Consider the following 72,089-nt stretch of genomic DNA (forward strand, 5'->3'; position numbering starts at 1 on the left):
CACTCAAGCCCTATTGGCAAGGCAAGGTCTAGGTGTGATCACATCTTGGAGATGTAGTCACATATTGACAAGCCGGGAGAGTTGGGTGTCAAAGTCTTGAGAAAGTTGGTGGCTCAACTACTTTCTAAGTCACATAGTGAGTTCTTTTGTGAATCCTATGAAACAGACTAAGACAAGACCCTTAATGATCTTATCTATTTGCTAAGATCAACTTCCTAAAATGATATGGACATTGACAATGATGACATTGGATATCCAGTAAAGCTCTCTCTTCCCAATGGAAAGGGATCGGCCATAGTCAACTCGGTTGACCCAATGGTAAAGAGAGAGGCGAAGTCTGAGATAGTCCCATTATCAAGGGTCCATAGGTAACTATTTCCAAAGGAAGGGGCATTGGTTACGAAGCTGCCAAATTTACCTAAGGATGTTAAAGTCAATAAGTTTGGCTCTACTTCAGGTAAAGTCCATTGTCTAACTCTATTAAGTACATGCTGATTCTGATCGCGAAGATGGATTTCAATCGCATGGTTCGGTGATCAGAATTTTGGGCTATTACTTAAGAGTTATGATATTTATATTGCTTAGGAATAGATAACAACAAGGTTTTCATATGGATTGTAAGGATAAGTTTTTCCGCAAAGTTTTAAAATAAAAGAAAAAGGTTTTGATTTTATTTATTTTAAGTATCCTTACAATGGCATTTGTGAAAAGTTGTTGCTTATAAGATTCCATTGATAGCAATATTGGAAAAATGGATTTGATTCTTTCGGTTGTGGTAGTGTCTAATATTACCAAATAAGGGAAGATTCTCATCACCCAAGGTTCAATAGGACCGAAACTTGGAATCATGCAAGTTGTACAGTATGATGAATAAGAACTTTCAGCTTGGAAAATTAAGACTAATTCCTTATGTGAATAAGGAAAGGACTAAGGGATCGAGTACACATTCTTGTGCACTGGTCAAGTCCACCACAAAAAATCAAGAAGACTATTCGTCATGATTTACTTAAGTTCAGTAAATATGGTTATACTTATAAGTTTAAGTATAAGTCTGTAGCATTGGAGAAGTTTCAATGTGAGACAGAACGAATAAGAAGAATCAAAGTATGGCAGAAAGATAAAAGTTTCTCAAATCTGAAAAGATGGGAGAGTACTTTAGTATCATGTTTATGATCATCTTAATGATTAAGATACCATATCACAACTGGTCCTCTAAAGTCATCTTAGTGCATTCTTATGACTAAGAAGAGGAGTCATGAATTGTTGAAATGGTTAAATCAAAAAGATGAGTCATACTTCGTTCCAAAACAATTCTTAGAGTCATACTCCAAGATTGTAACTTGAGTGACATATCTTAAAGAGGGTTTGTTAACACTAGTCAAATGTAAGAGTAAAAGGTTATCTACTCTTGTACATTTGAAATTGGTAAGTTGTGATGTTTTGGATAAAACAGAGACCAACTTAGGCCAATTGTGTAAAGTGTTAGTCTTGATAAAGAATCCGCACTATCTCTTGAATATTTGACAAGGGAGTCTTATATGTCAAGAGGACAGTGGGAGTCTTAAAGCTCTTGAAAGTTTCAAGACTTAATCAAGAATAAAACCTAAAGTCCTTCACTAGCACACGACTTGAGGTTTATAACCTATCGTGTTGAAATTTTTGTGCCTATTCAAGTTTGCTTTGCATAGGAGTTCTGAGAGTTCTCAATTGGTTGCACAACTACTTGGAAGCAATGGCAGGCACCTGAGCTGCCAAATGGCAAGAATTTAAGATTGCACAAGTTTAATCAATATGAGTTTGGATTTGTCACTAACCTTGTCTTGTGATTATGGTTTTGACAAAATCACATGGATAAGAACACATACACTATTAAATCTAAGTGTCATAAGGTTTCTCTCCGATTCATGAAAATGATGGTGAGGAAACACTTTCACTAAGTAGATTTTAGCTAGATAGCAATTGTGATATTTGCATTCTCAAAGTCGTTAGTGGAGCGTGTGTGGTTTATCGGCACACTAACATGGACTTGTGAGAAGTGGCAAAGGTCTAAACAATTGAGACTATGATTACGGCATCCCTTTTCATAGTTCTAAAATTGTTTAGACACACATGTGAGCTATCTAAGAGAGGTGTATGATTTTGATAAAGTTTTATCAAAACAATCTAGTATCAGAAATCTGAACTTTGGAAAGAAAGTCAGCTGATTTCTGAGTACATGTCAAAGCTAGTGGGAGCATAAGTGTTATGCTAATAATCATCATGTTAGTGGGAGCATGATAATTATGACAAAGGTTGCAAGTTAGCAATGTTAATTATAGAAAACAAAAGTTTCAATTCGTGAGGTTGCAGGGGTTGAAAAAGTTGTTTTGCTATAATTAAGGAAAAGGAAATTATACTTCATTTCAATTCTAAAAGCTTAGATTGAGATTTTAATCGTATTTAATCAAGGATATATATATGAATTTCATGTTGGAATGGCTCAACATAAGGAAATTCTATGTATGGGTCCATTATTTGCGTTCTAAAATTCGATTATGATTACGGCATCCCTTTTCATAATCTGAATTTTGAGAACTTGGCAAATTGAAATGGAAATATTATAGCAAAAGACTGGTTTAGTCTTTATGTGAGACATCATGAATCGTGTCCCATATGCTTCGGATATAGGATCGATTACATGTACTATATTCATCCTTTCTAAAATTTTCCAAATGCCTGGGGCATTATGAAGGGAAAAGGTCTAGAATTGGATATGACTAAAATGATTAAGCAATTGTCGAGGACAATCTAAGGTTTACCAAATATTGGTTGCTCAAGGACAGTTGGAAGTATAATGTTAATTCTGGAAGGACCATATTGACATAATCTGTAAGGAGGCAACTTTTGTTCAGAAGTGATAGTCAAAATGGAATATGGAAATGTTTCAAAGTTAGAAATTATTCAATCTGTGTAAGATTAGGAAACTTAATGAAAGAAGGATGTTTCCAAGGAGATGATCTCCTTTGGAATGCTCTGTAATGATTGTTGTCAAGTCTTTCTGACTTCGTGCATAATCATTAAGAGGATCAATGCATATAAGTTTAGAATCTAACAGATTTCAGTAAATGGCATGAATTTGGAATTCTTGCATTTGCAGTAAGGATTTGGGACTGTGAAAAGAGGATCATTGGAGTGATGTTCAATTGATCTATTTTACAAAGTAAATATCATAGACAAACATAGTATGCATACTTGGTGTATGGCATGACTAGTGTTTAGAAAACATAGTGTACATGCTTGGAGCATGGGACAACTATTGTTTTAAATTCAAGTATAAAGTTGATAAAACCGAAACAATGAATAATGAGTAATCAGTATGGTGATAAATAAAAGTGTTTATTTATATTCATAGGGTTTGATACCATATTTGATTCATTTATTCTTGTGTTTCACTTTGCATGTTTTGACTTCTAGAATAACTAAGTCGCTCTTCCTGAATGATTAAGTTATTCAAACCATCCACAGTCGGTCATATGTTGGAAGTAGATATGAATCAAGACTGTCATGGGTTGGTTTGTAGAGGTCCAAGTTGGTGGACAAAGTGGTGCTACAACACTCATGAGTGCTCATAAGTTCTGAGTATTGGATTCAACCCGCGCTCATTTGAATCGCTTCATGGATTTTATCACGAGTGATCATGAGACGATAATATCTTATATTCTTCAAACCTAGAGATATGAGTTGTTACTATGAGTTGGTTATACATTGATTGCACGAAAACGCATTGGTAACTCGATGTTATAAAACGTGCCTTTGTGTATGATTCAACAAGTAGTAGAACAAGCCATATGAGTCGAAGTTTATCCATTCCTTTTACCTTCGGGATAAAAGCGATATCTGTGGGCCCCTCGATGATTTAAAGATGATACATGTGAGTGCTTGGCCAAGCCAGGACTGATTTGATTTGTTCAATCAGTCAGTCATCATGAATCGGAAATCGGGAAACAACAAATGGACAGAGAGAATGATTGATAATCCATGTCTCAGTCCATATGATATCTAGAATGGATGAATATATGATCCCTTATCTAATGGACAAGTCATTGACAAAGGTCAGAGTTCATCGACAAGGTCAGAGTTCGACAGAAGCTTTTGAGAGCTACGATTGCTGATCGGTTCCTGAAGTCATACGCAATAATAGTTTTAGACTTATCTAAGTGGGAGACTGTTGGATTAATGTCTAAGTCCATAACTATAATTGGTAAGACTTGACCCGACCCGACATGGTCCATTTGGGTTGCATGACATCATGCATTTGGATAGACTATAATGAGAGAAATAACACTTAAGGTTGGTTAATATATTATAAGTTCTAATATATTAATAAGGTTATTTAATTAGTATTGATCAAGAATTAATTTGGAATTAATTAAGTGATCAAAAGGAGACTAATTAAATATATGGGTTGATTGTGTAAATCATTCATTCTTATATATGTGGGCTTGTGATCCAAGATTCCTTATGTTGGACTAAGTCCATGGGGTGACCCATGGATACTCCATGGAGGTTAAAATCCATGGAGCATAAGGAATGGGTAAAGTTATGAGTTACATGGTGTAACCCTAATAGCCACCATATAAAAGAATCCCATGGCTCAAGAAATCGTGCACTAATGTGTGAGTGTGAGGGCTAGACGATTTCAAGGAGTGTTCAAGTTTCTCTCAAGTTATTCCAAGTGTATTTGGTGTTGTGTGAACCATTTGAGGTGTCACACTTGGGGCACTAGGCACTCAAGCTTCATGAAGACATTCTACATCAAAGAGGTATGTATTCTATCTTGTTATATTTATTATTTTGTATGCTAGATTAGGATAATACCTTGGATGTTCATAATTGTATGTATAATAGAGAAAACATAGATCCAAGGTATTTAGGGTTGCATGTACACTTAGGAGTGTTAGAATGCTCATAACCCAACATATTCATGTGTTCTAATTTTCCAAATGCCTAGGGCATTAAGAGGGAAAAGGACTAGAACCGGATATGACTAAAGTGGTTAAACATTTATCAAGGACAATCTAAGGTTCGCTAAGGATTGGGCGCTTGTGGGCAGTTGGAAGTATAGTAATAAATAGACCATGTTGACATGATTCTGAATAGATAGGATTTTGTTAAGAATAAATTATCATATGGAAAATATGGAAATGTTTCCATATTGGGAGTTGGATATTGAGAATCTATGTGTAGGTTAGAAACTGTAATGCAAGAAGGATGTTCAAAGGAATGTACTTTGAATGTGAGACTTCAATTCCGGGGAATTGTCTTGTAACAATCTCCAATGGAATAATTTGTAATATCATTGGCAAAGTCTCTGTGACTTTGGTACCATGACATTACAAAATGAATCATTGCATGATAGTTTAGAATCTTACACTTATGATAAAGATTTAGAATTGTGAAATGAGTTTGTGTATATTTCACAAAGAAAGGACCATAGGCAAACATAGTTTGCATGCTTGGAGCATGGGATAACTATTGTTTTAATTCAAGTATTAAGTTGATAAATCGAAGCATTATACAATGAATAATGTGTAATCAATATGGTGATTAAATAAAAGGTGTTTTATTTATATTCAAAAGTTTTAGGACCATATTGGATTCGGTTATTCTTGTGTTTCACTTTGCATGTTTTGACTTCCCGAATAACTATGTTATTCAAACTATCCACAGCCGATCATACTTTGGAAGTAGGTAATGAGGAAAGACTGTCATGAATCTGACTGTAGTCTGTCTAGGTGTTTTAGACATAGCACAAGTTTGATGCAGTGTTCATGAGTACTCCTGTAATAAGATTTGAGTATTGGAGTAAACCCACGCTCATCTGAATCACTTCATGGGTTTTATCACAAGTGATTTGTGAGACGATAATATCATATATTCTTAAAACAGAGACGTGTGAGTTGTAGCTTACAAATCGGTTGCACATTGATGATGCGTAAACGCACCAGTAACTTGGTGTTACAAAACACATTGTTGTGTGTGATTTGATGAGTAAATATATCAAGCATATGAGTCGAATTTTATCCATTCCTTTTACCCTTAGAGGGATAAAAGCGATATTAGTGGGCCCCTCGATGATTTAGTGATGACACCCTAAGCGCTTGGCCAAGTCTGGACTGATTTGATTTTTTCAATTAGTCAGTTGTCATAAATCGGAAATCAGGAAACAACAGATGGACAAAGAGAATGATTATAATCCATGTCTCATTCCATATGATATCTTATAGGATGGAGGAATATATCATCCCTTTTCTAATGGACGCGTCATTGATTTGTTCAGAGTTCGACAACGGCTTTTTGAGAGCTACGATTGCTGGTCGGTTTTTAAGTCGTACTTTCAGTTATAGTTATTAGACTTATTCAAGTGGGAGACTGTTGGGTTAGGTGTCTAAGCCCATAACTATAATTGGTATGTACTTGACCCGAGAGCAGCATGGTTCATTTCGGGTTGCCTTCACCAGGACAATTTGACAGGATGGATATTTGAGATAGAGGTTATTTGTGATTTATTAATATATTATAAATATAATATATTAATTGTGAAATCATATTAGTTAATTAGTATTGGTAAAGAATTAATTTAGTGATCAAAAGAGACTAATTAAATATGCAGGGACTGATTATGTAAATCAGTGATATTTATAGTGTGGGCTAATGATCCATGTTAATTAGAAATAGACTAAACTTTTGTGAGAGTCCATGAAGAGTTAGTCCATAAGGCTAATGAGTTAATGGATTAAAAGCCCAAGCGAATTAATGTTTACAAGTTTAAACCCTAAAGATTCCAAACTATAAATAAGGTCCATAAGCTTGCAAAATCGGCCACTAGTACTCCAAGGTGAAAACCTAGCTGTTTTTTATGCTCCCAACCTCTCTCTCATTATCCTCCACTTGTTCATGGTGTTTATGACTTGTTTGAGGCATCACACTTGGGGTGCTAAGCTCTTAAAGGCCACGTTCTACAAGCTACAACAAAGAGGTAATCTTCCAACTAGTTTTTATGTTGTATATCTTCATTTGTATGCTAGTTATAGGTTTCATGCTTTGGATGATTTTGTTGCATGTATAACTAGAGAAAACTTAGATCCAAGACATTAGGGTTGTATATGCACCATAGGATGTTAGAGTACATAAAGCCCAACAGTAGAAATAAAGGAATAAGTGGTCACTTATCTAAAAGTCTTATACTTGATTAGATTAGAGTTCGGCAGTTGTTGTGGAAGGCACTCTTTGTTGGTTATTCGAAGATTATTTAACCAATAGTAGTTGATGACTTGTCCAAGTGGGATACTGTTGGAAATGGGTGTCCAATGTCATAACTAATTGGTATAACTTTAGGAATAATAACAAAGTCTTTTTAGGGTTGCCCTCAAGAGCTAAAAGAGCAACTAGAATATTCTGGAACCTCTTATGGGGTGGACAGTTTTGAGAAGACATATAGACCTTCTAGAACTCATCTATAGTTGATGATAAGGCATGAATTTGAGTTAGGATTGAATTTGATTATTTAATTAATTCAAATATGCTTTCTCTGCAAATTTGCTCAGTTATAACTGAACCCTTTGAGCCTTCATAATTTTCATTCCTTTTCTCCTAGCATCCTTAGAATTCGAGTTTTTATATCTCTTCTCACATCCCTCCTTGTTTTGTAGTGTTTAGATGTTTGGGTGTGATTCTTTAGAGGCACTATACTTTGAGTGCTAGATCTTCCAAAGAGCATGAATGAATTGAAGATCTACAAGTTTTCTAGAAGCAAATCCATTTTTGCTTTAAGGTTAACAATTTTATCCATCTTTGTAACATTAATCTTGTAGATTTAAAAATAGGTTGTTATAATTGTAAAACCAAGATCCTAGGGTGCATGTACACTTAAGGTTATTTTAATCGCTTTTGTTGCCTATTTTTAATGTATAGATGCAAAAAAAAAACATGTAATAGATTTGTATATTTCTCTCCTTTTTGGTATCATGCATGGGGTTTTGACCTCATTTTCTTCATTTTGACCTAGATTTGTGAGATACATGCATTGGACATGCATGTGCATAAAGTTATGATTTTTATGAACATTAAAGAAGTGTTAAAAACCTCCAAGAAAGTATGAGACTTGGACTTAACAAATTAAGATCTTAATGAAGAAGTTATTCTGCAAACGAACCGTGACACGGTCATCAGTTGAATACGACGCGGTGGTTGTGAGTGTCGCGTCTGTTTTTTCGGATTGGACCACGACGCAGTACAAGGTTCACCATGGTGCAGTGAGTCGTTGACCGTTGACTTTTTGACAGATTTGACTTTTAGATAAATATTAGTGAGATTATATTTCAGGCCATTGATTAAGGGCAAAATGGTTTTTTTCTCTAAGACAAGGATTAGAAAGAGAAGGACTTGTTTATTGAGAGGAAAATTAAGTAATATACCTTATTTCTAAATTAGGGTTAAATCTTATGCAGTAGTTCGAGTCAATACCAATTCCACTTAGCTCTATGTGTGGATTAGCTTAACAATCATTTTAGGTGGGTTCTCATGAACTTATTTATTATATGGACTATGTGTTATTTGTCTTTTGACTACAGGAGAACCCCTCGGGGAGCCTAGTTGAGTTCAGGACCAAGTCAACTTTTCGGGGAAGTGGTCCAAGTTTGGATGATCATGATAGCCCTTTAGGGAAGTGATCAGTCCCAGTTGGCAGTGTTTGATACTGTCCTTCGGGAATCACCATGCATGATACCAAAAAGGAGATAAAATTCCAAATCTATTACATATAATACTATTGGGACCTCACTGAGCAATAAAGTTGCAAACTATATTCCCATATCTCACTCAAAACTCACAAAATGGGCCAAACTTTCTTAAAACTCAAGATCTAACAGAAATGAACCATAAAGATCTAGCTTGAAGACTTACAAGAGTCCAGAAGATGCTTAAGGGGTTGCTTGTGCTTGTTTGATGGCTCCTTGCACCACAAATACGCTCCTTCTTCCTCAAATGGGCACAAGAAAAGCAAATGAGCACACAAATCGACAAGAGGAGGCTAGGGTTTGATATTCTGCTCTTGGAGGTGATAGAGGTTGAGGGTTGAGGAAATCATATCCGTCACATCTCTTAAATACGGCTCAAGGCCCGAAACATAGGGTTTTACGCCCAAAGCGGCGCTGCGACCATTAAATGACTATCACGTCATAGTGACAGGACACCGCCACACCACTGTAAATCATATACCGCATCAGGGGAAAATGAAATTCTTCAAATTCGAATTTAAACTTCAACATGCATAATATTAACTCATACCTGAATTTCGGTGTTACAACTGTGTAGTGGTGGCAGCAGTTACACAAATGGCGGTGGCAGAGGTGGTGGTGGTAGTAGCGGTGGTGCTAGTGGTAGTGTAAGTGGTGGTGGCAGTGGAAAGCGAAGGTGGTTGATTCATACATGAATATATTTACATTTATATTCACATATGAATATTACCTATTTTCTGTCGTGCCGGTACGACTGAACGATTTGCGGCAAAAATAAATGATTGGTTGAGATTGATTTACCCATTTCAACTTTTTTTTTCTTAATTGAAATTATCTCTCTCTCTCTCTCTCTCTATATATATATATATATATATATATATATATATATATATATATATATATATATATATATATATATATATATATATATATATATATATATATATATATATATATATGTGTGTGTGTGTGTGTGTGTGTGTGTGTGTGTGTGTATATATATATATATATATATATATATATATATATACTAGTAGCGTACCCGCGCAATGCGGCGGCGATTTGTTTCATTCCGGCGATTAGTTTCTGAACGAAAGTTAGTGTCATTTCGACGGTCGTCAAATCGTTTCATTTCGATTTTTTTCATTCTGACGGTTTGTTTCTTTCGGCGATCAGCTGTCTCTAGACGGCCAACAAATAGTAATTTCATTCTATTACTCTTTATCTGGTAACGGACGGCGATTGGTTTCATTTAACGAATAATTTCTTTCTAGCAGGGTACCCGCACGTTGCGGCGACACCGAATAGTTTTTTTCGGCGAATAATTTCCATGTGGCTATTACTTCATTTTTGGTACTGGATAGTCCTTTTGGCCTTTTGTCGAACTGTTTTCTCTGAGATGGTCCATTTCATATTCTAGTTTTTTTCTACATGTTAATTATTTTATTTCTAAGAATATTTTTCAATTTTTCTTTAGACATGGTATTTCAAGTTAAAAAGAAAAATATATAGTGAATTTAAATAAAAAGAAAAATATGTTTTAATTTTGGTAAAACTCTTATCGATCGAAGTCTTTGGTATGTTGCATTACATAGTAATGTAGTTTGTAAAAAAATATTTTTTTATGGCATTTTAAGATAGTTTTTGGAAAAAAAAAAGTTTGATTGTATACTCATTTTATTATGTGGTGATATGCTTAATTTTGAAAACATATACGATTAAAAATATTTTTGTAATAAAAACGTATATTCGTACTGTTTTTTGAATATTTTTTTTGGTTAAAAATAAGAGTTTGTATCTCTTTGGTTAAAAATGTGGTGGCGGCGATTTGTTGGATTCCGGAGATTAGTTTTCGAACGATTAGTTTTTAGTGATGGCCTATTTGTCGTTATAACAACGATTTGTTTCCTTCTGACGAGCTATTTGGCATTAAACATAAAATTTCATTATTATTTGGGTTAAAAAGGACACTATTTTGGTTTTTGTTTAAAATAAATTTTTAGTGATTTTGAGGAAATTCGTTAATTTGAAACAAAAATTAGCAAGTTTTTTCTTTTGAAATAAGATGCCTTCTATGTTCTGTGTCTGAAAAATACATACGTCTTTTTATGGATTTTAGGCCATTTATAGTGTAAACTTTTTATAGAAGATAAAAATATTGTTGTGATCATATGAATATTCGGTCGTGAATAAATTTTAATATTTTATAATAATTTTGTAAGTTATATCATATTAATTTTTTTTATTTTGATTGTTCTTACCTTTTAAATTAGTCATATTAAATATTGTATATTTTTATCTTCTAACGAATCACTATATTATTGTATATATTTAATATTTTCGACAAAAAATATTATTGAAAGACAAGGACATCATCATAATATTATTTTATATATTTAATATTTTCGACGAAAAAAGAAAAAAGCATCATCAGAATATTATTTTATATATTTTATATTTTTGAAGAAAAAGAATTACATAGAGACAAAAGCATCATCAGATAAATATTAGTTACTATCGTCGTTTTTCTAACATATTTAACCTTCTTCAGACATTAGATTAACATGAAAAATATTATAATCCATATTACAATTCTCGAAACTTATAAAATTATTAAGAATTTCATATCTACAACTTAAGTTTGATATAATATAAACATTGATAAATCATTAGGGGAGTGGACCTATGGATAAATGAGAAAAAATTATAGTCTTTTTTATTTTTTATTTTGACAGCTAACAAAGACATGCTTGTACTTTTTTCTTGCAGCTTTTTTATTTACTTTCCCCATGTCATTTTTAAATTAAAGCTAATACATGCAAAACCAAAAAATTAAAACTAATATATTATCGGTACGAAGTTAATAATTTCAATTTAGGTAATGGTCATATTACTAAAAAATAACAATATAATATGGATTTTGTTTTGAATATGTATGTTTTCGTATAAATTTAATAATATATTGATCATGTATATTTTGAGAAATTTAAATAATTATTATATGTTTTTTGTTAGAATAGGAAATATAAACAGATACTAAAAAATAAATATTTTTTGATATGTAATATTAAAAAAATAATTAATAAAGACTGAGTTATTATATGTTTTTTTTTGTGTTGTGATTAGAAAAAAAACACATAAGCCCACAAATGGAGTTAGTTTTCTTAAACTTGTGCCCTAATTGTTTATTTTCTTTCAGCCGCAAGACATCCTTCTTTGTTCACGGTAGTTGATGGCTCAAAGTTTTTTGCTAATTTGCATCTGGTGGTGGGATGATGCCAATGTCAGATCTGGTTCGAAATTGGTGATGCCGTAAGGGTTGAGGTGGTCGGCAATGGTTATGGGGTTGTTGTGCATGGTCGAAGAAGGTATGCAGTCGACGTTCGTGTATGCTAGCGGTTCGGTGGCGATGGATTGATTTGTAGCCGTTAGTGGTTCGAGTTTTGTAGATGTTCGAGTTTTCAACTGTCGTTTGTGGATTGGTCTATGGCTATCAGTGGTTCGATGGCTGTTAGTGGTTTGGTGGTGACATGGTTATGGTGGTCTGACTTTTTTTAATGGGTAATGTTGTTACAAAGAAAGAAAACAAAATCAATAAAATGAAGTTTCTTGACCATCTAAATCTTTACTCAAACCTGTCAACAATGAGTATTTTCCTTTCTTTATCTACAAAGTTCTATTTTATCTGGTTTTTTTATTCTTTTATAGAAGAAAAATAATCGCTTTTATGCAGAAACAATAACAGGATTTTTGATTTACGTTCTCATGTAAATTTTATTGTGTTTTGTTTAAGTTCAATTTTTTTTGTTCTGATTTGATTCCCAAACCCCCCAAATTTTGATATTCTTCTTTACATATCAAATAGACAACCGATGCAAACTCATAGTTGATACATATTAGAACATGATGCATTTTTTATTCTCTACATTATTTGGTGAATATGGTATGACGATCTAGATCTTGATCTAGTTTCACTTCCGCCTCAGATCGTTGAGATTGGTTCAATTATTTTTCTTGACTTTTTTTTTCGACAATACAAAAAATTAAAAGAGTGTATCATCTTTTTCTGCTAAAAAAATCTAAATATATACAGTTACAACATATACATGGATTACTGAAGTGGCATTTGTGTGGTGATCAACATGAGTACTACAAATCTAGATTTTATTTACAAAAATGAGATCTATATTTAACTTCCTGAAAGAAACCCTTGATCATACTACTTTGATCCTACATATTTGAAGCGAATGTTTTTCTGTTGCAAGATCTGATAAGAAGAATGAACAGTGCAGAAGTAGTGGTGGTAATGTCGGCGTTGGTGCAGTCGTTGATCTGGTGGTTTTAGCGTTTGCAGACTTAGTGTGATAGCTGCTGTGGCAATGGTGACATGGCTCATGTACAATGGTAGAATCATTAGTATTGTCATAGAAGCGGTAATGAAGCTTGTATAGATGTAGAATTCTTGAGAGGGAGAATATATCTTGTAAAGAGGGATAGAGAAGAGTCTCTTAAATAAGATTATATCATGTGTATGAGAGGACGAATGATCCATAAAAAGTCCTTAATAGATTGTATGTATATATACTTTCAAGCACTTTGTTTTGATTGGTGGATTTTGGTTGACAAGGATTGAACATTTGGATGAATAGTTTTAAATGAATTCAATGGTCTAGATTACTTTAAGACCTAATCAAAGGTTATTAATTCTTCTCCTTGTTTTTTAACACATTGTCTTAAAAATGTTGGGACCCTCAATTATATACTCTTTATAAGATGGTATATATATATATATATATATATATATATATATATATATATATATATATATATATAGAGAGAGAGAGAGAGAGAAAGAGATTTAAATGGTTCAAATATAATATTAATATATGTATTTATTTAGGCAAACATACCTAAAAAGAAGAATAATAAAAAGAAAAAAGTATATATATTCATTTGTGTTAGCATCTTTTTGCATATGGTTTATAGAATCTTATAAAAATGTTCCTCTGACTAAGGAGGACGAGTTTAGTGATACTATATTAGTAACATATGAAATTGTCGAATTAAAGTGTGGTAAATAACTGAACATATAAAAAGGAGGACGAGTTTAGTGATACTATATTAGTAACATATGAAATTGTCGAATTAAAGTGTGGTAAATAACTGAACATATAAAAGTCGTTGATTAGACAAGTACAAGGCTTTTTATAGATTTCTTTAGGTTTAATCAGGGGTGTTCAAAACCGGATATCCGAAAATTCGGATAGTTAATTTTAATATCCGAATCCGTATCCGAATTTTCGGATATCCGAAAATTCGGATACGGATATGGATATCAATATCGGATATCCGAAACGCATCTTTTACAAATATTAAATTTGTGTCATTGATGTTTTGTATGTAATTTGAAATGAAATTAATAACACAGCGGATTCAATTTGCAAATCAATTAACAAATAACGTAATAAGGAACACATTTATGTATTTTTCTTCCTAATTTATCTTCACAGTGGGTTTATAAGTCATTTTGTTAGTTTATTCACAATTGTAGCTATTCAATATGTTTGATAAGTCATTAACTTTGGAAATAAATTAACGTCGCCATTAACTTTACAAATAAATTAACAACAATTTAAATTTGCAAACGAACTAACATTACAATAGCTACAACGACAGTCACCTCATATCTAAAGTTTCCCTGTCATCCAATTTTAAATTATAAGTAAGATATTAAAAAATAATTAGAAATTTTTATTTTTCAGATATCGGATATCCGAAATATCCGAAATTTTTCAAAATTGATATCCGAATCCGAATCCGAAAATACGGATATCCGAATTTTCGGGTAATTTTGAATCGGATTTTCGGATCGGATTTTTCGGATTCGGTTATTTTTGAACACCCCTAGGTTTAATATAGTAACAAAGTTTTCATAATGAATCAACCAGCAATCGAATATTTGAAGGTTATCCATTGAGCCCAATTCAATTATTTTCAGTTTCAATATTTGTAGATAATCCTTTGAACCCAATTCAATTATTTTTAGTTTTTCAATAATTCATAGTTTTCCCAAGTGAATACAACAAAGATTGAGTTATTGTCCAAAGTCAAGTGGGCAAATGGCCCATAAGTAATATCATTTTGATCCATGATTCTAAAAATATGATTTTAGAGCATAATATATATTATATAGTTACTTATATATCATATTTTTTGTTTGAAAACAGAGCATCCAAATATTGAAACGTATTGTATTTGTTATATCATCGCTTATTAATTGTACCATATATTCTTATGATTATATTTAACAAAAAACAAATATTATAAACCCTTTTAACCTCTTTTGATTTTTTTTATTAATTAATTTATCTTCTTTATATAAAATATAATTCTTAAAGACATAACATATTAATATTTAATAAGTGGAAAAGCAAATATTATATAATCAATGAAAATAGAAAAAAAAATAGTAAAAATCATTATGTATGTAGCTATAAAATAAAAAATGAAAATCTTAATTTTTATGATTTTAATGATTGATAATGGATAGTAAAATGAAATATATTTGATTTTTAGTAAATTAGATTGTTTTTTAAACGGAAAATCTAATTTATTCATACGGGATATCTAATAGTATACAAACAATGAAAATAGTAAAAAAAATAATGAAAATCATTATGTATGTAGCTATGAAAATAAAACATAAAAATATCAATCGTTATGAATTTAATAATTGATAATTGATAATGAATAATAAAATGAAATATTGTTGAATTTTTATAACTATAGGTCGTCCTTTAAACATGCCAAATCTAATTTATTTATATTATTTAATTGTGGGAGAGAGACAAAGAGAGATCTAATATTATATAATCAATTAAAATAGAAAAAAGACAGTGAAAATCATTTTGTATGTAGCTATGAAAAAAAAATAAAAAAAAAATATTAACCGTTACGATGTTAATGATTGACAATGAGCAGTAAAATAAAGTATTATTGGATTTTTAATAAAGTATACTGTTTTTTAAATGACAAGTCTAATTTACTCTTAAAATACTTATAAGTCAATCTATGTTTTAGATGGAACTTGAACTCTCGATCTCAAAGAGAAAATACAACACATGATACCATTGAAGTAGAAACCCTTTAGTTAATAAATTAGATTAATTGGTGAAACATTAATAACAAATATTTAAAATTTAAATACAATTTACGGGTGGATTTTTGTTCCACCTGTTTACATCTTGAAAGGAGGGATTTAAAATTGAAATTTTGAATACCCAATCTTCCATATCTCCATCATGTGTTTCTTACTCCGAATCGGGTATCTCACTAGATCTTAATAGTTTTTTGATTCATTTGCTTCAAAAAGACATGGGTAATACGCCACCTTCACCTAACAACACCGGCTTCAACGAACATCCACACACCTTCGACAAGTAAAAAATTAAACAACCATCACTACAGCCACCATTCTTTCAACCCTTTCCCTTTCTAACCTTAAAATGTTGTCGTCACCTCTTTACGCACCCTTCAATCAGCTGTCTCCCTCTCTTCTTCTCTTTAACACCAATTCACCTTCAACCACCTGATTCGATCATTGTTGGCGCCGCTTTGCATCTTGATTCCATCACCATCACCCACCCTTCCTTTCCCTCCTTAAAAATTTCGAGAACAGGGTGTAACTGTGAATGCTAAAATCAAGAACATTCCATTATTGATTCATCTCTCCCGTTTTCCATTCCTGAGTCATCGATTTTTAGTTGGTATGTTTTCCAATTCTCTCTCTCTCTCTCTCTCTCTCTCTCTCTCTCTCTCTCTCTCTCTTCTATTTGACCTAATTTTTTTGATTTCATTAACTTGCTCTTGCATCTGTTGTTGCGTGTGATTTCTTCTTAGACAGATGTTACCGTTTGATGAAATGCTTGGCTCATTTGATATGGAAAGAAATCACATTTATTTGGGTTTTTTTTCATTTTTTTTTGCTTTGTTACTTTTCTTTCTACAAGCGATTTTAAGCTTTCATTATTGCTTATACTTTACAATCATGGTAACCAAACTCAAAAGGATTTTCAAATTCATCTCTCAAATATATGGTACCCCTCTATCTGTATGGGTGATTGAAAGAGTATATATCATCTCTCAATGATACTATTTACTGCTCTTTATAATACAAAGCTTTAAATAACATCATACTTTCATGTATTATTCATTATAACATCCTATTTTTATATATTCACACATTCACATCTTACTTTTTTCATGTCAGATGGTCGTCATATAATATACTGTTATTTTTTTTGCAGATTAAAATCTCTAGGAAGTTGTTGGAAAAGGTTCTAGATATATTCAAATTTTTACTAAGAAAACATATCCAATGGTCTCACATTTTAACTAAACAAACATATTATCAACATTTATGTCAGGTTGAATGCCCTATCAAGATGTGTTTTTGTTCTATTCTCAAGATTTAGATAACTGTCATTAAATAAAATAAACTAATTATCCAAAACAGTTTGATTAAGTGATACTTGATAATCATATGGATTATCAATTTATTGGGTATGTTTTTAAAATAATAAAAATGAAAAAGACATTGCTTTTTGAAGGTTAAAACGAAAAATACATGTACATGAGCTTGGAATGTAGTGCCATTGCTTCGAACTTACCTAGCCAAAATCAAAAGAACATTATTTTTCATGTTTTGAAAAGTAGGATGCTATTCCAAGTATTTTTTAAAGGTTTATTTCAAAATTGAAAAGTAAGTTGATGTTCCAAAGCTTTGAACTTACTTATCCATCGTTGTAATTTATAGGGGGCCACACGCCAATAAAAAAGAAGACTCAGGAGCATGAGCTTATTAACAATAATTTGTCGTTAATGATTCTTTTTAATTCTTTTATGAACTTTGGTTAGGTTCAAGTAAACCATGAGTTCATTTGCTATAATTTGTTGTTACCTTCATGTAAGTGCATTTAGAAAACCATGAGTTCACACTCTTGCCCCTACGTGGGGACTGATAAGGTATGGGGATTGATAAGGTATTTTGGCTGTTTTTATATGTAATATAACAATTAACTAAGATTTTCAAAATTAAATGGTTAAGAATTGTGAATAAATTACATAATTTTATTGTGTTTTTTGTGAATATAAAAGTAGCTTATTTTATTAAAAAAAGAAGTTAAGTTTTCCATTTAAACATATTTATTCCTTTTTATTTGGACTTATTATTTCAAAGACATAACTTTAATTAAAGTTTTAAAAAACTTATAGAGACTCAGACTAATTGCTAAAATATATCGTAGGTTCATGAGAGCCAAGTACATAAGCATACTTTAATTGAACAGATGAACAAATGAAGATTATGTAACATTTTGGCAATTCTATTTATTATTTTGGCCAATGCCTATCATTTTGTATTAATTGAACATGGATCATAAGTTTGAATTATTGAGAAGAAAGCATCTATTTCTTGAACTAATAATTATCCGTAAAAAGAAAACTAATTGTCAAAATGGAATTATTTATAAAAAAACAATTTCAACCCCTCCTTCATTCCGCTAAAAGAAAACTAACATTCTATTAAATTCCCAAAAATAAAAAAAAATAATAATAAACTATTAGATAAATAAATTCAAGTATTACCGATCGAACCTTAATCGAAAAGAACATAATATTATTTTTAACCAAAAAACAATACACTTTTAATTTTTAACCAAAAAAACAGTGTCTTAATCGTCGCCCAAAACAAATATTCGCAAAAAGAAAATTAATGGTCTCCAATAAACTATTTGTAATTTATTATATCATTTTGTATTCATGTATGTGTCTTACAAAGTCTTACTTTCTAATTTCAATCAAAACAATGTTATTTCTATGATTGACTTCAGTCTATTAAATTTTATATTTTATTGTACAACATAATCGTTTTATTATTAATATACACCTAAAGAACGTTGCTAATATCTTCAAACCATTTTACATATTAAATTAAATTAAGGCTTATACAGTTACAGATAAAACATCTAACTTTGTGAAACATCCCAGAAATTATAAGGTAAAAGTTTCATTTGTAGTTTAGTCAGAAATACCAATTATCTTTTTCCAAACATTCAAAAGTATATCAGACCAAAAATAGTGTATAATAGCAATCATAGTAAACACAACCAAACATTGCATACATGAAAATTAAATAAGTTTACATCGGTTTTAAATCTGATTCGAATACATCAAAAGTATAAGGAAAGTATAAAGACAAAATCTTATTCGCTCCGACTTCTTCACAATGCTCGGAAGGTACCTATCTACTGATTCCCTGAGAATACAAGCAGTCTAAAAGACTATCAGCACAAAGCTGGTGAATTCATAATCATTTAGTTTTTGGTGGAAAATGTTCTTTGAATCCTTTTGAAAAGTGTTCATAAAGAAAATCCCATATTTTCTTATGAAAGCAGTTTTGAAAGAGTATCTATTAGTAGAAAATAAACCATCAGTTTTAGAAATGTCGGTGTTATCCTGGGAAAATCCCATATTTTCCCTAAAAACAGGTTATCCGTCCTAGAGGTAGAGATGCAAGTTTAGAAATCCCTGATTACTATCAGTATATATGAAAGTAGTTTTATTACTCAAAATAAAACAAATGAAGAGTAGAGTCCGTACACCAAAATTAGTTTATACTTATTTGCGAGTCGTATAACCATGCTTGATATGACCGAGAGACCTTTACAACGTTCTTCAGGCGTTAAGCTAAATGACATTTGTTCACCTCAGGCATGTCTGCCTAACTGTAGCTAGCAGTTCAGGTGTGAGATTGTCAGTCCTGAATAGATCTATTCACAAATCTCACGCTCTCCCTCCAGGAGACTCTGGTTATACTAAAAGGATTTATCCATGTACACCTAAGGGTACAGTATTGAAGTAGAGCCTCACAATTCTGTATAATCTAGTTTACGAGCTAGAAACAGTATAAAACTATAATTATCCTTGAATAATTGTACTTTATACTCCTGAGAAAATATATAACATAAACTAAATCTGCCATAGTTTATACATATTCATCCATGAAATCTGATTTGGTAAAAACTGCCTAGAGGGTTATCCCAAACTATACCCATTATAGTTTATTAGAATTGATATGGAAAATGCTTTGTAAAAACCTTTCTGAAAGCTATGAAGTTAGATTTCCAAAATAAAAGTTTCCCTTATGCTCAACATATTACAAAAAGGGATAAAATATCTGAATATGTTATTAAACATGGAAATCGTTGGACTGTATTAATAAGTTTAAAAATTAATAAAATACTTTGAGTTTGGCTTGTATTCCCCCCCCTGAAAACATTAAAAACACGGAAAATGTAGGGGTATGAACTCACCTCGAACAAGTGGTTTGATTGAAGGATCGACACGGAGGCTGAGTGTCAAGTGAAACCTTGAACACGATTTGCTCCTAATTAACATGTAATGACACATAAAGGAGTCAAATGAAGGTATTTCGCTACTAGATATGATGAGGAACCACTCTAGGGACTTGGAACTACTTGCACTAAGTGTTAGGACCTTAAAGGATTGCATGAGGGAGGTGTATGGCCACCTTAAAGTGTGTGCGGCCATGGGTGTGCGGCCGTACACTCATGATGGAGGGTGCCTTTGAGGTGTTTTTCAAGGTCCATACTTGCATCCATGAAGTGTTCTAGGTCCACACTTAGTGGTAGTACAAGTTAAGGGTCTTAGAAATGGGTTTGTGGTCCTAGGGTGAGTGTGTGGTCGCACACGGGAGTGTGCTGCCGCACACAAGGAGTGTGCTACCGCACAAGGGTGTGTGCGGCCGTACACAGGTGTGTGCGGTCGTACACCCTACATGATGATGTCCAAAATGCCAATTCTAAGGTGTAGCAAAGCTAGGGTCATGTCCAACTCGAATATGGAAGTCAAACTCTCACTTTGGAGGGTATTTTAAGAGTGTGCGGCCACCTTATGGGGGTGTGCGGCCGCACTCACTTCCAAACACGAAGAACATGACGAATATTGCACACTTAAGGCTTAGATAGAGTGGTCTTTCATGGTTTGCAAGCTAGAGGATGAATTACTCACGTTTTTGAAGCTTTGGAAGGTTTGTGGTTGAAGAAGCTTGAGATAAATGGTGTTGTGTGCTGCCAAGGTGTTAAAGGAATGAAAGGAAAGGGGGTCTACCCTTTATATAAGGGTGGGTGTGTTGCCTAGAAGTGAGTGTGCGGCCAAGAGGTGAGTGTGCGGCCGCACACCCATGTGTATGGCCGTACACTCCCCCTAAGGGTGTGTATGGCCCGATTTTGTCACTCTACGGCTTGCTGACTCTTTTCTAACCTCAACCTTGGCTATACTCAAGCTTAAAACGCTTAAATGAACCCTTAAACAGTACAAGAAGTCAACAGAACAAGTTTAACATTGATTGAATTGGCTAAGTGTACAAGATAAAAGTTTTGGGTTGTCACACAATCGACCGAGCTCAACTAAGTTTCTCCCAAAATACCCGTACATGATATCTAATATGATCTGAGTTATGAATCTGTGAATCGCATGCTAGTTAGGGCTAAGGATCTTCTTAGTGTTTGCATATTAGAATGCTAGGAGAGATGTCGTGTATGCTTATTGTATGAACTTGTAGACTTGCATGCTAGTGCTGATTAGTCAGAGATAGATTGGCCTGATATGTGATGCCTTGTAGCCTAAGAAGCATGGGATGCTAGTTTGGGTATAATTTGTATGCGTAAGACAGTCAACAATAATAGCGAAGGTTCCTAGCATGAGTTATGGAATGTGAGTTTGAATGTTCGTGGGTTATTCTATGGAATAGATTGCTACTACATGAATGTTGCTTGCTTTATGCTTTGTGGAACCCTTAGGTGATGGGAGTTAGCTACTAAGTGAATATGTTAAGTCATATGTGACAAAGGTTGAATAATCTCAGAGTGATGGATTTGACCCTATTGCGCAACTATTGTCTGAGTCCAACCGTAGTAGGGATGAGTCTGTTACTCAAAGGATTATCTAAGCTTTGTTGCATGTGATTTTATTCATGAGGTGGGTAACTGGCATTATGGGAAGTTCTTAATCCATTAAGCCACGACGTCCAAAACCTCAAAATAGCTAAATATAAGTGACTTGATCCATAAAGTCGAATTCTTTAAGCCTTTGCATGGCTTAATGAAGCCCAAACACCAAAGATGAATTCCAAAGGCCAAAATTACTCCAAAATGTCTTAGAACCCTCTTAATACCTTAATACCTTAGTCCAAACTTCCAGATCTGATTCAAAGGGACTTCTTAAGTCATAAAGTTCCTGACTTTATGACTTATCATGACTTAATGGGACCCAAATCAAAACCCTAAGTCTCAAGCTTCACCAAAAGGCTACCAAATCATGCATGGAAGGTTTATATTCATAAAGATCCAAACTTTATGACTCCATAACCCCAACAAAGGCCAAATATGAAGCTCAAAGGTTCTGGAGTAACTTCTACTCACAAGAACCACCACAAAGGGACCAACTCATAACAAGGTGCCACCTAGCTACATATACAAGAAAGAGTTGCAAAGGTTGATACTTTATACCTCCAGAAGTTAGATCTAGGTGCACAAAGCCTGGATCCAAAAGCTCTAAGTCAAACAATGACTCTTCAAGAAGTTCCTTCTTCCTCCTCGAGCACCAAAACACACATAAATCAATTTGAAGCTCTAAAATCACTCAAATGGGGGCTAAGGGTCGATTTCTAGGGTTTAGAGGGAAGGTGGCTGAAGATATTAGGGTTAGGTTAGGAGATAAGGAGCTTAAATAGGGTCCAAGACCCTAAAATATGGTTTGGGTCTGATTGGAGTACACCCAACGTACATATGGTACGCTCAACGTACTCCGAAGAGCACCCGCGACCATCCTGGTCAATACGTCCAACGTACTCCGAGGTATTCCCCACGTAACCTTTGTGTACACCCCGGATACCCGACTAAACCTTAAAACCACCAAACTTCTGAAGTCCATAACTTCTTCGTTATAAGCTCGTTTCTGATGATCCTTATATCCACGGAAAGGTAACGAGAAGCCCTACACTTATATCAACTCATACCATCCTTAAGACCTTCCAAACAAAAATCCAATTTCCACAAAAACCCAAACTGACACTTATATCAGCAGGGCCACAAAGACCTATGTCCGGCCCTGACGGCCATCGGTAATCCTCAGTGTTGCAGGAGCGGATGCTGCCACCTGTCCCGCTGCTGCTGCTGCTAAACTCGGACACCGGGACCTATTGTGACCCCTCTAATTGCACTGGAAGCAAATCAGATCAGATACTGCAGTGGTGGTGGTGGTAGCAGTACCATCCCTGCTGACATGACCAGTCCGACCGCACTTGAAGCAGCCCGATACCATGACCTGGTCCGTACTCGAGTCAAGGTGGTAGCAGTACCATCCCTACTGAACCTCGATCACAGGTGCGCCCGGAACCTAGTCGTAAAGTCGCTCCAGGTCATGGTATCAAAGGCAGCATCACCAATAGCATGCCCAATCTCCTCCCACCAATCTCGCGCCCTGTCCTTCAGAAGGCAGGAAGCAAGTCGAACCTTGTCCCCCTCGGGACAACGGCTGGTGCAAAAGGCATTAGCGACATCCGCCAACCACCTACTGCTAGCAATGGGGTCCCTAGCCCCATGGTATTCTGGAGCTCCACAAGCTCGTAACTCCCTGAATGTCATCGTGCACGCCCCTATCATGGCCGCCATCTCGATACGGAATGCACCCAACCTCTCATCAAGAATCTCCAAAATGCCCTCCTTGATCGTGTCGAAGATCACAGGAGTCTGGTCAATGATATTGCGCGTGATCTCATATGAAATGAACTCCCTCATCTGATCATCGAGCTGCCCGGCTCCAGAGCCCGAGCCTTATCCCTCGTCGATGCCAGAACTGCCAACTGGTCTAGTGTGTAGCGTCACCATACTGAAAATGCACCATAACAATCATTCAAATACACATCATAACTCGAGGGATCTCACACACTACAAGTTCCCTGGGTTCATCTCAGCCCTCCTTGACTCGAGTACGGACCCTCTACTTTTAGTAGTACGGGCCCATACTACCTTCCACATCTATCCGTACTTTCCTCAAGATTTGCCTTGACTCCACCTAGTCCCTTTCACTACTACTGCTCTCAACGCTAATCTCATCCTAGGCATGCCTTAGGGTAATCTCCATCCTACTCTCTGCCATCAGCTTCATAAGAAGTTCCTGCTATCTCTCACTAACTAGCTCGCGGATACCATTACATATCACTAAAACCAGATAACTCTTCGAATGAGAGGTCCTACCCTACAACGGTTGGACTCAGACAAGAGCTGTGAAAATGGGTTAGACCTAACCTTCTGAAATTATTTACTCCTCGTAATATGTAACTTAACATATTCGTTTACTAGTTAATTAAAGATAACTAGAACTCCTAAAAGCACAAAGCAAGCAGCATTCGAGCATTAAGTAACCAAAACCAGGCATATCCTACACAGGTCATCATATCACTGACTAATCAGTACTAGCATGCAGCTCAATAAGCACATATAGTAGGCATACAAGGCATCATTCCTAGATCCTTACCCCTAATCTAGCATGCAGTTCTCATAATCATATCATATATCATAGCGAACATGTATGTATATCTTGGGGAAAACTTACTTGAGCTTGGCTGATTGCACGCATCACACTCCTTGTTCTTTCTCAAAACCCTTAATTTTAAATTTTTAGAAAAATTATTTTCATTGTAAAAATTTCTCAAACCCCCGATTTGAGTCCGGACACCCCCAAGGTGCGTCCGAATCCCTCAAACCAAGGCTCTGATACCAACTTATAACATCCCAAAATTCATGACCCAAAAATTTCATTTGTAATTTAATAATTATAAAACCAAATGTCTGAAAACATCCATAGTGTCAACCCATATCAAAACTAATATATCAATAGTCAAAACATGTCATAATAAAACAACATCAGAGTATAACTCCCAAAGATCTCATGTGCGGAAATCATGGTGTGATGCGCTGCAATCATGTCGTCTCCTTTCCTTTCGAAGAAGAATTACCTGGAACCAAAACTGAAAACCGTAAGCATAAATCTTAGTGAGTTCCCCCATCATACCACATACCATACAATAAACATACTGTCAGACATATCTGGGTGCCCGACCTACCCTGCTGAGCATACCTGGGTGCTCAACCTACCCATTTCAGACATACCGGGGTGCCCGACCTACCCCTGTCATGCATATCTAAGTGCCCAACCTACCCTGCCAGGCATATCTGGGTACCCGACCTACCCTCCGGTTTATCTCAACCGGTTACGGGGTCTATTTCACCCCTACCACTACCACATAATAACATATTTCCAGACATATCTAGGTGCCCAACCTACCCTCCGACTTATCTCAACCGGTTACGGGGTCTAATCCACCCCTCCTACCATTGTCACATATTATCATAACATAATAGCACATAAAGCATAACAGATAGTGGAATAGCAGACAATTATCACAAAGACAATCGGCTACCAACAAAAAAGTACTAGTAGGGCCGGCATTGGTGCCCTAGACCCACCTCCTACCAGAAGGTAACTTACCTCGAATACCGAAAAGTAGCTGAAATCATCGGCTTCGAAAATCAACCCAACTCAAGCTCCTATACATAAAGATTTCCTTAATTACCCTTTCATACTCATAACCCCTTAAGGACCAACTTGATCCAAGTCAAAGTCAAAGTCAAAGTCAACGCTCCGAGTTGACTCAACTCGTCGAGTTCACTCCTCAACTCACCGAGTTCCCATAAATCACAAAATCGTGAAATCGTGATCCAACTCGTCGACTTTTCCTTCAACTCGCCGAGTTCCTCCTTCTCAACAGAATCAGGACTTTTTAGTACAACTCGTCGAGTTCCTTCTGTCTTCAGAAAACCGAGAAAACCCTAGCCAACTCGCCGAGTTTGCTCAGTAATAAAAAAGGTCTGGGGACCACGATCCAACTCGCCGAGTTGGGTAAACAACTCGTCAAGTTTCCTTAGTCTTAACGCATTCAATCACTTCCAAGCGAGTCTAATGCCTCCAAACCATAGATCTGGTCCCCTTGGGCTGAAATACCACGTAAAGTTGCTAACTTTACGTCCATGCATGGTATCAAGAGGCTAAAAACACTAAAACTAAGCTTTATAAGGGACCTAGGGCATGGAGGAGGGCCAAGACTTGATAAAGCTGACAACTTTAAGTCTCAATAGGCCATGAAATGTCTAGATCTGAAGTCATAACTTCATAACATGTTCAAATCCATGAATGACATCAAAATAAGCTACTAAAGGCCATCAACTTCTCAAAGGAGATATATAGCAAATAAATAGTCAAGGTATCGACTTTATACCTCCAAATGGTTGCAACAACACTGAAAATCCCAGATCTAAAGCTTCTCCCTTCAACTTTGCACCACCAACTTCACACTCCTTCAAGAAAAGCACCAAAGAACACTCTTTAGGCTCACATACACTCAAAATTGTGAAAGAGGCACGATTAGGGTTTTCTCTGGACTGAGGGGACGATGAGGGAGGCCACAATTAAACATTAAGGCCTTTAAATAGTGTACAAAACCCTGAAAATTCGGGTTTCATTTCTACCAGCCTACTCGTCGAGTTGAGGCCTACAACTCGTCGAGTAGGTTTCTTAACCCGTGACCCAAACCATCTCTACTCGACGAGTTTGGGGTTTCTAACTCGTCGAGTTGCTCTGTAAACAAGAAGAAATTATAAATTTAAATGCATACCAGGAAACAAACGTTACATCGAAGGCTATAACCCAAATGATAATCATGCTAATAATACTAACCAAGCAGTCTCATGCTATCTTACTCAGACCAATTGCACCCCTCACGAACATAATCGAGGCACTACCACAATGTACACCCCAAGGGATAGACACCTAACCAACCCTGGATCTACTGCACTCTTTCATCCTCACAACCTTACCCAAAGGGTGAAGTACCAACAGATTTAACGAAATGACGAACCTCAACCGTTAACAATAACATCCTTATGAACGACCGATACAAGATCCCCCACCTTGATTTAATTTGATTTAATCTGAATAGATCCACCTATACGCAATAGCTCAAGAAAACCTCCAAGGTGATCTAGAAATGCTGCCAAAACTTTAGTCGGATCAATACCACTACAAATCCTACCAACATAACATGCCAAAATTATATTCTACGTAGATCAAAGTCCCACCTGGAAAACTGAACAACGCTGCCCCAACATTCGAACTTCCAATAACCAAGGACAACTGCCAAACTTGAGTCTGCTATGAACCAAAATTCCACACCACAGTTGAGGGTAAACATACCCAGAAACCAAAGAAAATATAAAACATACGGAATTTGACGATAGGTTGACGCATCCATTGATCTACCGAATTGATCCTAAATAGAAGACACCTAAAGATAATGTATAAATAAGTGAACATTCTTTCCCAAAAAAAATAATAATAAGTGAACATATGAAAATAAAAAATCAGGCACAATAAATAGTCAACGTCCACACATCTCTTATCTAAAGTGAATCTAGTAGGTAATCAATTTAAATAAAGTCTATGCAAAAAAAATATCAACTTTAATTGTAAACAGTTTGTTCAATCTAGTAGCCTCTTCTCCCACAACTAAATTTACAACCTCATGATGTGTGAGACCTACCCCTAAAAGATTACTTTTTTTATGGATTAAATTTGCAGATTAGACACAAGATTAAAAGAATATCTAAAGTCATGGCCGGTTATGAGGAAGGGCAAGAAGGGCATTTGCACAGGGCCCATTTTTATCAGGGGCCCGTTTTTTTTCTGTAATTAAGTAATTTTGTGCATCTCGAGCTCACTGGAAACCCTAAATAATCATCGGTATGCTATTGCTTCAACTAGATAGGAGTACACAAGATCCATTGGCAAAGGTATGTTTATGAAACTCTTTGACTTCTACCTTTCAGTTCACATCCGTATCTTTTTCTCTCCCGTCTCTTGGTTTTTCTTTGTTTGGTTTATGGACAATCTGCGATTGTGTTTTGTTATTTAATTTTGCTATTGACTGGTTTCTAAATCCTATTAGCTAAGTTAAAATTTCTAAAAAGCTATTTCGTTTTACTTTAAAATCGAAACATGCCACAGGGGTATCTTCTTTTGGATTTAGGTGTAATGAATTTTGTTGATTTTTTTATTATACTTTCGTTTAATGTACATGATCTATTGATGCTCGCTTTGGCTTTACATCTGTACTTCTTTTGACAAATCATTATTTTAGATGCCTGATTTCATTCTGTGGTTTGTTGGCTCAAGTTTGATTTTCCTAGACTGCCCTTGATTTGCTCACTAAGTGTGTAAGCAATTGGTGGTTTTAGGATACTAGGTGCTGCTGGTCTGTATCACAAAGTTCATTGCTATTTTTTGTTAGTTCCGTAAAGTACATTGTTATGTATTTTTTGTTCTATCTTTCTTTTTTCTTGAACCATATATGGGAACAGATATGGTTTATTTTTGACGATTAACTAAGTCTCTGGTGTTCATATGGTGCTGTTTAATTTTATGAAGGTTAAAAGTGTAGACACCCTAAACAACATTCTATGTTCTTTATAGGCTATATATCAAATGATCATATATGGCACAAGTGATGCAACTATGTGACAGATGTGGTTCCAAAACACACAAGTGATGATTATTTTCAATAGAATACTTAGATTTTAGTGTTAGTTTATTGTGTAGATCGGTACATATAGGTATAAGTTTTATAGCGTTGTGTACATCGCTTGTTATGCATGATGAAGAAGTGTATAGCGCCTTGTTATGCATAATCTGGTTACATTGCCAAGTTTAATTCGTTACACATTAGAGCCAAAGGGCCTTTTTTTTCCCGCTCGTCCTGGACATTTGAATCCTCAGGACCGGCCCTGTCTAAAGTCTAAACGATACTTCTTATGTTTTCTTGAAACCACCCTCCAAAAAAAAAAAAAAAATCCCATTTTTGCTCTACTAAAAATCATAGTTATGTATATCAAATGATAATAAAATTTTCAAAGCTTATCTCAAATAGCAATACCTTATAATAGTCCTCATTGTGGATGTTCATATAGAGCTGCACGTTTCGATCAATTGATAATCAAATGATTTAATTGTCGATCGGTTGCATAATTTTAGAATTAACTAAAAAAATAAAATGGATCAAATGGATGGTCTAAGTTGTCTAAAGTTTATTCAAATACTTATACTTATAAACCACTCAAATCATTTCATTAAGATTTTTTCTTTCATATATGTAACACTTTTAGGAGGATAGACTTGACCCGATCCGTTTTAATGGTTTCGTTTTTTTTTATCTAACACTACATTTAAAACAGCAATCCACTTCAAAGCAAAAGGCACCAGTGGTCTAGTGGTAGAATAGTACCCTGCCACGGTACAGACCCGGGTTCGATTCCCGGCTGGTGCATTTTAAAGCCATGACGATAAAAGCGCTGATTGTGAGGCTTGGTCCCTCACACTTCTCTGATAATGACGAGTTATAGCGCTTCTGAGCTTTAATCTATTTTTGTGGCTCAAGAACAGAAAAAGTTAGTTTATTTATTTTTTGTCTACAATAAAAAATTTGCTTGCTAAATTATAAGTCGATGCAAACAAAGAATTTAAATAATATCCATTTTTCTGAATGATTAAAAAAACAAAATTTTCAACAATAAGTAAAACTCATTTGTGGCTCAAGAACAGAAAAAGTTATTGTCATACCTATTTGTGGCTCAAGAAGAGAAAAAGTTTGTGTATTTCTTTTTTGTCTACAATAAAAATTTTGCTTGCTAAATTGTAAGTCGATTCAAACAAAGAATTATAATAATATCCATTTTTCTGAATGATTGGAAAAACAAAATTTTCAACAATAAGTAAAACTATTGTCATACCCATCCGGTAAACAGGTTAACAAATATACAAACAATATATTTATTTTATTTTGTTCTATAACATATTTCTTTCATTTATTCCCCATATTAGAAATATACAATAAATATAAAGTTTACGCACACAACCCACTCTCCATTTTTGTGAAATGAGTTAAAAAGAACAGATCGATTTTACTTTCTTGTATAACATCGTACTTTCATTTGTTTCAATTTTAGCATTGTACTATGAAATTCATTATTTTTTGTATTTATATCGTTCATTTGTTCTAATTATAAAAACACATAAAACTTTTTTTTTTGTTCAGTATATCAACATACATTCATTACATTTATTTTTGACAGTTAACCTAACTGTAAATTCAAGTACAATCGCATTAGAGGGTTAACTACAATAAATAGCAATGCACTTCCATTGCTAATTCTTGTAATTGGTCCAAATATGGGCTAAATGCGTTAAAAAGCAATGTACTTTCATTTTTTGTAAATAATATATTTCTCACATTAGTATTATAAAAAGATTACTTATATTTTAAATATATTTCAAACTAAACCATTGTACTATAAAAATACATTGTTACAGTTCATTGACAGTATATAGCAATGTACTTTAGTATAGACACAATCGTATATAGCCCACATTAAAAACGGTTAGAATGTTATTCAAACACGTGAAATGAATGACGTGTTAACCCTTAAAACAGACTGCATGTTATATTGTTAAACTAATTCTCTTTAATTGTAGTTAACACTCACCTACTTTATTCTTTTACTTTTACATTTTAGATAGGTTATAAAATCAGGTAACATGTATTTCTTTTACTTTTACATTTTAGATTGGTTCTAAACTAATTTTTTTTAATTGTAGTTAAGACTCACCTACTTTATTATTTTACTTTTACAGTTTAGATTTAAGTGGTTAGATTGGTTCGATTGTTGTATTTCTCCCTTTATCATTTGTACTATACAACTTCCACTTCTTTACATCTTTCTTTTTCTCTTTCTCTTTATATTTTATAAAAATTTTCATACTTTCTTCTCAATCAAAAAAATGGAGCAAAACCCAAACACACAACCAAACACAACCTCGCCTCTCGGATTCAGTAGCGGAACCAGGGTCAAACTTAAGGGGTATCCCAATTTTTTTTTGTGTAATATTCAATAAGAAAAAAAACCGCAATTTCATTAGATATAAAGTTCAACTTCCATAACAAAATTACATTTTAAAGTTCACCTCTTCGATCTTTCATTTTACGAAAGCGAGTAATTACATTTTCAGTCTTAACATTCTTTAGTGCTTCATTTTCTACACTACAAATCAAAGCACCATTCATAAAATCATCACCTATTCTATTACGCAAATCGGTCTTCAAGAACTTCATTGCAGAAAAACACCGTTCAACGGTTGCGATTGCGACAGGCAAAACCAAAGCTAGTTTTAATAATCTATAAACCAAAGGAAAAGAAAGGTGCTTCCCGTTTCCACCAACAAACGAGAGAGGTTTGCAATTCCCTTCAAGTTGAAAAATCTCTCATCATGGAGCAAAGAGTGATAATAGATATCAAGTTGTCCATTAAGTTGCGCCCTTTCTGAATCGTCAAAATCGTTTTTGTATATCTCGCTTAGCTTTAACAACTTTGCTTTATCAAAACTAGAAAATGAGTCACAAGAAATCAATGCCGCCATGTTCTCCATCAACTCCGTGCCAACTTCACTAAATTTATCCCCAAATTCTTGAATTTGCATATCTAAAATTGTGTTAAAAATCACAACTTCAAAATGATGTTGATTAGTCTTATTGGTCCTACGTTTGCGTGGGGTGACATAATATTCCGACATGTCCACAATTCCAATAATATGTTTTTCACAAAAAGCACATACCTTCTTCCAAATTTGTGGAACCCCATCTTTTCTAAAAACTAGCAATGCTTTCTTTGTCCCTTTTACTAACGAAGCCGCTTTCAAAATATTTTGATCTTTTTTTGAAGATGCTTTGACAATGTATCCGTGAGGCATAGAATTTCCAACATCAAGTGTAAAAGAAACACGAAATCAAGTGTCTTGAAATATGACAAAATACCCTTTGCTTGATTACGGTTAGATAAAGTAGACCCCTCATCTTTGACATATTTAAGTACCACAACAACTTCTGCAAACAAATTCACCAAACTTACAATTGTTCTAAAATGTGAACCCCATCTAGTATCTCCAGCTCGAACAAGAGAAATCTCTTGATTCAACCCTCTTCCCGTTTCCGTTTCACCAATACCAATTTCAGCTGCCACTATTTCTTTTTGCATCTCTCGTATCATATCTTTTCTCTTACAAGACCCACAAACAGCAGTAACCACCAAAGCTAGTTGTTCAACGAATTCATCAACATCATCATGTTTCTTTGCAACCGCCACAACCACTAATTGAAGTTGGTGTGCAAAACAATGTATATAATGTGCAGAACTATTTTCATTTAAAATCAAAGATTTCAAACCGTTGAATGCACCACTCATATTACTTGCTCCATCATAACCTTGTCCCATCACCTATATATTTATAAAAAATAATAAAAAACTATAAGAAATAAAAATAAAACTAATATCGTATTAAAATTTAAAGGAATAAATATTTTATGACTTCTCACCTGAGCCATACTCAGGTTATTGTTGGAAAATACGGTATCAATGGCGGCTTTAAGAGTCAAAGAAGATGTATCCAACACGTGAACAACTCCAATAAATCTTTCCTTTACAATCCCAAGTCTATCAACATATCTCAAAACTATAGTCATTTGTTTTTTTTGGAAACATCACTAGACTCATGAACTAAAATAGCAAACACATCTTTACCAATTTCATCACAAATAGACTTGATTATCTCTTTTAAAAAGCAATCAGCAATATCTTTTTGAATCGTGGGAGAAGTCAACTTTTCATTTTTTGGAGCATTTTCTAAAGTAACTTTAAAAAATCTTCTCATTATCTTCTCTAATCAAAGATAATACTTCAATGAAAAGTCCTTTATTATTAGACTTTTCCGTCTCATCATGTCCACGAAATGGTAATGCATTTTTCAATAAAAATCTACAACTACGGATTGTAGCACGTAATTGAATTTCATAATTACTTTTCTCAAGTTCTGTTTGCTTATGCAAGACTTCACCAATAGATTGGTTTTTTCTCAATAGCAAATCACACTTTTCTTGGGCCTTATGGTGATAACTTTGAATATTACCCATATGTTTCCGGAATGAGCATTTTTTACTCCAATTGTCAAAGCCTTCGGTTATAAATGCATCTCTTCCACCTTGTTCCCCTACCATATCTCCAAACAAATAGCAACAAAAACAATATGCCTTCTTATTTTTTATGCTATACTCTAACCATGGAAAATCAGTAAACCATTGCACAACAAAACGTCTTGGCTTATTACTAAATAATGTATATTCACAATTATGCCCCTTTGGTTCACAAGGCCCTTTAATCAAATATGCCCTCCTTATTTCATCCCTTTGATTAGGATTATAAGATGTAATCTTTGGCCTATCCCCCGGGTCCGAAGGAAGATCATTCAAATCAAAAGCTTGTGCCGCTTTTGGTTTTGGCATTGGTTGATTAGTTTGTGGAACTTGAGTAGGTTCATTCGATTGTGTTTCTTGTGGTTTTGGTATTGGTTGATTAGTTTGTGGAACTTGATTACTTTCATTAGCCCTATTTTTTTTGGAAGTTCATTCACCATTGTTGTCTCCAACATCTAAATGTCTTTTGAAAAAACTTTTAATAGTAACCTATAATCAAAATATATGAACTATAAACTTGATTTCAAGTTTCAACAACAGTCAACAAATAAAAACCTAGTAACCTACAGTCAAATTATCAATTATCAAGATATATCAACTATAATCTCGATTCCAAGTTTCAACAACAAATGAACAAATAGCAATCTACAATAAAAATATATCAACTATAACTTGATTTCAAGTTTCTACAACAAATAATCATTAACTATTAACCCTAAGTCCCTAATTTAACAAAGTTAATTGTTAATTTCTAATTTTTCAAACATAATAACAAAAAATTTGAATTTGAATTAACCTAAATACATAATAGGGATGAGTATTTTGGTTATACTAACTTGTTTCATTGTGATGAAATATCCGAGGAGCGGAGGAGGTGCCTAGAATTTTGCAATTCAGAATGCTTGATGTCCGAGTCGATGTCCAATTGTCCACGATCGCACATGGCCGCAAGGCAGAAGTGAGAAGATGATTTCGGAATTCTGAAGTCGGCAATTGAGAAACGCACGAAGTATCCAATTACGTGAATCGTAATTACATCTCTCTCTCTCTTGTTTTTATAATTGGACTATTGGGCTTAATACCTCTTTGTGTCAATAAATTAATTAGTGTGGACTTAAAATTTTTGGACCATTTGGGGGCTAGTTTGTATTTTGGTCAATTTAGAAATAACCTAAAATTTTTTAGGGTAGCCCAAATTTTTTTCCGATATAAAACCGCAACATAAAACAAATTTTCCGAAAAAATTAACACTACTAAATTTTTTTTAGGGGTATCTCGGGATACCCCGGGATACATTATGGATCCGCCAGTGCTCGGATTTGCGGGTTACGAAAATTATTTCAACCTTTTATCGTCTCAAGGATCACCACAAATCTCATACCAAGGCGTCGGTTTCAATCCCACTTCACCACCACTGCAATTTCCTAACTCACCTTACCTTCAACAAAATTTATTTGGTCAAAACCCCAATTTACAACAAAATCTTTTCCCTACTTTTGCTTCGATGCAACAAACAACCACCCAACCACCACCTCAAACACAACCATCGATTGAAGTGGAAGCGGGAGGTAGTAGGAAAGGGAAAGGAAAAATGAAAGGGAAATCGATAACGGTTGAAACAGAAAATGCAGATGTTCCACAATGGTGGACACCGGAGGAGGAATATGCTTTGACGGCGACATGGTATACTACTTCAAAAGACGAACTTCGCGGAAATAGAATGAAGAAAGGTGCTTATTGGGGGACGGTGCGCAGAACATTCCACGCTATGTTGAAGAAAAAACTGTATCGCAATAATGACATATTAAACAACAAATGGAGTAAAATAACTAAGCGGTGCAACAAATTCAACGGTATTTACAATCGGCTTGAGTTGCAACAACAAAGCGGAACCAACGACTTCGATTTGTTCAAATCTGCAAAAAAACAATATCGGGTCGAAATGGGACATGTTTTCGACTTTGAGAAATCATGGGAGTTGTTGAGAGCGGATCCAAAGTGGAATAAAACTCCTACATTGTCGGAGGTTCAATCCAAAAGGTCTCGCAATTCGAGCTCGGTCGACGTGTCGGACGCACGGACTCACATCGACCTAAACGTCGACACCGATGACATCCCGTATGATATCGAGGAGATATCCCCACCACGACGACCGCCCGGACGCGACAAAGCGAGGCGCGCTGCAAGACATGCGGAGGAGGTTGAGGCGAAAGCAAAAGATGCGGCGGAAATGAGAGCGAAATTCGATGAGGACAATTTATTAATAAAAGAAAAAATGACTTGAAACGTCGTCACTTGGAGTTCCTAGAAAGGCAAGCACGAGAGAAGCATGAGCAAAAAGAGAGAGAGAACTAATGACACATCAGTTGTCAATTCTTCGGACTAGCGAGGAGGGTTTGACGCCTGATGATCTAGCGGTGCTACAAACAATGAAGGATCAAATTAGGAAGAAGTATTTGGGTTAATTAGGATTAGTAGTAAAATCTTATGGTTTTAGGTTTAATTTAAATGTTATTTGGGTTAATTAGGACTTGGAAAAAAATGTTATCTTTTGAAATTATGTCTTTTTTTTTATTGTAATCTTAATTTTAGTTTTTAAATATTATGTCTTTTTTTTGTTTTTTTTAAATATTATATTTTATAAAAATGTATTTCTTTTATTAATTTAAAAAAAGACAAACAAAAAAAAGTAAAAAAAAAAAACAAAAAAAAAACTCGAAAAAGAAAAATACAAAAAAAAAGACATGAAAAAAAGTTGGTGTTACATCTTGTTATAACATGAAAACCATTTCTCCACTTGGTGTCATAACACCATTGGTGATGTGGCATGTGAGGTGGCACCAATTTGGTGTTACATCTAGTTGCCCACACCCAATGCTCTTAGACAAAAACGATTTAAGAGCAGTGGTTTTCTTCTCCTCAAGACCTCAACCATCGCTTCCATCCTCACACCCTCAGAACGACTCAACTTCCAATATGTCGATTCAATCCTTCTTAAGGGGCCGTTTGATTTTCTTTCTAACTGGGTCCGAAGTTAGGACCCGATCTTCAATCCAAAGTCAGCTTGTTTGTTTTCCTTTCTATACCTTTGGACTCGATCCAAATCAAGGATCCAGTCCCCATTTTTGTGTTGATTCGGTCCAAGGAAAAATACCCGCTGACTGAGTTGTTGTGTGTCGTTCTCATATATACCCTCTTCCCCGCTTCCTTTTTTGTAGTTCGTATGTCGAACCTCGGTTCTCCTTCAAACCAACGCATAACTTCTCCTTCCACCACCACTGATTCTCATGCAATCGATCGTCGGACTTCACTCCAGTGCCTCCCAAGGATGACGACTTTATTCCAGCACTGACTTTAGCCTCGCCGACCACATGATCCTCTACCACCGTCCTATCTATCGTCGTCCACCTCCTCTATTGCGATCAAGCTTAGTATCCTCTTGATCTCTCGTCTCTGCACCTCTCCCTTCTGGATGCAGGTAAATAGTTTGTTTTTCCTTTTTGGAGAAAAGGGTTTTTGAGAAAAAAAAAGACGTTTTTCAGAAGTACTTAAGCATATGTACTCAATGTTTCATCTTTGTGATTACAATTGTGTGAAACCGTCTAAAATCTTGTAAATTCACATTGTTATGAGTTTAATTAATGTGATTCTTGCTTTTAAGTTTTTTTACCCCTCAATTTTAGGATCATGTAGTTGAATTGACGATGTGTGGACTATTATGATGTGTATGTTCTTCACGAGACAAGAATGTGATTTTCTAATTTCTTATATAGTTTTGTTATATGTTTAGAATCTAGATTGCAAGAGATAACATAAAAACCTTAAGCATTTATATTTTAGGATCATCTGTTACCTTCTTGTGTGAGTTAATAGCTGTGAATATTTCAATATGTTGATGCTTTGAATTATACTTTAGGATCACATATAATCTTGAGGAAAGGATTGAGTGTCATATACTTTGAATATAATTGCAAGACAAAGTGTTTGTAGCTGTAAAATCATAAGGATAATTGCAAGACTCAAAGACTTGGATCATTAGATCATCTTGCTTCCTTTAAGAGCTCTTTTTCTCTAATATATGTATGTGTAATTGTGTATTACACAGGTCTTTATCTCTAATATATGTATGTGTAATTGTGTATTGCAGGGCATAAGAATTGGTGAGTCTTTACAAAGACATGGAGGCAGGGCATAAGAATTTAATATCATAAAGTCCCAATACAACTTTTTCCTTTTCACCCAAAATCACTAGTATTATTTATGGACAATTTTCACCTTCATGAACGTGTAATTAGTCATAAATCTTGGTAAATGAACACATATGTTAATTGAAATAGTTATTTTGTCATGATTGTCTTGGTATAACATTGAACACATTAAAACCATGACGAAGATTTCATTCAACGGAGTGATAAACTTTTTTATAATATCAGCTCAAAGATTGAAGATCTAACATATGTTTCTATAAAGAAATGCTTCTATATCAAGCCAATAACCTTGACATCATTGAATGCTTTAGTAAAAAATGTAATGTTATACATTAAATGGTAAATAATAAAAGAATTTTTATATGAAATGTTGTCTGGGGGTAATATAGTCATTTTTCACTATCAGTCAGATGCAAAATCAAACAACAGATTTCAGTCAGAAGTTAATTCAGTCAGAGCTTCCAACCCAATTAGCTTCTAACCCAATTAACTCTAACCCAGTTAGCAACTATCAAACAGACCTAAGTTTGTTTCTCTTTCTATGCTCACCTTCTATATAAACCCTTTTTCTTTAGTACCGTCTACATCGCATTTATACGTTTCTAAGTACTTTTGAAATTTTGGGTTCTAATTTTACTATACTCGCTTCAAGTGATCAACAAAACCCTCAAATATTCCTTATTTCGGGAAATTCATTAGACTTTCATATTACCATCTACGATTTTATTAATTTTTTATTGTGTTTCTGATCCCCTCTTCTCTCTTTCTCTCTTCTTTCGTCTCCCAATGTCTTCCCTTCACAAATTGATTTACGATTTCATGTTTATAGTGAAACTGCCATCCCCTGTAAAGTTATTGGATTAATATTACATCAGTGCAAAATCAATGGGTTTTCATTTTTAGTTAGGGATCCTAAAGATTTTTATTTTATGTATGTTTTAGTCGGAGTGTATCTTTCTTCTTCGGGTCATGGGAGGACCGCTATCTTGATGTACTTTCAAGATTTTTTTTTCATTTTCTGTACAAGGTTTTTGGGATTTAATCATTTTCTCAAGTATTTTCAATTTGAATTGATGATGTTCAACCTGGGTATGTTCTCAATCATATATAGAACGATTCCCACTTTGTACCAAGTTATTTAAGAAGATCTGCTTTACTTCTATGTAACATCTTCAAGTTGATGGTTGTAATCAGCCGATGATGTCCATTTACTATGGGGCTGGTTACAAGATCCGGTTATTGGGCAAATAGAAGCGAATTTGTTCCACTTGCTAGATGAGGAAACATATAACAACCAATCAGAATCAGATTTCCATCAACAGTTTATTTGATGCTAAGGTTTGGTTTCTAATTTCTACATATAACCATTTTGTTCATTTAATTTGATTATTAACTGTTTTAGAACTCAATTTCTTGACTTATAAAGTATATGGTTAGTAAATTTATTCTGGTGTTTACTTCTAGGTTTATTTATTTATTTATTTTTTTGGTTTTTAGGAGCAATATGATACAATGATGGTTATAAGAACTTGACACATATCTTTCATCATAAGAAGAAAAAATGGAAAGATGTCGGAATCTGCAAAAAAGAATTTCTAATGAGTTATATAAGGAATAGGATTTAAATTTAAAAGGAAGAGGAATTGAATTAAGTAATTATGGAAAAAAGAATTAGATAAATTGGTAAGATTTAGATTCTGGAAAATAATGTTCATAAAAAATAGCTTGAGAGGATTAAATGCCAGAAATAACATTATTTATGCTTCTACTTTATGCAATTTATCTTTGTCCAGTAGAATTAATATAATTTACGCAATTGCCATTAACTGACTTTTCGTTATTGCTGTAAAGTCGTTCCTGGAAGATGCAAGTGCTCAAAGGCCACTCTAATGCATCACCAACACCAAGGGAGCACGTATCATGAAAACTACATTGACTTTAAATGACAAAGATATCTTTCTAGAAAATTTCCTTTTCTTTTAATTAGTTTTGATGCATTGCTGGCAATATCTGTTGGGTCTGTTTTTTTTTTCTTTTCAACATAGTAGAAATTAAATCTTACAAATTAAATTATAACATAATTTTGTTTTATGTGTGTGACCTATCTCTACAGATTTTGGATAGTGGTCATTTTTAGGTATAGAAATGGCTATCAAAGCTATGTTAATGCAGAAAATGCAATGTACTTTTAACTATTTGACTATTATAGCATTGGACTTTCATTTTTGTAATTAAGGTGTAATGGATTGAAAGCTTATTGATTATAAAATTGTACTGCAATGACTTAGTGATGACACAAAACTTTTGCTCATTATTAAAACTTTAGCAAAGGAAATGTAAGTTTGGCTACTATTCTTTTCTGTTGGTTAAACTTGTGCTCCAAATAGTAGTATAATTTTCAATTTATGGAAAATGTATAGTATTAATAATAATATGGATATTTAGGCTAAAACCTTTTAACATTAATTTTGATAATATAAGCATTTTGACATACTTCTAAAACCTTACTTGTTATAGCATTAATCTTTGAATCATGCAATCTCTTTCAGTAAATACCAAAATTACCCTTCATGGGTCGTGCTTAGCACAGCCATAAACATATCTAGTATGTATATATATATATATATATATATATATATATATATATATATATATATATATATATATATATAGAGAGAGAGAGAGAGAGAGAGTTATATTCAAATGTTTTTACTATCTATTATGTGCATGTAGTATTGATTCTGGACCAATCATTTTAGTTATTTTAATAAAGTATTTAATGCATATTAAATGCTGAAGATTTAATTAATACTCATTATATCTTCAACATGTAATATGCATTAATTACTTTCTTAAAATAACTAAAATGATTGGTCCACAATGAATCCTACATACACAATAGATAGTTAGAACACAATAACCTAACTCTATATATATATATATATATATATATATATATATATATATATATATATATATATATATATATATACATATATATATATAATCAAAATCCATTAATACTAGATAAGATTTGACACATAATATAATTTTTTTATAGGGTTTAGGTCATTTTTGGTTACTTAACTTTTGGTTTTGTGCTTATTTGGTCAATTAACTCTTTTTAAGTTTTAAAAGGTCATCAAAATTTTGGTTTGTACTCATTTAGTTACTTAACTTTTGTTTTGGTCGCATTTAGTCACCAAACTTTTAAAATTGTGCTCATTTAGTCACTAAACTTTTAAAAAAATTTAAAGCACGATTTTAAAAGTTAGGTGACTAAATGAGCACAAATCTAAAAGTTGGGTGACTAAATGTGACCAAACCAAAAGTTAAGTGACTAAATGAGCACAAAGTGAAAAGTTTGATGACCTTTTAAAATTTAAAAATAGTTAAGTGACTAAAAATGACCTAAACCCTTTTTTATATATAGCATTGGATTAGCGACGAATTTCCAATATAATTTTCCTAGTATATAAAAAAAAAACCAAGCCCTAGACAATGGGCCATACGTAGTCACATACCTCACACCTCCTCAAGAACACCTCACACCTCCTCAAGAACAACCGTGCTTACCAGAGTCACAGTCTCCATCCCAAAAGAATTAGCACATATAGATGCTAAACGTTTTTTCATGCTTCACGGACATAAAAAAGAGTGACATATAATATATCCCCAATCAACCGAGAACTGCCGAGAGCAACATCGATCAGTTTTGACAGTTTTTTTGTTGGTTGAAAACTCAGTTAATCTAAATAACATTTTCAATTAAATGTCAAATTTTTTATGTTATAATTATGATCAAAAGGGTGAAATTCGTTACTTAATTACTCATCCATTCTACCAAAAACCACAAAAATGTTCATTGAGAGTTTCAAGAACGCTGCTTGAATATCTATTTTGAGGTTGAATCCTCAAAGAAAACTAAGCCGTAAAGGTCTCATTGTTTCTGTTTATCAATAATTTTCTGCAAATTGGTATCAAGGTAATAACATAATTAAGGGCATTTTCATCGGGAGGGACATGGAGGCTATCACTGAACCTTCATCGGACCAAATCAACAAAATACTTCTCCGGTATTGTCTTCACACTCCATGTTCTTCATATGACTTTAGAGTTCGTTAATAAAAGTCTCAATCATTATTTTTCATATTTATAATTATAAATAATTTTCCTTGTTTTTTGGCACCAAATCTAAACAGAATTGCATGGATTGTCAAATTTCTTGAATAAAAAATAGAACGCGTGGCAAAGTTGACATTTCTTATTATTATTATTATTATTATTATTAGTATTATTATTATTATTTTCCATTAGCTCCCGTTTGTGAATTTTTTTTTTCTTAAAATGGTCAATTAATTTTTACTAGCTATATTAGATACATTTTAGTTATCAACATACGAATTCAATTTTGATTTGATGTTTTCTTTTTCTTAAAATATCCTACTTATAAATAGTAGAAGTTGTGATTTGTTTTGTTTTTCATTTAATTACTTTGACTCTAAATTTAATATTACATTTTGAATTATGACCATATCTTTTACATTTTTAAATGCAAAATGATTTCAAATTTTAGATATCATTTCAATATTTGAAGTATTATTAATTTTATTTAAGGTTTATTTTGATAAAATGACATAGGTATTTATGCTTTTATGGTAAATTATTAGACCTAAAATACTAGTCTACCGACACAACGATAACAATGGAAACTTTAAAATATTGCATTCCAATTTTCCAACTGGAACTTAATTCTTGTTTGGGTTACCAAAGAATATTCCAACACACGTCAAATAATAAAAGAATATTAGTTTGTTTTATATATTTCTGGGAATATTAATATAAAACTTACACTTCAACTAAGAAATCTATATATGCACCCCAAAAGGCATATAAAAGAAATAATGGGCCCTTAAGGTTATCATCATATTTCACTAATGGCCCCAGTACTTCCAAACTTAACATTTTTACTCGAAAACCAAAAGATACACTTAAGCAAGGGGAAGCCAGAAGCCGATATGCTTAAAATGTTTACAAGCAAACTTTAATGATATTGCTTACAATATGTAAGTAAGTCCACAGATACCGATTTTCTCTCTACTTGAGTTCATTTTTAATGTTTTGTTCGTTTGTTTAACGAGCATCTCAATCTGTGATGTTATATGGAACAAAATGAGATCATATCTCACATTGTTCCACCATTTGGAAAAATGATAAAATATTTTTTGTTTATTCCTATTGACATCGGCCTCACACATGAAATACAATACAACTTCTTGTCTTACTTTATAAAAAAGTTTCTAAATATTAATAATTCATTTAATTTCTTTATGCTTATAACATGTATGCGTAGCCTATGTCCATATCAACCTTTTAAGTGTATAAATGGCACATGGCTCACTTTTTAACAATCACATGATATTACTACCATTTGTAATACGAAACTAAGTCAATCCGAATTGTCAAGATGTTGACTAGACCAACCCATATGAGACGTTCAACATATGAAAGTTGACCATAAGACCAAGGACCATTTTGTCATTTAGCCAAATTACCCTCGGGAAGACTATTAGAATGTTTGTTTTTTTAGACTTTTAGTAGTCGTAAACTACACGAGCAATATTTGTATTATGTATTTGTAGACTTTGTAGTAGTCGTCAATTACACCAAGTAAATCCACCCCAAACGACATTGTAGGCCTTCTTCTTTAATCTCACACCCCACCATTTACAAAATCCATTATCTCCATTCTTAAACCCTACAGTGAAACTGATCTTTCGTTCCTTAATGAAATCCATTCAGAAATAAACTGAAACTTGTTTCTGATTCTCTGAAACAATGAAGAACAATCAAAACACAGTAGTTCCGCCATTGAAGCTCTTCAATGCCCCATTCCAACCTTCAAATCTCCTCTCTTTGATCCTTTTCTTCGCTTTTGGTTTATGCTTTGGCATAGTACTCACTTTCCAACTAAAAAATGTCTCCTTCGATCTCTTGTTCAACGAATTCCCTCTCTACACCACCACCAACACCACCGCCTTGCCACCGCCGCCGACACAGAACATGAGGTTGGAGGATTTCATACACCCATCGAAAATCATGCACCAGATGACTGACCAAGAGTTGATTTGGCGAGCATCCATGGTTCCTAAAGTGAGAAACTATCCATTCCACAGAACTCCGAAGGTGGCATTCATGTTCTTGACAAGAGGTCCGGTGTTGCTGTCGCCGTTGTGGGAACGATTCTTCAAAGGGCATAATGGTCTTTTCAACATCTACGTCCATTGCTCCGATTCATTTTCCAACCGAACGGAACCCAAACACTCCGTTTTCCATGGCCGGAGAATCCCTAGTAAGGTAAGAAAATGGATGCCTGAATTTACTATTATACCCCTAATGTCTCTTCCATAACTTTTGGCTATATCAGTTGTACAATCTGCCTAATCTGTTGTACTTCTCTTGTCCCTTTCATACAACTACCAAAGCAAAACTAACAACAAGAAAATGTTTAAGGAAATTTAAAGGGGTAGATATGTCCAATAATTAAAACTCGAAACCGACAGAAAATTATAGTATCCAACAGAATCTTAAACATCACTAAAACCAAACGTCCAAAAGGCAAGAACTAATATTTTAATTACATTTACAATTAAAATGATTTGAATAATCCATGACTAAAATAATCATATATATCCATTTTAGTTCTCATCTCAAACAAATGTAATTTAGTTTACGATCATATTTCTAATCATTTCCATCTTTGTCTCGATTATCTTCTCCAAAATGCTATTTTTAACCACGCTTTTAACAATTTATTTAAGTAACTATAAATGCTAATAGGTAAAAAATGTGTCCTGATTTAAGCACAAATCATTCTGTTACTAATTCTAATTCTCTTTATGTTTCAAATACAAAGAAATTTGAGTAATTATTTGAAAAACAACAAATAATTCAATGACCGACGCCCAAAAAAGCAAAGAACTGTAAATGGAAAGGTTTTGAAATTATTTGTTTGGTCCAACCTGCATGTGGTTTTTATTATGGGCGTAGGGCATCCACAATTTATTATGCATGTGGCTAGAGAAATTAATGAGTTTAAATACAATGAAAAAACAATATGTTTTTATACATGTGTGGTATAGTATATTAATTTCTTTCGTTAATTTGAAGATATTGTACTTTAAAAAATCATGGATAATACTATAACTAGAGGTATATTTGATAATAGTAAATCTAGTAGTAGAAAGAAATGAAATAGATTGCATAATAAACAAATTAAAAAAAAGTATATTATCATTTCTTGCCTTTAACCTGTTTGAAGAATAATTATTGATTTCAGGAAGTTCAATGGGGAAAAGTCAACATGGTCGAAGCCGAACGCCGATTGCTAGCAAATGCGCTTCTTGATTTCTCCAACCAACGATTTGTTCTTCTATCAGAAGCATGTATTCCCTTATTCAATTTTTCAACAGTCTACTCATACTTGATCAACTCGAATCAAACTTTTGTTGAGTCCTATGATTTAATGGGCCCCGTTGGCCGAGGGCGCTACAGCCGAAAAATGCATCCTACCATTAAACTCCAAGAGTGGAGAAAAGGGTCCCAATGGTTTGAAATGGATCGTGATTTAGCGTTGGAGGTGATATCAGATAAAACGTATTTTCCAGTTTTTCAAAAATATTGCAATGGATCTTGTTATGCAGACGAGCATTACTTGCCGACATTTGTCTCCAAGAAATTTGGAGCAAGGAACTCCAGACGGACGTTGACTTTTGTTGACTGGTCAAAAGGTGGACCCCACCCGACACGGTATACGAGGTATGATGTGACAGTCCAGTTTTTGGAGAAGTTAAGGGGTGATAGCCATTGTGAGTATAATGGGAGGAAAAACCACGCATGTCATTTGTTTGCAAGAAAGTTTACTCCTCATGCTTTGGACAGATTATTGAGAATTGCACCGAAGATGATGCAGTTCAACCCATAGGTCTTGAAAACACTTATTTTTTTAATTATTATCTTTTTTCATTTTGCATTACGTCATTATTTGTTTATTTATCTGGAAAATCATTTTAAAGATGTATAGAGGTTTGCATACGAAAGGCAAAGTCTTTTTTATCGATAGAGTGGAGGCTCATTGGTATATTTTTTCTGTTATCGATATTTAAACGTTTATTGTTGGAGAAATTCAATACTGTTTCCAACTCAACTATACTCCTTACTCAAGCATGGTATGTGCTTATAACATATTTGTCGGGCTAAAATTGTGAAAATTATTTAGGAATGCCACTTACCAAAAAGGTAATGCCTAGTTAGTTAGATATGTTATATTACTATAAAGACAAAATTGCAAAAATGGTCCCTGTGGTATGCATTTTTTTGGGGTTTTAGTCCAACCATCGACTTTTTTGGATTGGTGGTCCTTTTGAGCTACTTTCGTTGTGTTTTTGGTCCCTCTGAATAGTAAAATGACTGTAATGCCCTTCTGATATATTTTTTTTTTGTTTTTTCTATTTAATTTATTGTTTTATTAATTAAAAATATGGGGCCCACCCTCTCTCTCTCTCTCTCTCTCTCCATAAAGTCAAAAGCCACCCCGATCCATCTTCTTCACCAGAAGAGTAATCGAAATCTTTCAGATCTGATGTGACCACTTTAAGATCGAAACCATCTGCTATGGTTTTACATATATCGGTCGTTTGTGGGTGGCAATTGCTTGCGATGATGAATGTTTTCTTCTTATTCTTCTGGATGTTATTGCACATCGCCATGGCTTCTGCAACTGCGGTTCCTTCATCGAGTAATGAAGCATTTGACATGGGTAAACCAGTAAGATCTGTTACCATGGTTTGGAAATTGAGCAGGGATTCGAGCCTTTCCTGTGCAATTTCAGCATGGTAGGGAGTGTATTGGGTGTACCAACCAGGGTTTTCCATAATGTTCCTCAAAATCACAGGAGGAATAGAGGTGTTGTAATACCTCATACAATTAAACGACTTACAAACCTTGTTTTTGGAAGCTAATTCTTGCATATGTGCAATCATTTGGGATTTGGTTAAGCCTTCATCGAATTTGGGGAACTTCATGGAATTAAGGCGGATCGATTTAGGTATAGTGAGGTATAGTGGCGTCAACGAGTGAATCGAGACTCGAGAAGCCAACAAATTGGGCCATTTTGGTTTATTCTGCTGGGTGGTAGAGTTATGGCAGCATGCGAAAGTATCACTGGGTTTCAGAGCTTCGACTGAGGGAGTGGGTGACGGACGGAGGAGCTCCGGCAGCCTCTGCTGCTTCTGTTTGGTCTTCTGTCGACGGAGACAAAGGAAGGAAGAAGTGGCACCGGTGATGGCTGGAGTGACTCAACAGAAGGGGGCGGAGGGATGTGGTGGCCGGTGTGAAGTTTGTCGGTCTTTTCCTTCGGCTGGTGAGATACGAACGAGAGGGATCGAGATTTGCTATAGCAGTGAGTGGATATTTGGGTTCGTTGGAGAGAGATGTAGGCCCAAATTAGTTATTTGTTTTATTTTTTCTTTAAATTAAATAAAAAATATATAAAAAATATATCAGAAAGGGAATTTTAGTCTTTACAGTTTTCCGAGGGACCGAAATCACAAGCAAACATGGTCAAAAGGATCACCAATCCAAAAAAATCGAGGTTTGGACTAAAACCCCCAAAAAAATGCATACCACGGGGACCATTTTTGCAATTTTGTCTACTATAAAAAAAGTTATATTATTTAGACAAAATTGCAAAAATGGTCCATGTGGTATGCAAAATTTTGGGGTTTTAGTCCAAACCCTGTGTTTTTTGGATTCATGGTCCTTTTGCAGTGGTTTCTATGTGGAATTGGTCCTCGGACTTAACTCCCGTTAACAAGGATCTGTTAACCCCCTCATGTGCCTCACACGTGAGGGTATATCCGTCATTTCATATGTAAGAGACCATTTTTGCAATTTTTTTTGTTAAAATTAGTGAGTAACAAAATTTGTATCTGGTTTCCAGTTGCTCTTCTCCTTCTTATATTCTGCAAATTATGAGCAGCATCTGTATCTTTCACCACAATCATCTTATTCGTTCATGAAATTGTCAACATGATAATCGTTGTTTCAGAGTTCAATCATTCATACAAATCCCTGATTCTTCAATTCGATTTCGAACTCTACCCAAATCATCATCCAGGCAAAACCCTAGCACTTCATCCCCAGAACACCCTGTAGAAAAACCCGGATTTAAATCCCAAACTGAATCAGATGATGATGATGATGATGATGATGATGATGATGATGATGATGATGATGATGATGAGAACTTAGATGAAGTCGCACCTTCTTCACCTTCCGGTTCCATTTCATCCAAGCCATTCGCGTCGTTGATTTAAAGTTTTTAGGTAATATTTCTTGACATTTGTCTAGCTTTAACCATCGATTTTAAATATCTGAATTCTAGTAGCAGTTTAAACGAGTTGATTTGGGGAGTACGAATGTATAAAGGAGAGGCACGATTGATTTTTTCTTATCGAAGTGTATGATTTAGTTGTTTTGATTTGTTTTGGAGTGCAGAGAGAAGGTTAAGTTAGATGAACTTGGAACGGAGATCATGTCGATCGCATTGCTAGCTGCATTGGCTCTTCTTGCTGATCCAATTACTTCACTGGTTGATACTGCATTTGTTGGTCATTTAGGTAAAAACTCATTCTCATAATCTCATTACAATGCATATTATCAGGTTTCTTCAATTGACAATGTTTTCTCTGAAAAAAAAATTATCCAATTCTCATATAAGCATCTGATGTATCTAGTTACTCCTTTTAGGCTTTGCTGAATTGGCTGTTGTTGGCGTTTCCATATCAATATTCAATCTGGTAGCAAAATTGTTCAATATTCGTCTACTCAATATCACAACCTCATTTGTTGCTAAAGAACAAGCAGTATTAGTCAAGGATGATGATGATGATGACTCCACTTTTCTCAGCCATGGTAATTCCAATTTATGTATCGATAACTACTTGTTATTTACTCTTACTTAACCTAATCAAGAACAACCTTTTTTTTGTTTAGATAGCATGAGTGGAAGCAAGAAGAAGTTTCTTCCATCTGTTTCAACTTCTTTAGCCTTAGTTGCTGCTTTTGGGATTGGGGAAACCATAACACTTTTCTTTGGATCTGGATCACTATTGAACCATTGTTGTTGTAACAGAGCTCAAGAAGAAGGGTAGAAAAAAGAGACGTTGGGGAACATTAGGGAAGAAGATAGAAACGATGGGGATCTTTAAAAGGAATTAAGCCAAAAAAATGTTTATGCAAAAATGGTCCCTTACATATGAAATGCCGGATATACCCTCACGTTTGAGGCACATGAGGGAGTTAACAGATCCTTTTTAACGGGTGTTAAGTCCGGGGACCAATTCCACATACAAACCACTCCAAAAGGACCATGAATCCAAAAAACTCGAGGTTTGGACTAAAACCCCAAAAATTTGCATACCACAGGTACCATTTTTGCAATTTTGTCTATTATTTAAAGCATATAAAACATGATGAAGTTACGTATGAAAGGAAATAATAAATAGCTGTTAGGTTCATCGAGTTAATGTTGTCCTTTAAGAAAGTTAAAAACTTCATTAATATGGAAAATATAAGTGTCTAGGTAGGAGTGTAACCCACATAATCATACTATCGAAATATTTTTATCTAACATCTATTTAAAAGTACTATGGATCGAGTTTCGCTCAATTTTATTAAAATTTTCTACTTCTGAATTAAGAAGCAACGATTGGCACATAACACTGCCTTAACCAATTATAAGACCCGGACCTTTGAACCGGTTTTTAGTGATTTGATCTATATGATCCTTCATCTCTTTAGAAAGATAATCCATTTGATCTTCAACATCTTTGTTTCTTTGTATTTCTTTAGTTTTCTTCATGGAAATCTTTCTTACAACTCCACGCCTTTCTTCATCTAAAGAAAAAGGCCGACCCAAAAACTGAGCTAATCTTCTTACATTGAAAGATGTTTCAGTTTCTAACTTCTCATTCGTCAAGAATAGTACCCTATCAGGCCATTTCATAGTTGCTTCCCAGTATCCTAACACATGATCCCAAAATGACCCATAATTTGAAACCCCTTTACAAAATGATCTGTATGCTTGGTTCAAAGGAATCCTATCCAAATCCGTAGTCCCTATATTACGCCATTGTGAAACAAGAACATCTTTAGGGTTTCGGCACATGTACACAATCTTGCATTTTGAGTCTATGATGGACTTTGGAAGAGAAGTGTAAGGTATGTGTGTTGTGAATAAGGGTAATTTAGGGTTAAAAGAAATTTCTAGATCTTTGTGCATGGGAAAAAGATCCATTTCCAAACAAGGGATTTTGGGTTGCAAAGGATTTCCAGATTCCAATGAACTAGTAGTAGTCCTATTCATGATAGCAAAAGCCAAAGTTTGGAGCCTCAAGGCATCGGAGTCAGGTGTCGTACATAAAATGATGTCAGTAGGCTGAGCTTTGAACTGTTCTTGAGCTTGCAGAATCCTTTGTAGGAATCCCTCGTAATACCAAAAGCCTTGATATTGGTAAAGATCCCTAAAAGTCGCCCATTCGCTATTTTTTGAAGCCGTCGAGGTGATTTCTTCAAATTTTCGACTTATTTTCTCATGGTATTGACTATTTTGGTAGATAGATGTAGATGATTCATCAGAAGAAATATCCATTTATAAGACTTCGGCTAACTTCATTCGAACAAAATCTTTATAACTACTGATATGATATTCAATGTGATGAAAAATCAGATAAAAGAATACGTTTATATTTGCATTTCACAGCTAAAACTCCTGTTACATTAGTGTTACTTTCAATAAATGCGGACGTAATTCCATTAATTCATCCTTAACAGCACAATGAATGTATTAATACCAAGAATAACTAGCGTTACACACGTAATTATATATTGAGTAAATTACATAAATGATCCTGGTGGTTTGGTCTAATATGCAGATTTCGTCCCATTAACATTCGGATGGTCCCTAAAGCCTTATTTTGTTTCACGTTTTGTCCCTAATAACATAAATGGACTCTTTTGCCCTTATATAGTTTATTTTATCTTTTTTTTATTGTTCTTCGTATTTAATTACTAGTTTATAATCCGTGTAATACACATGACAACATAAAACAACTTTGAAAGTTAATAGACATAAGGTTGTTCCAAACATATTTTGGATCCACGACGAGAGAGGAAAAAAAACTCTAAAAATACACAAATTTCATTAACTATTTTATAATAACTCAATAATTAAAAGAAAATTATTTATATTAGCTTCTAAATATAACATTTTCGATTACAAAAATTCATATATTTAAAGAAAAATACTTCTTCTGACTTTTTGAGATGCAAAATTATTAATGATATCTTCAAGATTGAACTTTTCTAACATATCATTAATAAAGTCCATAAAAATTTGGGTCCCTTTAAAAGATGGGCCCTGGCCGCTCGACCCTATCGCCCATCATCTAGGACGAGCCTGGATAGACCTTAAAAATAATAACACATTTGCAAACATTTATTTTTTAGAAACTTAAATGTTTTGTCCGTAACTATATAATTGTTAATTTAAATTAATTTTGCAATGTGTTTTGAAGATATAAGCAATGTTCTTTATGCCTAGTTTGTATTCGTCTTCAACACCATCTTCCTCGACTAAGTTTAAGGCACCTCTCAGTTTTGCTACCGTTTGTTTGCATCTCATGTCCATCATTTTTCACATTGATTATGATTTGTTGGCATTTCATATACAATAATAACATATATAACATGATATCGATAAGGCTATATAAAAACTTGTTTGTTATGAATTAATTATCTGTCTTTCTAGTTAGCAGCCTATAAAGATCCCAAACAAAGTGGGTTCCATGCCACCAGGAGTTAAGATGTAAACATTTGCGACTTCCTAAGACATTTTGTAACATAAAATCTCATTTTTTCCAAAAAAGAACATGAAGGGCAAATTTGTCGAACCGTTAATAATTTACCATTTTGTTATGGGAGAGGGAAGCACTCGAGGACTTTATACAACCAAATCTCTCCAACAGTTAATGTGCTTAAATCCACACAAAAATTCTACTTAGATACGTCCCAAATGCTAAATTCACAATAAAAGATACTAACTTTCAAACAAAATAGTTGTAAACGTTTAGCAAACCCAGTTTTTGTTACTCTCTACAGGGTCAAAAATATAGTTACTCGCATATTCTATCATAAAATAGCAACAAACTTTGTATTTTTATTTATTATTATTTTAGTTTTTAACAGCTTCCGTTATAAATTATTGTTAAAAATGCAACATACATCGAAAAAATAGCAAGTTTAAGTTTTTTTTAGTTCTATGGTAGAAAAAAACAACGTACCATGGATCCAAAAAAAATATAAGATTCACACCTCATATAATCAAACAAATACATACAATGTTTTTTATAAAGTCACATGCACACACTCTTGCAAACACATACTCGTCATACATGCTTACATACACAACACATTAAAAAATAAATAAATAAATAAAATAAAAATAAAAAAATCCAACCATTTCATTTCAGCAGGAGCACCTCAGCTTTGGTAATGAGGTATTCTTCATTTCTCCACACCTATGTTGCAACCTGGATTACAAAAGTAAAAAAATAGCAATAAGCTTCAAATTTTTTATTTTTTCTATAAAAAAAAGAGAGAACGTCGGTACTTTGTGGGGAAATCAGAATAAGGTAATGTACTTTAAGTGTTTAATGTGTAGAAATCAAAAGATGCAATAAATAGTAACTTTTTCTCTACATCTACAAAAGTCGAAAATGACCTTTTTAAAGTTTTGTTCCATGTTTGTTTCAGATGAAAGAGATGGACGACATCAAAATGAAATTTGAATGCTAGAATTGAAAAAAAATGTAAAATGTTATAATCGATATTAAAATGAAAGTTAAATTTTATAATTAAATATATATATATATATATATATATATATATATATATATATATATAATAATCGATATTAAAATGAATGTTAAATATTGTCCATGTAGCTCAACCAACTTATGTGTTTTGGTTTAAAAGGTCCCCTATCTTATTTATTTTTTGTGTCCCAAGGGTATGAACTTGAGTTTTACCCACTAATTTGGGTAAGTCACCTAGTATAACAGGTATCTAATGCCAAATAGGAGAGAAGGTATGAAAAACATTTTCTTTTATTATTCCTAAGTTTCACCGTCTTCTTCGTATCTCCCAAATACCGTCTGTCTCATCTCTACAATCTACACAACATCTGAAACCCCAAATTCAAGATCTACACACAACATCTCTAACCCTTATACCATTGAACCATGAACACGACCTCACCATCATTGTTGGTTCTTTCTGTATGCAGCATCCAGTCCGTCTTCATCGAAAATTAAATGGAGGTATGTGGTGGATGTAGTTACTGGACTCGTTCACCTCTTTCTGAGTTGTATTCCTCCAAGGAAAACTCTAATTAAATAGAGAAAGACGAAGATTTTGAGATTTGGCCAGAAGGAGCCACCTACTTCGCTACCGGTTAGGTACTACCACCAGATGAACCAATTAGGTTCGTAGTTCTTTTTTCAGGTTCAGGGGAGTGGGAGACGGTAGAAATCTCTCCGACATGAGAGGTGTTAGGTTTTCAAGTAGCGGTGTTGGTGGTGGTGTATTCAGTTCATGTCACCGGAAAGCCTTGATCCACATGAATCTTTCATGTACCCTTGAAGAGCTTTACAAAGATATAATGAATTCAAATGGTTCGATAACATAAAATCCTAAATCTTGGATTTTTCTTTCTTTGTTTTAGTAAAACAATGTCTTCATCATCTATGAAAAACCTCACAACACTGGTTACAGGACGGATCTCACTTTTCAATCAATAATGTGATCTATCCCGCGTATGAGGAGGTGGTTCCTAAAGAAGGTATGTTGATCGTCAGAGATGTTCCTAGCCGAGTTCTCACTTTCACTTTGTTTTTGTTCCTTGATAATCTTGCATGGAATCCATATGGAATCGTTTTTCTTTAAAAAGAATCATTTTTCAGGTAGGTGGACGATGATGGTGTAGGTGGACAATTCTGGTTGTAGATGATGGTGTTGGGATTTCTATTTAACTATGCACTAGATACGGAAACGGAAGCATTCATAAATTGTCCTAAGGGTACATGCATCCTAGGATCTAAGTTTTACTATTATAGCAACGTACTATTAAAACTGACTCAACAAGCTATAAAGGAAATGGATTAGAATACTAACCTTAAACAAAATTGATTTGTCTTGATGCTTGATTCCTTGATCTCTTGTTGCTTCTTTGGAAGACTAGTACCCAAAGTAGAGTACCTCTAATGTTTCACACCCAAAAACCAAACTAAGGAGAGAGAGAGAGAGAAGGAGGGGATGGAGAATCGAAATTCACAGCCTTTCAGGAGGTAGAGAAGGGACGCAATTATAAGATCCCCAAGGTCCCTATATAAAGTTGTGGTGGTAACAGGATAACCCTAATTTGAATCAATTAAATATTAGGACATAGTCCAAATTCAAATCACTACCTTATATGTTACTTAGATCAATTCTGGAACCCTCCAAGGAGTCCCAAAACCGTCCAGAATGTTCCCTTTGTTCAATTATTGAAAAATTAACATTCAGTTCTTGTACCTCCATATTAATTCCAATTAATTCCAAATTAATTCCAGCTAGTTTTTAACTAATTTATTAATCATATAATAAATTAATAAACTATTTTCTCAATCTCTTTAAACTATTTCTAGCTATTCTTACTATTGAGGGCAACCCAAAAAAGGACGTTGCTATTATTCCCAAAGTTACACCAATTAGTTATGATATTGGACACATATTTCCAACAGTCTCTCACTTGGACAATTCATCAACTACTATTGGTCAGATAGACTTCGAATAAACAACAAAGCATGCCTTCCATAGAAACTGTCGAACTTTGATCTTATCAAGAATTGACCCTTAGATAAGTGATCAATTATTCTTTCGTTTCTTTCCAGATATCATTGTGGACTGAGTCATGGAATATGAGTCAACCTAACAATCCATCAGTTGTTTCTCGATCTTCTGATTTATGATGATCAAATCATACTACTAATCAAACACACCAATCAAGTCTGGTCTAGGCCTAACACATGTATATCATCATCAAATCACTAAGAAGCCCGCGATATTGCATTTTCCATTATAAAGAAAGGGGACAAATAAATTTTGACTACACAAATTTTTTCTACGAGTCAAATCATGCATAGACCTACTCGTTATGGCCACCAGTTACGGATAGCGTTAGAGTAAGACTAACACATAACTAACTCATATCCAAAGTACTTAAATGTCTCTCTTTTTTAAGAATAAAAAATATTACCGTCTCACAGTTGCTCGTGATTGAATCCATGAAGCAATCCCTCTGAGTATGGGTTTCTCCAATACTTAAGTCTCTATTAAGCACTCATGAATGTTAGTCACAATTTCCATGCTATTTCTAATCTCTATAGAAAATCTACTAACACTTCATGACAATCTTGACTCAATACTCGCTCCTAAGAGTATGAACGATTGTGGAGTTTGAGTAAATTAATACTCGGGAAGTGGGGATCTAAAGATCCAAAAACGAAACACAATATAAATTAATTGTAAATGGTAACACACTTGAATATAAATAAATCTCCATTATTTAATCACCATAACAATTACAAAATCTATTCTTTGTTCTAAATGTTTCAATTAATCAACTACTATTAAACTTTACATAATCTTTGTCACAACCCCGAACTAGACGGCGGAAACGTCCGAGGGCTCGTGTGACTATCAATTGAAATATCATCACAATGAATATACATAAAACATAACACATACATCACCAAACATTACATTTTGCAGCTGATATTGCTCACATCAAGTACATTGTCATAGGTTACATAAATCCAAAGTATTAATAGTACGATGAGTGATGTTACACAAAATAAATCCATACACACTTGAAAATCCTCCTGCTTAACGATTACCTGAGAATACAAGTTATTTTGAAAACGGTCAACATATATAATGTTGGTGAGTTCATAAGTATGTTTGAATAAAAGTCTTTGTATCTTTTGTAAACCCAGAAAATCCGATATTTTCTGTAAAATGTCTGAAAAATGATGTGAAAATCGAGTATAAATGCATGTGTGAATTTCATAGTATTAACATATAGGAATGCAGTTTAAATTTCTTTGTATTCTTTCTGCTGTAAGTAAGTGGTAATTGAATAATAGTATTTTCCCCAGAAAATCCGATATTTTCTGATTTATAAAAATGTCGCGATCCTTGCACTGTAGAAATGTTTTGTATCATTATGACTTACGAGTTTTTAATTTTTCCGTAATGTCTTAATGGGAATGGACCTCTATATGAGTCATTATAACCATACATGATAGTGACTGATTTGCCTGTCTTGGCATTTTTCCAAATGTCGGATTTTCGTTCAAGGTTTTGTCACCCTAGACTGGCCTAGTCTAACTGTAGCGAACAGCTCAGGTGTGGGGGAGTCACCCCCGTATAGATCTATACACAAACTCTAGCTCTCCCTCCAGGAGACTCTGATTATAACTACAAGCTACGGCCATACACTCGGTGGTGTCAACCGACACGTCTCACTAGATCATGTTTGTCTTCACATGAATTTGTATAATGTTATATGTATTTAGAAGTTCGAACACTAGATGATGTATGAAATGAAAAGATAAGGCCCAACAAACATGAAGAAAAGGCAACAATGGCCCATTAGACGTGTAAATTATTTCCGGGCTAGATTAACATGTAGATGGACCACTAAGGCCTAATAACATGTAAATGCTAAATTAGGCCCATTTAGCATGTAATTGGGTCACTTAGGCCCAATAGACATTGGGCCCAATAAACGTGTAATTGGACCACGAAGGCCCAATAAACATGTGTAGCAATTACTAGGCCCAATAATCGCACAATTGTTGTATTTCGTTTGTTCGTTATAGTATAGTTTGTTATGTCATAATTCTATAATCTGAACTTATTTTTAATAAAACTTGCGCTTTAAACCTCTTAAGAACTAATTTGAGACATTTAAAGGCTTATTTCACAAAAATGTCATTTTTGGTCTATTTTAGTTAAAAATAACATTTTAGCCCATTAATTTATAAAAGTTCTATATGTTCGGCTCAAATGTTTAATAATTGAAAGATTTGACCCAAAAATACATGTATTGGCGTTTTCAGCCCATTTTTGCAGAAAATTACATTTTTGACCCATTTTCCGTGAATTTTACATTTTCGGCCCAAATTCCAAAAACTTTGCATTTTTAGCCCAATTTAGAAATAAATGTTATTTTCACCCCTAAATTCGGTTTATTTACATTTATGGCTCAAACTTTGATCAAATGACATTTTCAACTCCAAAACTCTTATTTTTCGCAAATTTGGGCCCAAAACCGTGAGGCCCAAATATTAAGCCCATTAGGCTAAAATTTACACTTTTGGCCCTTTGAAAAGTAGGGTTATCATAAAAACCCATTTTTATATAGGTATGACCTGTTTGATCCTTATAAAACCGTAAATGTCACTTTTTGCCCTTATCTTTTGTTTTCTTGACAAATATGACCCTTAACAAGATTTTTGCTTTAAATTTTCATATCTTAAACATGTAAACACTTTTAACTTGATAATATGATGTATAAGGTGTCTTAGTTCATGGATTTTTACTCAATGTTGCCTAAGATGTCGAGATGTGTTAAGATCTAACACATTTTTACAAAATAAACTAAGAAATCACACATGACATGCATAAAACACATAGATCTACACATTTTACTTGTATTCTCCCCAAAAAATCATGTAAAAACCGAAAACAAGGGGGTATGAACTCACCTTTGCTTTGATATTTCGGTTTTGAAGAATAAATGAAGAGATTTTTGGTCCTAGCAACACCTTGAAGTAGTTTTCGGGCTTAGATGATTTCTAGGGAGTTAGATCACGAACAATTGTTTAGAAGGAGTGTTCTAATATAAAAAATGAAGTTATGAAACTTGGATATGTAAAAACTTACCAAGGAATGATGATTTTCTTGTGAAAACCCTCTTGAAACACAAGCAAAATTTCGAGATTCTTGATGGAAGAAGGAGGATGATCTTGAAAGGGTTTTGGAGAGAATTTGAAAATGTGTGTGTGTGTGTTGTAGGCTTATCTTCGGTCGAGAGGAAGAAAAGAGAGAGAGAAGAGAGATGAAGATGTGATAGGTGCATAGATGTATGGGATTTGTTATTTGTTTAGGGGGTAATTTGCATGGATTACCTCCGTGTATTAGTGAGGTGGCACCATAATATCTTCCCTTGTTTTCTCTTTTTTTTTTATCATGGGCCGAGAATTGGGCTTAAGATGGATGAAATTGAATTAGCTTGGCCCACTCTTGGTTTTGCTCGATTTTGTGAAGCCCAATAAATATGTTTCGGCCCATTGGGTCCTCATTGGTGCTTACGGCCCAATGAAGTTCAATTAAAGAGGTTTAAGGTCCATTAAGGCTATTGGAATTACTTATGGCCCAACAAGACCCATTAGTGGTAAACCAATCCATTTTAGGCCCATTATGCCCCAAAATGTTAAGTTTTATGAATGTGGGACCATTTAGAGCCCAATTAGGGTTTCTAGGCCCACAATAGTCCACTTGGATACTTATTGGTCCATTGGGCCCAACAAGAAAATCCTAGACCATATTAGACTTAAACCAGGATTCTTAGGGTTTCCAATCCTTAATTGACTATTTGAAGTGTTTTGTATAGAGTTTTGATCTTTACTTGGTGTTATTGAATGAACATAGTGCATGGTGTCAAGTTAGGGTTACAAGTATTATCATAGATGATGTTTACATGATCACAGAATTTCCTGGCTAAAAATGCCAGTTGTGACAATCTCTCAAGCCTATGCTCCTAGGATGCACTCTATACCTCTCTTTGGTCATCCATTTTGTGAATGGATCAACTGGGTTCCCCTCTAATGATACCCGCTTCATAACTAGATCTCCATCCTCAACTTTGTCTCGAATGTAGTGGAACTTCCTCCTTATGTGTCTTGACCTTCCGTGATCACTCGTTTCTTTAGTCAGGGCGATTGTACCTTTGTTATCATTAAACATCTACAACGACTCTTTGTTACTTGGAACAACTCCAAGGTCTCCTAGGAAGTTTCTGATCCAAATATCCTCCTTGGAGGCTTCACTTGCATTAATGTACTCAGACTCACAGGTATAGTCTACCACCGTCTCTTGTTTGGAACTTTTCCAAGTCACTTCACCACCGTTCAAAACAAATACACATCTAGACTGTAACTTTAAATCATCTCTGTCTGTTTAGAAACCGACATCATTGTACCCTTTTCACTACATGCTCAAGTTCTCCACCGTACATAAACTATTGGATTAGTGTCTAAGCCCGTAACCATATTTGGTAAGTACTTGACCCGGTTGTGCATGGTCCTTTTGGGTTGCCTTCACCAAAGCAACTTGACTGGAGAAATAATAGAGAAAGAGGTTATTATGGTTTATTAATATATTATAAGAAAATATATTAAGAGAGAAATCATATTTGTTTAATTAAAATTGGTCAAGAATTAATTAAGAAATTAATTTTGTGATTAAAAGAAGTTAATTGAACTAGAGGGACTAAACTGTAATTATGTGATAGTTACAAGGTTGGGCAAGGAAACCCTATGGGATAGGGTGGACGGATTCAAGGGGATAAAGACCTTAGAATTCGTCCAAGGCAAGGGTTCTAGAATTATCCTTGGGCTGCTTGGTGGCTAAGCAACCAGATAAGGATAAGGACTGAAACCCTAATTCCTACACCTATATAAAGGACCCTTGGCATATGAAATTCGGCCACTTGATCCCTAGAGTTCCTAGAGCCGAATTTTACCTCTCCCCTCTCTCTCTTGCTTCTTCAATTGCTCTTGGTGTTTGTGAGCCATTAGAGGTACTACACTTGTGGTACTTGCTTTCAAAGATAAGAAGATTCAAGAAACTAGTTGTTATTACAATATAACAACAAGAGGTATGTAATTCATTCTTCTTTATGATTTTCGAAATTACTAGGAGCATGCTAGGATTCCTTTTGTGTTCATAAAGTTGTATGTCTAATAGTAAAACATAGATCCATATCTAGGGTTGCATGCACACATAGGATTGTTTGTATAAAACCCATCAGTGGTATCAGAGCGTTAGGTTTTGTTTTACAATTAGTTTTATACAAAAGTATGAATTGGACACATTAGGGTTTATAGCCAATAAACCCTAGAGGCATGATTTTCGAAATTAGGGTTCCTAAACCCTAGTTTTGAAATTTGATAGGGTTTCCCAAACCCTTTCCTTAGCCTCCAAGATTTCGAATTTTTAGGGTTATCCAACCCTAGGGTTTTCGAAATTGCCTCCTCCCCAAGATAAGATTCCTAAATTTAGGGGATTTGGATAATGTCATATCTTGTAATTATCCCTTTAATTGTTTAATATGGTAATTAAAGATTTTTGAATTATCCCATCCCAATTTTCGAATTTTAGGGGATTTAGGTGATTAGGTTAAATTAATTGTTAATTTAATAGATAATCTTTCAAGATTTGATAATTGAAATTAATTATTTAATTTTGGGATAATTATTAAATCAATGTTTTAAATATTTAAGATTTTAAAATTAAAAGGTTATAATTTTCGAAAATTTTAAATATAATTAAAACCCTAGTATTTTGAAATGTTTAAAATACACCCTTATACTATTATAATATTATAAGATTAATAATTATATATATGTATAAGATTAAGCTAGTCTTACCGTTAGTAGGCCTCATTCACGAAGCCAATCTATAAAGGGGGTATAAGGTTATGGTCTATAAAATGGCCGTTTAATGGGTATCCACTCTCACCCACCGCTTCCTTGATTGGTGGAGGGTCGTTAGCCGAACGGGTAGGATAGGGCAAACCTTTCCTCATTAATAAGTATTATGAATTATAAAAGTAACTAAATGTTTTTCAAAAATAATTCCCAATCTTAGTTACTTTAGGAAAAAGTGAATTGATGCAATTCCATGAAATTACACTTTGCACCCTTGCTAAGACGTTAGTGGAGCGTGTGTGGTTAACCGCACACTAATTGGGCTCTAAGCAAAGGTGGCAAAGGGTGACTCGTTGTTTGTCATAGTTCGATGGAGCGTGTGTGGTTAACCGACACATCGAATAGGTGACTGTAACAATGAGGGCACCATGTACATTTGCATGGTTATTCATACCCGCTTTGTGATCCTCGGCATCCCAGTCACAAACTAGAGGAGCATATCGAGATTTAAACATGCCATTGAAAAGTTCAATGAATCTCAAAAGATCTAGGAGTTTTCAATAAATTTAAAACTTAATCTCTTTTTCGTTTTTCATGGAGGAGAATTAGTGAATCGTCATTCACTTACCTTCAAATTATTTACTTGTTAGATTACGGCATCCCTCTTCTAATTTGTAAATAATGTTGTTGGATCCTAGCCCTAATTTCTCATTTGGGTGTTTAATTGGGGATTCATTTCTAATCAAACTTTTTTCTTTTTCCTTTTCAGATGTCGAACGTCCACAACAACGCTTCTGGTTCAAATTCCTCTGGCTCGTTCTCACTCATGAACTTGTGGGGGAGAGTGATCTTTGACGGGTCCAATTTCAATGATTGGATCCGCAACATTCGAATGGTAACTCGTTACGAGGACAAAGAGTATGTCCTTGATGAGAAGCTGAAGGAGATTGACATCAACACTGCCTCTGCTGAAGAGATCGCGACCTTTGAGGCCCACGAGCGTGATGCCACGAAAATCCATTGCATCATGTTGGCGACTATGACTGCAGAACTCCAGAAGTCCTATGAGGACATGTACCCCTACGAGATGCATCAAGATCTGCTGGACCGCTACCACCAGAGCGCTAGGTAAGAAAGGTACGAGATCATCACTTCGATGATCACTACCAAAATGGGTAATGGAGAGTCCCTTACCGCTCATCTGCAAAAGATGAAGAGATATGTCGATCGCCTGCTGAAGTTGAATGTGAACTTTGATGAAGAGCTGGCAATTGATATCATCCTTCACTCCTTGCTTCCCCGCTATAACCAGTTCCGCATGACCTACCACATGAACAAGGAGGAGGTCTCTTTGAGCAAGCTTCATGGCTTGTTGAGGACTGCTGAGAGCAACCTCAAGGATAAATCTGTTGCATCAACTCCAACTTCCGTTGCTGCCCCTGTCTTGGCAATAGGACAAGGGAAGGGTAAGAAGAGGAAGGCTCCCTCAAAGAGCCACCACAAGGGAAAGTCCCAAGATGGTACCTCTTCTAGTGGAACCAAAGTTGGTTCTGCTAAACCCAACTCTAACCCTAAGGAGACAGAGTGCCACCACTGCCACAAGATAGGGCATTGGAAGAGAAGCTGCCCAGAATATCTGCATGTTATCAAGGATGGGAAGATCAAGCCGTCCTTCGCAGGTATTTACATTATTAAATCTAATGATTCATCGCATGCTATTTCTTGGGTTCTTGATACAGGATGTGGTTTTCACATATGTTCTGATTTGCAGGGACTAAGAAGAAATAGGGATGTGGAGCGTGGAAGGATAAATCTAATCATGGGAAACAGAAAATCGTCGCCTGTCACCAAGATTGGGGTTTATTCCTTAGTGCTTAGTAATGGATTAGGTTTAGATTTAAACAATTGTTGCTATTCGCCAGATATGGCAAGAAACATCATTTCATTTCATGGTTTATATAGACAAGGATTTAGATATTCATTTGATAATGAAAAAGGGTTCTATTTATGCTTATCTTAATAGTATTTTATATTTTGAAGCATTGCCTTGAAATGAAATATATGAAACTGTGATGGTTGTAGATAACTTAGGAAATGATGTGTTGTGTATCGATTCTTCCAATAGTATGGATAAAGCATGCTTGTGGCATTGTCGTCTTGGACATGTCAATAAGAAACGCATAGCCCAACTCCAAAAGGATGGAGAATTGGAGTCATTCGACCTTAGGGACGATGACGTGTGCGAGTCTTGTTTACTTGGAAAGATGACCAAGTCACCCTTCACTAACACTTGTGCAAAGGGTGAGGGTTTATTGGACCTCATACATACAGATGTATGTGGACCCTTTAGATCCACCACAAGGGATGCGAACCGCTTCTATGTGACTTTCACCGACGATTATAGCAGATATGGGTATATCTACTTAATCAATCACAAGTCAGAAACCTTTGAAAAGTTCAAAGAGTTTAAACAAGAAGTGGAGAATCAGTTGTGCAGGAAAATCAAGATGCTTCGATCCGATCGAGGTGGAGAGTACCTAAGTCTTGAATTCCACGACTACCTCAAGGAATGCGGTATAGTTTTGCAATTTACGCCACCTAGGACACCGCAGTTGAATGGTGTAGCTGAGAGGCGTAATCGAACCTTGCTAGACATGGTTCGTTCCATGATGAGTCATGCTTCACTAACTATCTCATTTTGGGGGTATTCCTTAGAGACTGCCGCCCATATCCTTAACTTAGTCCCTACGAAGAAGGTTGCCAAAACACCTCACGAGATGTGGACAGGGAATGCTCCCTCGTTAGCACATATCAAGGTTTGGGGTTGCGAGGCTTTCGTAAGACGAGAGACTCACGACAAGCTCGAACCTCGTAGTGAGCGATGTATTTTCATCGGCTACCCGCAGAAGTCCTTTGGATATCTCTTTTATAGACCGAGTGACAATGTTGTCTTCGTTGCGAGGAGAAGGGTTTTTCAAGAGCGAGAACTCATAAGCCAAGGAGACAGTGGGAGGCAAATCGATCTTGAAGAGCTTCAAGAGTAGAGCGATGAAGGAACCTCTAACACTGGCGCTCAACCCGAGGAGGAAACTCCAGTTGAACCGATTGACGAGTCCTTACCTCTTAGACATTTTGAAAGGGTTAGTGTTCCACCCCAGTTTTATGGTTTTCATATTACTATAGAAGAGGATACATTCATTAGTGATAGTACACTAGTGAATCTGGATGAACCTAACAGCTATAAGGAAGCCATGGCAGGCCCGAAGTCTGTGAAATAGAAAGAGGTTATGGACAGCGAGATTCAATCCATGTATGACAACCAAGTTTGGAACTTGGTTGATCATGTACCAGGTCGTAAGATGGTCGGGTGTAAATGGATCTTCAAGAAGAAGACCGACATGGATGGGAATGTACACACCTATAAGGCCCGATTGGTGGCGAAGAGTTTCACTCAAACTCCTGGAGTTGACTATGATGAAACCTTCTCACCAGTTGCGAAGATAAAGTCTATCAGGGTGATGTTGGCCATTGTTTCATTTCATGATTATGAAATATGGCAAATGGATGTCAAAACCACTTTCCTTAATGGGAAGTTGGCTGAGGATGTTTACATGGCTCAGCCAGAGGATTTTGTCAATGCGAAGCATCCCAATAGAGTGTATAACCTTGAGACGTCCATTTATGGACTTAAGCAAGCGTCTCGCAGATGGAATCTTTGTTTTGATGAGAAGGTCAAAGAGTTTGGTTTTTTGCGAAGCGAGGATGAATCATGTGTATATGTCAAAGCCAGTGGGAGTATAGTAAGCTTCCTCATATTGTATGTCGATGACATACTGCTCATAGGAAACGACATCCCGATGCTGCAGTAAGTTAAGTCCTGGCTTGGGAAGTGCTTCGCTATGAAGGACCTCGGAGAAGCTGCCTATATTTTAGGAATAAGGATAGTGAGAAACAGGAGTAAGAGACTAATAGGACTTAGTCAGAATACTTACTTGGACAAGGTACTAAAACATTTTAGTATGGAGAATTCAAAGAAGGGGGGGTTACCGATCCAAAGTAATGCCAAGTTGAGTAAGACTCAAAGCCCGAGTACCGAAGTCGAGATAGCATAAATGAGTCGAGTACCATACGCTTCCGCAATTGGCTCAATCATGTACGCTATGACTTGTACTCGCCCTGATGTGGCCTTCGCTTTGAGCATGGTCAGCAGATATCAAGGGAACCCTGGCAAAGCGCATTGGACCGCAGTCAAGAATATTCTTAAGTACCTTCGGAGGACCAAGGAATGGTTCCTAGTCCTCGGTGGGAGTGATGACTTAAGGGTGCGAGGGTATAGTGACGCCAGTTTTCAGACCGACGGGGACAATTACCGTTTGCAGTCGGGCTGGGTCTTTACCCTTAATGGAGGAGCAGTGACTTGGAAAAGTTCCAAACATGACCCCGTAGCTGATTTAACGTGCGAATCAGAGTATATAGCGGCAAGCGAAGCGTCAAAGGAGGCGATATGGTTGAAGAACTTCATCGGAGACCTTGGAGTTGTGCCGGCCATACAAGAGCCTATGGAAATTTTCTGTGATAACGAAGGAGCGGTTGCCTTGACCAAGGAACCGAGGGATCATGGCAGATCTCGACATATCGACAGAAAATATCACTTTATTCGACATCGGGTGGAAGGACTCCTCGTAGTAAAGAGGGTATCGTCGGAAGATAACCCAGCAGATCCCCTTACGAAGGGACTGAGTAGGGTTAAGCACTTGCAGCACGCTAGGAGTATCGGGCTGAAGGACGATATTAGTTTAGATTAGATAGTTTAGAAACGTGTAATAGATAAATTGTAATTAACATTCGATGATTAAATAAAAGAGTATTATTTATTAGTAATGTTACTGTCTTATGTTAATTGTTTACCTATTGTTTCATTTCGCATGTTTTGACTTCCTGAATAATAAATTTATTCGAACGGTCCACAGTCGTTCATATGTTGGAAGTAAGTATGAATGAAGACTGTCATGAATTGGTGTGTAGATTGTCTAAAGTGTATTAGACATAGCAAAAGTTTGCTACAACGTTCATGAGTGCTTATGAACAAGTTTTGAGCATTGGAATAAACCCACGCTTGCTGGAATCACTTCATGGATTTTATCACGAGTGATCGCAAGACGATAATATCATATGGTCTTAAAACCTAGATATATGGTTTATTGTTTACTGATTGGTTGTGCAATGAAAATGCGTAAACGCATCAGTAACTTGATGTTATAAAATGCATTGTTGTGTATGATCTAATTAGTGAATAGTAAATGCATATAAGTCGAAGTTTATCTGTTCCTTTTATCCTAAGAGGATAAAAGCGATATCAGGGCCCCTCGATGATTTGGTTTGGCTTATGTGTCGGGCCCGGTCAGGACTGCATTGATGTGTTCAATTAAGTTCTATGTCAAACGAATCTGAGATCGAGAAACAAACTGTTGGACAATAAGTATGACTATGTTCCATGTATTTGTCCGCAGGATATCTAGAACGGAGGACTGTGCGATCCCTTATCTAAAGGACAGGTTACTGATAAGATCAAAGTTCGACAGCGTCTTTGAGAGGTACGATTGCTAATCGGGTTCTACTTGCATTTATGGTTACTAGACTTATCCAAGTGGGAGACTGTTAGATTAGTGTCTAAGCCCGTAACCATATTTGGTAAGTACTTGACCCGGTTGTGCTTGGTCCTTTTGGGTTGCCTTCACCAAAGCAACTTGACTGGAGAAATAATAGAGAAAGAGGTTATTATGGTTTATTAATATATTATAAGAAAATATATTAAGAGAGAAATCATATTTGTTTAATTAACATTGGTCAAGAATTAATTAAGAAATTAATTTTGTGATTAAAAGAAGTTAATTGAACTAGAGGGACTAAACTGTAATTATGTGATAGTTACAAGGTTGGGCAAGGAAACCCTATGGGATAGGGTGGACGGATTCAAGGGGATAACGACCTTAGAATTCGTCCAAGGCAAGGGTTCTAGAATTATCCTTGGGCTGCTTGGTGGCTAAGCAACCAGATAAGGATAAGGACTGAAACCCTAATTCCTACACCTATATAAAGGACCCTTGGCATATGAAATTCGGCCACTTGATCCCTAGAGTTCCTAGAGCCGAATTTTACCTCTCCCCTCTCTCTCTCTCTCTCTCTCTCTTGCTTCTTCAATTGCTCTTGGTGTTTGTGAGCCATTAGAGGTACTACACTTGTGGTACTTGCTTTCAAAGATAAGAAGATTCAAGAAACTAGTTGTTATTACAATACAACAACAAGAGGTATGTAATTCATTCTTCTTTATGATTTTTAAAATTACTAGGAGCATGCTAGGATTCCTTTTGTGTTCATAAAGTTGTATGACTAATAGTAAAACATAGATCCATATCTAGGGTTGCATGCACACATAGGATTGTTTGTATAAAACCCATCATAAACAACATGTCTTTTGTATTTTTCAAATACTTAAGAATGTTCTTGACAGCCATCCAATGACTTAGTCCCAAATTTTCTTGAAATCAAATCACCATGCTCAAGGCGTGTGCCACATCAGGACGAGTATAAGCCATAGTGTTCATGATCAATCCTATAGCCAAAGCATATGGGACTCGACTTATCCTATCCAATTCATCACTAGAGTTGGGACATTGAGTCTTACTCAACTTGATGCTATGATGCATAGGGATAACCCCATTCTTGAAATTATCCATATTGAATCTTTTCAATACTGTATCCACGTATGTACTCTGAGTAAGTCTAATTAGACGCTTCGATCTGTCCGGTTAATTCCTTATACAAAGTATGTATGACGCTTTGTGACATCCCCATTTTCACGGCCAGAAAAGACCGATTCCGTTTATGCTTTTTAAAATAAAATCAGAGTAATCATTTGATTAAAAGTGTTGCGGAATTTGTTCCCATAAAAACATGATAAATATGTTATCAAATCATTTCCGAAGAAATGTATTTTATTCATTTAAACCATTGGGATGTCATTGTCAATACAAAAACATAATCATAAACAAAACTTACATTCATTTACACTAGTGATCTACTTCTCTTTTAATCTCTGAGTGTAAAGCAACTTCGTATCGATACCTTTGATACAAATAAACTGAGTGGGTCAGGCTTGGGAGTCTGTTGAGCATATAGGGTTTTTAACCCACAATAAATAAATTTATTATGTTTAAACATCAAACAATCAACCCAGTTACCCAACCCCATTATCTTCTTTATTTCTTAAGGATTTACCCTAAGAATAATCTATCACTCATTCCTAAGGATTCCTCCTAAGGAATAGGCACATAGTCACATCGTCATCAGGGTTTATACAACAGGAACTAAGTCCATAGTTGTCGGGGTAACCAAAGGGATACACACGAAGTCACATCGTCACCAGGGTTTATACAACAGGCACTAAGTCCATAGTTGCCGGTGTTTTTAGAGTACATCTGATGAACATATAGTTCACACACCTACAGGTTGCGAGCCTGCTAGTGTTCCATGGACCGTCTAGAATAGTCCATGGTTGTCATCCATACTCTGCTGAATGACGGGGACATCACTTGGGTCATCGCTTGTCACCATATTTTACCACTCATATATCATCGCTCATCATTTATCTCATCATTTTATCACACATCAACTTATTTCACCTACCCATGTTATACCCGACATATTTGTAGATAAATATATATACATTTTAAATCATTTTAAACATGTATAAAACATTCTTTAATTTACTGATGTTTTACCCAACATATTTGTAGATATAAAATACATATACAGTTTAAAACCTGTATAAAACAATCATTCAACATGTATCTCAAATAAACAAACAACATATATACACATAGCACGTATTTTATATAAAATATTTCATATCTATGTGTAAGGTGAAAGTGACTATACACTCACATGATAAGACGACGATTGGACAGCGCTTCGTCCCTTAAAACAATATTCTTCGATGAAACCGGGATGTTTCCTCAAAAATTGGGCTTCTCGCGGGCAGAGTTTTGGCTCGATAACTCTTTTTCTCGGGATCTTCGGGGCTCAGAGCTTCCTTCGGATGTTCGATATGTAACCGGGGTGTCGGGTAGTGTAAATGGGCTTAAAAGAGAGTTTGAAGTGTAAGAGAATAGGTTTTTGGAACCTAAACCCGGAGACCTTCGTTTCTATTTATAGGGTGAAAATTTGACATTCACGTCGTGAACCATAAGTGTTCACGTGGTGACTTTGATCCTGGTCACCTCCTAGGCTTTCCGTGTGTCTTCTAGGCTCGAAACGTGTCGTTCACTGAGTTCACGTCGTGAACACTGTGTTCACGTCATGAACGCAGTCAGGTCTCGAAGTTTGTGCTCCGAACTTCAGAAATTCATATCTTACGCATACAAACTCCGTTTTTGACGTTCTTTATATCTACGCGTAGGTGAAATTATGCTCTACAACTTTCGTTTAGACTCCGTCGGCAAATTTTGAATTTATTTTTAATATTATATTTTTAACGGGTCGGGACAGGAAAAGTCCGTTAAAAATTCATAACTTCTTCATCTGACGTCCGTTTTCGTCCGTCTTTTTACCGTTGAACTACTATCAACAAGATCTTCAATTCTCGTTTAGGTTGTGTCGGCTAAAAATTGCTCGATCTAATATTCAAATTTCGGGTTGCATACTGTTATGCCAAATCTTATAAAATTCATAACTTTCTCATACGAAGTTAGATTTGGACATTCTTTTTATGCACGCTCTCGGTTTTACGAATACTACAACTTTCGTTTAGATCACTAATGCTAAAAAGCACTTTATCGTAAATTCACTTTTTACGTCATACAACGTCGTGCCGGTTCTGTCGCGAAACTTCGACAGGTCATAACTTATTCGTTATAACTCGGATTTCGGCGTTCTTTATATATCCGGAATCCTTGTCACGACCACTATAACTTGGTTAAGATTATTATTCATTCTAAATAATCTTCTATCAAAAAGTCATTTTCGACGCTTATCGTCTCTAAATTTACTAACCCGGATCTACGGGCGTTACACGCTTCTAGCAAGTCTTTCATAGCAAAACACTTCTTGAGCCAAGATTTTACACTTTCCATCTCAGGAACATTGTTTCTTATTAGTAATATGTCATCAACATACAATACTAGGAAAACAAACACACTCCCATTAGGTCTGACATAAACGAATGACTCATCTGGACTTCTAGTAAAGCTAAAAGCTTTGACTTTCTCATGGAAGCACATATTCTAGCTACGCGATGCTTGCTTAAGTCCATAGATAGACCTCTCAAGATTACACACCGTATTTGGGTACTTGTCATGTTCAATCCCTTCATGTTGTGTCATGTACACATCCTCAGAAACTTTCCTATTAAGGAAGGTCGCTTTAACATCCATTTTCCATATTTCATAGTCATGAAAGGAAGCTGTGGCAAGTAGTATCTGAATAGACTTAATATTACCTACTGGTTAGAACGTTTCTCTATAACCAATTTCTTGAGTCTGAGTGTAACCTTTTGCCACCAACCTATCCTTGAATGTGTGTACATTCCCATCCATGTCGGTCTTTTTGTTTAAGATCCATTTACACCCTAGTGTCTTAAGACCAGATGTAGGATCAACCAAATTCCAAACTTGGTTATCCGTCATGGACTGAGTCTCGCTGTCCATTGCCTCTTTCCATTTGGTTACCTCAGGGTCTTTCATTTCTTCCTTGTAGTTAACTAATTCATCCAGATTGACCAATGTTCTATCACTGGTCAACGTGTCCCCATCCATAATTATATGGAATCTATAAAACTCGGGTCGCTGGCTAACCATACTGAATTTTTGAAGAGGTAAGGAAATGTCATTTGGTTCAACAGGTTTTTCAACCTCTGTTTGAGAGCCAGTGCCAACTATAGATTCGTTGTCGTTTGAATCTTGTAATTCCTAAAGATTAATTGGACTCCCACTGAACTCTTGAGATATAAGTTGTCTCTCGAGGAACACTCATCTTCGAGCTACAAACACAATATTTTTACTGGGTTTGTAAAACAAATATCCAAAACACTTTTGTGGATAACTGCAAAGTGACATATCTCATATCTGGATTCAAGTTTATCTTGGGTTTCATGACGAACGAAAACCTCACAACCCCAGACCTTAATGTGGTTAAGCGAAGAAACATTTCATGTTCCATATTTCATGAGGTGTCTTTTCAACCTTCTTAGTTCGAACAGGGTTTAGGATATGAACAACCATCTCAATTGCATAGCCCCCAAAATGTGATTGGTAAAGAAGCATGACTCATCATAGATCGTACCATATCCAATAGGGTTTTATTTCTCCTTTCAGAAACACCATTCAATTGTGGTGTTCTTGGAGGAGCCAATTGTGAGATTATCCCACAATTCCTAAGATGATAGTAGAACTCAATATTAATGTATTCTCCTCCCCTATCGAATCAGAGAATCTTTACCTTCCTGCCCAATTGATTCTCTACTTCGTTCTGGAAATTCGTTGAACTTTTCAAAGGTTTCAGATTTATGTTTAATCAGATAGACACGACCATATCTATTAAAATCATCAGTAATGTGATGTAGTAGTGTTTATATAATGCATGGGAATAAATAATGTTTCTTGACATCTCATAAGAGTAATATCAATTAACTAAATTAATCCTAACTTCACTACTAAGCTTCAGCTCAAATTCTCCAATCATGGTGATAGCCAACCTTCGTCTGTTTCCCATGATCATATTGACATCTCCATGCTTAAGCTTCCTTCTTGATTTTAGTCCTTGCAATACCAAGCATATATGAACACCACATCCAGTATCAAGAACCTATAAATTAGATGTAGTAATATTGTGAAGTTCGATCATATAAGTACCTAGACTGGACCCGGTCGCTTGAACCTTGCCATCCTTGAGATTTTTCAAGTACTTGGGAAAGCTTCGTTTCCAATGCCCCTTGACACCACAGTAAAAGCATAATGCATCTTTAGGATCACTCACAAGTGGGTATGATCCATACCCTTATTCCCACTTTGGGAATGCGAAGCCACCGATTTTTCTTTCCACTTGGGATTAGAACATTTTTGTTATGTCCACCACCACTTTGGATGGAAAACACTTGATTAGTTGGCACAAATTTATTTATGCTTGCTTCAGCTGTTTAGAGGAGAATGTAGAGATCCATCAATGGCTTGTCTATAATGTTCAAGTGATAACTCATGATGAAATTATCATATGAACTTGGAAGATACCCAAGCATGAGATCCACTGCTAGGTTCTCTTCAAAGACAACATCGAGGTTCTCGAGTCTGTCAATGTAACTCTTCATTAATTGAACTTGAGCACACACATAACCACCTTCTTTGAGTTTGCATTACATAAGGTACTTGACAAATTTGAATCGCTCTTGTCTTGCCCTTTGTTGAAACATTTTCGCTAATTTCAAGTTTATCTCATAAGCCCAAATGTTTTCGAATGTCTTTTGGATATCTGATGGCTATCATAATGCAAGTGACCTTATTCGAGTCATCGGCGTGTTTGGCATGGAGGGATTTTTCTTTATCGGTTGAGTGCTCATTGGTTTCGGGAATTGGATCATCGATTACGTACTCACGATTGCCGCACCTCAATGTGATCCTTAGATTTCTCATACGTCGAGGTAGTTGGCCCTGCCAGTGAGCTTTTCTCTTTGGAGAACAAACATAAGTAAGAAGTTTGAGTTGGTGGGTAGAGGAGGAGGAAGAAGAAGTCCATTTCGACCCGACATCTATAAAAGAGAAAGAGAAAGAGAAAAAAAAAGAGCGAGCGAGCGAGAGAGAGAGAGAGAGAGAGAGAGAGAGAAAGAGAAAGAGAAAGAAAGAAAGTGTTTAATTAGTTGATTTAATCCTTTAAATAATTACCCAATTTATTTTAAGGCTAGGATCCA

The 72,089-nt window shown here is 35.0% G+C and overlaps 3 protein-coding genes and 2 non-coding genes across 5 annotated transcripts; 3 read left to right on the forward strand and 2 right to left on the reverse strand.

The window, feature by feature from the left end:
* Nucleotides 1-29,224: 29,224 nt before the first annotated feature.
* On the forward strand, nucleotides 29,225-29,295 carry TRNAG-GCC (transfer RNA glycine (anticodon GCC)). The gene has a single exon. It is a non-coding gene; the product is annotated as a tRNA-Gly (tRNA).
* Nucleotides 29,296-29,300: 5 nt separating this feature from the next.
* LOC145135150 (small nucleolar RNA snoR114) lies at nucleotides 29,301-29,384 on the forward strand. Its single transcript, XR_013719629.1, has one exon. It is a non-coding gene; the product is annotated as a small nucleolar RNA snoR114 (small nucleolar RNA).
* A 1,594-nt stretch (nucleotides 29,385-30,978) lies between these two features.
* On the reverse strand, nucleotides 30,979-32,541 carry LOC145130463 (uncharacterized). Its single transcript, XM_079065259.1, has 4 exons — nucleotides 32,395-32,541; nucleotides 31,837-32,296; nucleotides 31,250-31,504; nucleotides 30,979-31,187 (listed from the first exon to the last, which is right to left on the reverse strand). The coding sequence occupies exons 1-4, from the start codon at nucleotides 32,539-32,541 to the stop codon at nucleotides 30,979-30,981; spliced, it is 1,071 nt and encodes a 356-aa protein (XP_078921385.1).
* A 171-nt stretch (nucleotides 32,542-32,712) lies between these two features.
* Nucleotides 32,713-33,357, reverse strand: LOC145130464 (uncharacterized). The gene has a single exon (XM_079065260.1). It carries the CDS (start codon nucleotides 33,355-33,357, stop codon nucleotides 32,713-32,715), a length of 645 nt encoding a protein of 214 aa, XP_078921386.1.
* Nucleotides 33,358-42,884: 9,527 nt separating this feature from the next.
* On the forward strand, nucleotides 42,885-45,445 carry LOC145128573 (glycosyltransferase BC10-like). The gene is made up of 2 exons (XM_079063379.1): nucleotides 42,885-43,613; nucleotides 44,596-45,445. The coding sequence occupies exons 1-2, from the start codon at nucleotides 43,095-43,097 to the stop codon at nucleotides 45,238-45,240; spliced, it is 1,164 nt and encodes a 387-aa protein (XP_078919505.1). The 5' UTR covers nucleotides 42,885-43,094; the 3' UTR covers nucleotides 45,241-45,445.
* Nucleotides 45,446-72,089: the final 26,644 nt, after the last annotated feature.

This window comes from Lactuca virosa, chromosome 8, assembly GCF_052849685.1.
Source record: "Lactuca virosa cultivar CGN04683 chromosome 8, Lactuca_virosa_CGN04683_v6, whole genome shotgun sequence".
NCBI classification, from domain to species: Eukaryota; Viridiplantae; Streptophyta; class Magnoliopsida; order Asterales; family Asteraceae; genus Lactuca; species Lactuca virosa.

Excerpts from the sequence above, each read along its gene's own strand:
- LOC145130464 (XM_079065260.1), bottom strand. The coding sequence starts at position 33,357 with ATGCCAAAACCAAAAGCGGCACAAGCTTTTGATTTGAATGATCTTCCT.
- LOC145130463 (XM_079065259.1), bottom strand. The coding sequence starts at position 32,541 with ATGACTATAGTTTTGAGATATGTTGATAGACTTGGGATTGTAAAGGAA. Across the intron at positions 32,297-32,394 it reads ATAACCTGAGTATGGCTCAG|GTGATGGGACAAGGTTATGA; the intron begins GTGAGAAGTCAT and ends ATAAATATATAG. Across the intron at positions 31,505-31,836 it reads TAACCGTAATCAAGCAAAGG|ATATGCAAATTCAAGAATTT; the intron begins GTATTTTGTCAT and ends ACACAATTTTAG.
- LOC145128573 (XM_079063379.1), top strand. The coding sequence starts at position 43,095 with ATGAAGAACAATCAAAACACAGTAGTTCCGCCATTGAAGCTCTTCAAT. Across the intron at positions 43,614-44,595 it reads GCCGGAGAATCCCTAGTAAG|GAAGTTCAATGGGGAAAAGT; the intron begins GTAAGAAAATGG and ends TATTGATTTCAG.